General features: G+C 40.9%; 1 protein-coding gene across 1 annotated transcript; it reads left to right on the forward strand.

Annotated features, from left to right (window-relative positions):
- Positions 1-32,958: 32,958 nt before the first annotated feature.
- Positions 32,959-35,953, forward strand: LOC148013129 (uncharacterized). The gene is made up of 3 exons (XM_087668150.1): positions 32,959-34,339; positions 34,891-35,057; positions 35,146-35,953. Exons 1-3 carry the CDS (start codon positions 33,052-33,054, stop codon positions 35,731-35,733), a joined length of 2,043 nt encoding a protein of 680 aa, XP_087524276.1. The 5' UTR covers positions 32,959-33,051; the 3' UTR covers positions 35,734-35,953.
- Positions 35,954-72,089: the final 36,136 nt, after the last annotated feature.

The raw sequence follows: 72,089 nt of genomic DNA on the forward strand, positions 1-72,089 counted from the left end.
CTAACAGGCCGTAGCCATTCTTCGGAAGGGGAGCCCCATTGGCTCTACCCGTGCCGAACGATATGAAACCAACTATCCCTAGAAGGGACATAAATCCTACAGGCATCCCTAGACTACCTGGTCCGTATGTGACCCACCCACCGAGCGACACTCTAGTACACTACGTGGAGGAGCCGAATGAGGAAGAGGCCTACATATACCCTTACATCTCACATGACGATGAGGGCAATGCAATCCTCATGGATTATCGACCCGTGCCGGTGATGGCATTAGGACGGGGACGGGGTAGAGGCCTAGGAGGGCAGCCACAGGATCCAGTCACTTGTTGGACTTGCGGACACCCCGGTCATGTCTCATCACCCTGCCCTGAAAGAGAGCAACAAAACAGGGACAAGGCTAACCAAAGGTGCACAGAGTGCGGAATCACCCATCTTTTCATTGACTGCCCAAAGTGGAAGCCATCCTCTAGCTCAGCTAATTTGCCATCCGTCCCATTGGGGCTGTTTGGTGTCAAAAACCCCGACGAGGAGGCCACACCAATCCCCTTGCGAGTTATGACCCGAGCCCAAACAAAGCAGGCCGGCATCTCTCTGCTAGGACCTAGCAATCTTGACACCACCTCAATAGAAAAGAAGAGCTGCATGCGGAAAAAGAAGAGATCGAAAGCTAAGGTTGCATTAAAGACCGAGAGTGCGGAATCACCCATCTTTTCATTGATTGCCCAAAGCGGAAGCTATCCTCTAGCTCAGCTAATTTTCCATCTGTCCCATTGGGGCTGTTTGGTGTCAAAAACCCCAACGGGGAGGCCACACCAATCCCCTTGCGAGTTATGACCCGAGCCCAAATGAAGCAGGCCGGTATCTCTCTACCAGGACCTAGCAATCTTGACACCACCTCACTAGGAAAGAAGAGCTACAGGTGGAAAAAGAAGAGATCGGAAGCTAAGGTCGCATTAAAGACCGAGAGTGCTACGACCTTACCTGCTGGGAAGAAAGTCTCGAACGCGGAGGCAAAGACTTCAGCCTCTAAGATGGCCAAAAAGGGAAGCGCTAAGATAGGGGAATACCCGCATCCAAAGCAACAATTAGAGGCCATAGAAAAGGTGAAGGAATGGGTGAGGGAGGCTCAACAGCATCTCAAAGATGTTGAACCCATCATAGAGGACGAGATCGATGATCTCTCCAGCATAAGCATGCCAATGTCACCGCCTCAACCTAAGTCGGCCGAAGCCGCTGTGCCACACGTAGTGCCACTAAGACCAAGCCTAGACGCAACAGAGCCATAGATCAGCCGGCCATTAGCCCGGACAGTTGAGGCTAAAGGAAGAACGAGTATCTAACACTTGTAACACCCTTGTAACACTTGTAACACTTAGCCTGGGAGATTTGCTTAAGTAGCACCCCGCCCTATGGCAAGACCTTAAGCAGTGGGTCGAGGGATCACAAGAGCAGGTCACGGTAGACCCTCGAGACCAGGATGCAGAAACACAATTGCCAAGTCTGATGCTGCACTCTGTGCCTAAATCTTTGCACGTCAATGCCTTTTGGAAAGGCTCTGAGATGCACGCAATCCTGCCGGTCCTAGCCCTCTGGGTGACACAACAAGGAAGGGAATCATAGACATGGGAGCCGGGGTTAGTGTGCTTAGCCATGGAGTGCTGCAGACTTAGGGAAACCCGCCTGTTGAGGCTGCTAGGTTTAACATCATGCTAGCAAACGGTATGAGAGTGAAGCCATTCGGGGTCTTGAAGAATTGGCCAGTGAAGATCGCAGGTGTCCAGTTCTCTGTCGACTTTATAGTCATGAAGGGAGTGGACTACGATGTCCTATTAGGCCGACCCTGGATACGCAACGCTAGAGTCATCGAAGATTGGGGTAACGGCTTGATCTTCCTTGGCAATAGAACTGATGCCATAAGAATAGAGATGGACACTTGGAAGACCTCACCAGTCAACCTAGACACCATCTCTGCTATGCTCAAAGGGAACACTCAGGTCAAGGAGCCCTATGGGTCCTTGACTAAGTATATCCCATGCCCAGAGGATGAGCGGGATTGGATGCACATTCTCGCTACAATTGACCTGCCATTCTCAGACCATGAGGCATTTGAGCAGACCATCAAAACAATCGGCAAGACAAACGAAGCACTCTCTACACCAATCTACATGATGGCAACAAGCCTCCATGGAAGGCCTAAGCCTGTTACCTTCCAAGTGCCCTCCAACAAAAGGGAACTCCAAGGGGTACTAGAATACCTAACGGACAAGCTAGCGGGCAATCCGACTGCCAACTTCAAACCATTCCAGGATCTCTTAGAGGATTCTAAGTTGCAATGGACCAGGGTGCACGAGCTGAATTTCATGTATAACTGGGCCCTGGTTCCAGACCAACAACACGGGGCATACCAAGCCCTAGGAGACGATGGGCAGTCGAATGACAAAGATTCCTGCGATGAATACGAAGACTGCCAATCCTTCAGTAATGAAAGCGAGGGTGAAGTGGATACCATAGAGTACGACACTGAAGGACGAGAAATTGAGCAGATACAAGCAGACGCCAAGCCGCAAAAAAGCAGGCCCTTGGACTGGAGCAAGGAGTCATGTGCATGAAATGTGATCGTGCGTGGTTGGAATATATAGGGGCCATACACCTTGAGCAAGCAGGCCTAGCCCAATCAGGAACGACATCAATACTTAGGACCGAATCGCCATCCGAATTGCGACCACTAGGGGAGACCACCTCTTCTAGCGAAGGTGGAGGGTTTGACTCTAAATCGGAAGTTACTTCAAATAGTGACCCAGAGATCCCTAGGCCGCCCATGACCAGACACACCAAGGGGGACTTACCCGTCCACCTGAGACGTAGACGGTCAAGGCAGGATAGGGCAAAGCACCCCAAGGATGCACAATCAGAAGAACAGCGAAAGCCGCAGGACCTCCCTAAATGCTTCACTAAATTCAAAAAAGGGGATAGGGTAGTGGTTCTGCTAGGTGCCAAGCGTCAAGGGCAGATGAGCAAACCAATCGAAGGACCAGCCAAGGTCAAGGAGGTAAACCTAGCCCTGGAAGTGGAGATACCCCGACCAATGTTCATTGCCGATGACTTGACTAGTGAAGAAGAGTTGAGTCTTGTCGCTCTCTTGCAGGAGTACATGGACGTATTTGCATGGTCCTTAGAAGAGCTACGGGGGATAGATTCGAGTGTTGTGACTCACAACATACCCATGATGTCGGATGCAACGCCGGTCAAGCAGCAATCGTACCCCATGAATCCAAAATACGTTCATGCTATCAAAGAGGAAATCGACAAGCTGATGAGAGCTGGATTCATTTACGAAATTGAGCACACAGACTGGGTATCACCCATAGTCATTGTGATGAAGAAGAATGGCAAAATTCAAGTGTGCATCAATTACAAGAAGGTGAACGTTGCTACAAAGAGAGACAACTATCCCTTGTCGTACACAGAGCACATGCTTGAGAGGGTGGCAGGCAAGGAAGCCTACAGCTTCCTGGATGGCTTCTCAGGGTACAATCAGGTGCAGGTGCATCCTGCAAATAGGCACAAGACCGCCTTTGCCACTAAGTGGGGTGTCTTTGCGTACATAGTCATGCCCTTTGGGTTGACCAATGCCCCTGCCACCTTCCAACGCCTCATGTGCACCATCTTCAAAGACATGCTTCGCAAGGAGTTAGAGGTCTTTGTCGACAATCTGTGTGTCCATTCGACCTGGATCGAACACCTAGACAAACTCCGCGCAGTCTTTGAACGGTGCCGCTTGTACCGTCTCTCCTTGAAACCCTTGAAATGTCAGTTTTGGGTGAAGCACGGATGCATCTTAGGACACGTGGTGTCGAAGAATGGCATTGCCACTGACTTCTCGAAGGTCAGGGTTATCGTTGACCTTCCACCCCCAATTAATTATAAGGGAGTTCAATGCTTCTTAGGTCACATAGGATACTATCGGCAGTTTGTGCTGAACTACGCGTTGATCGCCAAGCCATTGTACAAGCTGCTGGTTGTCTTTGAGTGGACCGAGGCATGCCAACGGGCATATGAAGAATTGAAAAAGGCTCTAATAATAGCACCGATTCTACGAGCCCCAAAATGGACCATTGCCTACCACGTACACATCGATGCTTCTAAGTTTGCCATGGGGGCAGTGTTGTGCCAACCTGGTGAGCATAACCTAGATTACCCAGTGAGCTTTGCTAGCAGGCAACTCACTGAGACGGAGATGAATTATTCGACAACAGAAAGAGAGGGATTAGCCATGGTGTTCGCCGTGAAGAAGTTCCAGCATTACCTATTGGCCACCCCTTTCATCTTCTTCGTGGACCATCAAGCCCTGCTCTATTTAGTGAACAAACCTTGTGCTACAGGACACATAACTCGATGGCTCCTCCTGCTCCTAGAGTTCGATTTCTCCGTGGTGGTACGAAAGGGAAAACAGCATTACATGGCTGATCACATGTCTCGTATACCCACAGGAGAAGCCGCTGGACAGGGCATCATTAACGAGTTACCTGACGCCCACTTATCCCACATGTCCAGCGAGAGAGATCTATTTAAGGCTGATCTGATGCCATACTGGGCAGACGACATAGTCCAAGTACTCGAGCACGGACTATCTGAGCGACCAATGGAAAAGTCACGACTTAGGCACTTGATCCTGAAGATCCAGCCCTACCAGCTAATTGCAAGCCAACTCTATAGGTTGGGGCAAGACGGATTGCTGCGTAGGTGCGTGTGTGAGCATGAGATGCACGATGTGCTCTCAGAGGCACACAGCGGCATTGCAGGAGGACACTTTAGCAGAGACATGATGGCACGGAAGGTGCTGCAGTCCCAACTATGGTGGCCCACACTTTTCTACGATGCTGAGCGATTCGTCAAGCATTGTGACGAGTGCCAACGGACAAAAGTCCAGATTCGTAAGGATCAAATGGAGTTAACCCCAGTTATTGCTCGCCAACCCTTCAAAAAATGAGGAATTGACTTCATAGGACCCATCAGCCCTGTGGCGCAGTACTCACAAGCCAAGAACATTGTGGTGGCCACGGATTACCTCACGAAATGGGCAAAGGCGAGAGCCACACGAAAAACCGACGCTAGGACGATTGCCAAGCTCTTATGGGAGCAAGTGATCTCGCGCTTCGGTTGCCCCATCTAACTGTCGACCAAGGCACACACTTCATCAACGAAGTGATAGCACATCGCCTATCCACCTCTCTTATCATCCATCGCAAATCCTCACCATACTACCCTCAGGCTAATGGCCAGGCGGAATCAACTAACAAAATTCTCATCAATGTCCTGACTAAAGTAGTCTCAGCCTTACGAAGTGACTGGGACAACAAGTTGATGGCAGCCTTGTAGGCCTACCACACAGCTTATAAAATGGCCGTCGGCCAAACTCCCTTTAGGTTGACCTATGGGACTGAAGCAATTCTACCAGTAGAATTCTTCGTCCCTAGCCTGAGAATAGCACTCCAAGAATGATGGGACGGGAAGGAAGCATGGACGCAATGCTTGGTCGAGCTAGAACGCCTATCGGAAACTCGTCTTCTTGCCACCCACGCACTTATCTGCGAGAAAGACGGACGCAAGAACTGGTTTGACAAGCATGTCAAGCAGCGCGAGTTTGAGCAGGGTGACTTAATGCTCATCTACTCAGTTAAAGGACATAAGCAAAAGATGAAATTCAGAGGTCTCGGACCCTTCAAGGTTCGGGCAATCAGCCGAACCGGTAATGTCGAGCTTGAGACCCTGGACGGTGAAGGAATAGGCTTCTTTAATGGCAGCCGTGTCAAGAAGTACTACCCTCCCACTCATCCTTTGCATGAGCCACCAATGTTAGAACCGCTGGGCAAAATATGAGTAGCCACAATCACTGAAATCTATGAGAACGAGGAGGAAGCTGTAGAACCTGCCTACCTCCATGTCACGATCACTACCAAGCAAACATGCTCCTTCAATGCTTTGATTGATGAGGGAGCAGATTTCAATGTCTTAACGCACAAGCATTGGATCCAACTTGGCAAACCACTACTTCAACCCACAACTGCCAAATTAAGCCCATATGGGGCTCAATCTTAGGCACTTCTTGGCAAGTGCAGAGTCGCCGTTTCTATCGAGTCTGAGACTGTTCCAATGTTGTTTTAAGTGTTGTCGAGTGCTACGAGCGCAGGCATGGAGTCACTGCTCGGGCGAACTTTCAAAAAGCAGACTCACTGCAATGTTCATTATGAGTCGCAGCGCATCCACCTAGCAATCGACAATGTGCGCATTAACACAGCCTTCAGTAAGGGCTGCGTAACACCATCACTGCCGCCACAGGGTCACCGATAGAAATGTCCGTAGGCAAGACTAAGGAGGGGGGTAGTGCATGTCTGCCACTCCCCAATTCCCATAAACCGCAGACCGCAGCAACCAAAGTAAGGGCCCAACAGCCTCGCTTCCAATGGGTGCCTAAACAACCTCGAGAACCGCCTAGGACTAGACGCGCCTGTCTGCATAAGACCTACAACGCTAAATCTAGGAAACCAAGACGCAATCACTGGAAGCGCCGCGTGATTAAGAAAATATGGGCCCCTAAAACCCTCGTGCGTGCGCAAGGCTACTATGAAGGAAATGCCTCACTGTGGATCCCTAAGGCCCCTACGGTCAAAGGCACTAGTCCTACACCACCCTCAAGCCTGCTCAGCCCACGTCCCCCAACACCTCAAGACCATAGGCCGCAGTGCTCTCCAGAGCCCCAGCCATCCGACTCCTCTACGCTTCGGCCCAAGAGAGTCGCACAAACCTATCGGCCCAAGCAACGGCCACCGCCACAGGTGGCATCATCCAACCAACTCAACCCGACTCTCCGCAGCAAAGATGACTGTAGCAACCTAGCTGCTGTGACTAACCCTAACACACCCCCTTGCAAACAATTCGATTGCAGGCTCAAGGGGACTCCTAACCGCAACTCTGTACTGTCAGGACCTCTAGTTCTAGCAAACCTCAACCACCCATCGACCTTACGCCCTCCTATGAACGGAAGTCATTTTTGGCGCTGGTCGCTAACCTTGCAGAGGACACCGAAGATAATGTGGTGGACTGTATCAAATGGTTCGATGCCACCTTTATATCGATGGCCCTCAGCTATGACCACTTGGACCTGGGTCTATTAGCGGAACCCTTTGCAACAGAAGTGTGCAATATGCCTTGCTCTTGGGAGACTTTTGGATTTGCCTTTGCACAAGCTTCTTGCTCTGCTGAGTTGCTCGCTAGCGAGGTCTCCAAAGAGCAAGCCATTAAGCAATGCCTCATCACATCATATGATCCATGGACAACATCTGCTATCACTGACCAAGAAATCGCAAGGTTATCGCACCTTGCTGATACTGGATCACCCTTCTTAAGCCAGTGGTACGCTCTTAGGTTGCAATGGGAGGTTGACGCATGTCGAATAATGACCAACGTCGAACAACGCCGAGCAATCAAAACAGCAAAGTATGATCCCACCTACGTCGTGCCTACCTCGTATAGAGTGTTAACCACTCTTCGGGGTCGACCCATGGACGAGCATATCACGGGGCATCCCTATCTTGACCGCCTCTTAACAGAGGCAGAGCTCCACATCGCAAGTTGAGTCGACTCTGGTGACTTCCTCACAGATGTCCTCATGTACATCACACACGTAGGGATTCGACCCTTTGATCTGGACCACGCCGCTCAACTGGAATATAACCCCAACTTCTACGCTTGGCTCCTACACAAATAGAGCGACGACCTTTCTGTTGAAAGCCTTGGCCTCGCAACCTCCAATCCTGGGATGGATTCTTCTTCTCCAAAGGGGGAAGGGGTAGTAAGGTGGAATGTAGTGGAAGGAGGAATATAGTGGAAGAAAAAATAATAAAAAAATAATAATAATAAATAAACAAAATAGAATCTAAAAAGTAAACCAAGCGTGAAACGTCTGTTAAATTTGAAACGCAAGGGTAAGAGGTGGTGGTAAAAGTCTGAAAGGCAAAGTTAAGGCTATGTTCAATAAAATCTACTATGCTTTTATTCTTCTAGCAAATTAGTTATCAAAATCACTAAAAGTGGAAATGGCTGAACGTGCAAGTGGCAATCATGGCAAGCTAGGACAAAGCGGACAAGCTTCCCTTCTTGGAGGAGGAATAAGTAAAGTACGGCCTCACGGTGGAAACGAGAGCTTTCAACCAGTTAAAGTTCCGCCACGTCTTCAACCTTGAAGACGTGGCCATCGAAGAGCCGGTGGTACGTCAAATCATAGAGCAGTGCCACCTTGCAGAAGTACCTCGACGTAATGGGCCGGAGGGTAGATTACACCCTGTGCGCTGGTTTCCTACTCACCTTCAACAGGAACAGGGGCACCATCACAGTGCGCGACAATGAAGCCACCAGACAGGTGCAGATCGAGCTGACCCCCGAGTTGGTGGAAAGGGCATTATGGCTGTCGAATAAGGTGGAAAGGAAGCCGAAAAGAGACATCTACACCATGTTGGGGATGGATAAAGTGAAGGTCCACACCAATGATGGAATTAGCCTGGCGGACATTCCCAACCAAGAAATTCAGCTGCAGGCAAAGATAGTGCACGCCTTGTTCTCAAGCCAAAGGTACAATAGCATAATGACCGGAATCAATGTACCTCTGCTCGACAGCATTGCAGCGCAATCGTTGGATGAGGTGAACCTTAATGGGTTCGTGAGGAAGACAATTGAGGCTTCAGCGAAGGCCCTGGCAACAGGAGGAAGACCCGTGGAAGGGGAGTCCCTGTCGTCCTGATCGACCCGCAAGGCATCATCCTCAAAGGCCTCCACCATAGGGTTTGGAGGTGTCTTTATGGCAATCATCCAAGGAGCGCTAGGGTAGGGACAAGCAGGAGAATACAAAGAGGGAGGTGATGAAGAAAGTGACGAGTCACCGTCACAGTCCCCGCCTCACACAGAAGAGCAGCAGAGGTTGTCCGATGAAACGGAGACGGACGCAGACGAAGAGGGAGAATCCCAGGCTACACCACAAAGGCATGCGGAACAACGAACCAAAGCCCTGCATGGAAAAATAGAAGAGGAGCAAAAGAAGAAAGAGAAGGAAGATCTGGAAAGGGCTCAAAGGGAGTCAGTCAAGGATGAGGAGGAAAGAAAAAAGAAGACCAAGAAGGAACTGAGAAGGAAGGAAGAGGAAGAAATAGAGTTGGCAACCCGTCGCTCCATCGAGGAGCAGCACAAAAGAGACGAGGAAGGCGTAGAGGGCCCACACCAAACGGAGGCACCTGGTCCCAATTCCAACATGCCGAAAATCGCACCCCTGCCCCCCGCAGAAGGAAAAGGAAAGGATCTGATGATGCTAACTCTCCCCCTCTTCATACCTTCCATGCCAGCCACTCCTATCATGACGACACCCCTTGCCACCGCCACCCAAGGTTCCACCCCAAAAGTTGACGAGAGCAGCGTGGTCACTTGGCTACAATTCTTGGTGGAACGGGAGCTGGCAAGGGAAGCGGCCGTGGCCACCCCAACATTAGGAGCCAAAAGGGCAGCCACGGCTGAACTGGAGCCAAGGCCGGAGCTGAAAAGGCAGAAACTAGAAGATGTTGTCACCACTACCACCATGCCCCACCCCCCACCTCCAGTAGGCCAATATGATGAATATGTCAAGGAGCTGCTCTCGCAGTTGGAAAGGGCCAGGGAAGAAAGAAGGACAGTTGTGGAGGAGCTGGCAGCAAAACGAGAATCACAAGCCGCTCTCCAGCTGGAGAGAACAAAGCAGATAACAGAATGTCAAAGGGAGATCGCTTCGCTCAGGGAGGAAGCCAGCACCAAGGAGGCAGAGGAATTAAAGGCACTGAGGGAATGTGACGCTGCTTGGGAAGGAAGGAGAAAAATCTTGATGGAGCGTCTCAACGGGGAAAGGGAAACCAATGTCCACCTTCGAGGCAAGAATGATCAGCTATCTACAGTCAACTTGTAAGCACAAAGCCAGCTTGACAAGATCAGACAGGAGGTTGTAGAGCTGGACCAGTTAAGGGAAGAACAGGTGCGAAGGATGCAAGTGAAGCTAGAGTAGCTCAATGCAAAAATTGCAGATGAATGCCAGGAGCAGTTCCGCCTGCACCGTGAGCTCGAGGCCCAGCAACAACAACTCATGGCAATGACCCTCCATCACGGGGAGAGCCTAGAAGATATGGAAAAAAGAGAAAAAGAATGGGCGATCACAATGAGCAGAGAATACGGGACTTAGCATGCCGGCTAGCCAAAGCCGAAGGAGACAGGGTGCTGGCTGAGAATCAGGCAGAGGTGGCCCAACTCTCCATGATAGCCCAACAGCATACCTTCCTCAATACACTGCTCCACTCCACCAAACCGGAAGGAGATAAAGCCAATGATCAGTTGCAAAAGAAACTAACCATCGCATGTAGAGCGCTCACAGAGCATGCCTGCACGTGCCGCTGCAGCTAGGAGGCCCGCCACAAAGCCTAGAGGAGCAGAGAAGATATCTTGCACAAGTAGGCCTGATGGCGCAGGAAATAGATGACCTTAGTTTCACAGAGGCAAAACCACAAGAAGACGAGCAAGCAGAAGGGGGTGAACTGGAGTTTGATCTAGGACCTCAGGAGGAGGAATACGTCCCACCACCCCCTCAGCCACCCCACAACAAGCGAAAGTGCAGCCCCTTGATACATATGGCTAGAGAAGAGCAGCCCAGGCCAACCGCAGGAAAGAGATGGTAGAGAAGGCAAGGAGAAAGTTGAATACTAGACCCATTCCAAGACAGCCTGTCCCTCTCCTACCGCGTACCCAAGATCCCCCTGCTGAATTCCGTGCCGAATTGATTATCTAGGAACAGCAGGAATATAACCGCGACCCCTTTGACTTGCGCTTTGAGTTTCCCACTACCTTGAATAGAGTACTGCCCATTCAACTTGTAGAGGACGTCATTGCTATGGGTGCAAGGCTCAAAGCCAAGTGGTTAGCAGAGTGTGAGGCCCACCCAATTGCTTGGGGAGCCAAGGACCACGAATTTTGGCAGGATAAAGTCCTCCAAGTGCCTAGATCAGTGGAAGGCTATAATTGCCAACCCACCTGGAGAAGACGCATTTTTGACGTCAACCTTGACGTGTGGATGGCATTTTGCAACACCCTCCCTTCTGAGAGAAACGACCCTACTTTTATGGCATATCCTCGAAGGGTAGGGGTAGACTTCAATCCGTCCATCCATGGCAAGTTCGACTTCCCCATTATCTATAACACCAATAGCACCTCCCATAGGGACGCCCTTCTCTTCACCCTCCCTGATTTGTATAGCTCTATAGATAGATTTCTTAGCGAGTTCACCTCCTGTCCTGACCCCGCATTCATTACCACTTGTAATTATCTTAGGCTAATTAGGATCCTAGTTCACCAAGAGCCCGCACCCCAAGAACGCCACCTCCCACCACTCTATTTTGACCCCAACGCCATAGACAACAGTACCATGACTCGCCTCATGATGCGTGCTTCTCTTTTGCCATCTTTCTGTGTTGCACTACTCGAAGATATAAGCGACAGTAAATTCACCCAGTGCAACCACCCCTTCCTTTCTACCACCACCCTCAAAACCCGCCTCAACCTCAAGGGCTACTTGTTGAGTCGAAGATTCCTTAACAAGGCCCCCCGCCCTCCACCATCCCCTACCCGCCATTCAGATGACGAGGAGTAAACTCCCGTCATGCCCTTGTATCGATTGTCTCCATGTATATGCCTCCTTATGCTATTATATTATTAAGAAAAAAAAAAAAAAAGAAGAAAGAAGCACCACAATCACCGCACCTAGGGTTCTCCCTAGCCCCCTCCCCACTTCACACTTAGGCCGCATCAAGGGCAGGACTTTCAGACCTGTCACCCTAAGGCTCGCACCGCACCTCCAACAAAGCAAAAGCTGGGTCCTCAAGTGTGGGACGTTACCAAGGGCTTGCCCAAGGTTAGACCCATCTCCCAGTTCCACTGCCACGAGCACCACACACTACACAGCAAGCAGACGCACCCCTTACGGAGGGCACAACTTTTCTTGCAGGTTAAGTTCGACTCTCAAGAAATGGCTACCCGTGGAAGACGATCACCCATGACACTCTTTAATAACCCAAACGTGCCGGCATCCATCCATCCGACTGCTGATGGCCACCATGATCGAACCAAGTCAAGGTAGAACTACCATTGGCATAGATCTTGGAACCTCATCGTCCAATGATCCATGCCCAATGCCTCAAGATCCATGGATCGCTTATTGATTCCACAGACCTGAAGACCTTCAACTCAAAGACAAGGATCTTCAATCAAAGCCACGGGTTTTCAAGACAAATAGTGTTCGAGGGGTTTCTCCAGAATAAATCCCTCCAATACCATCATCCTAAGGGATTGCTTATTGCTTTAAGCGTTTCTCATACTCAAAAGACGACCAGCTATATAACCAGCGCCACAACCATGTGACAGATACCGAGTATCTTCATGGAGCCTAAAGCACACTGGAATCTCACTTGGTCATCATCCCCAACCACCCACCTACATGTTCCGCCTAACAGCCGACCTAACTAGCCACTATGTCCCACCACAGTGCCATGGGACTGGCACTTGGCTAGGAGGGGGGTAATGTTACCATGTTTCCGCAGCACAAAGGAGTGGAAAATGGAAAAAATGAAAAATAGCAAAAAAGGTGTAGGATAAAAGCAGAAAAATGCGCCTTGACCGGTAACTAGTCCCTGAAAAATTTAAATGTTCAAGCATGACCCTCAGAAAGCCTTGGTGTTGGCCGAGACAACAAAAGAGAAAAAAGGTGCACCATTAAAATGTGGGAGTGCCCCCGAATCTTTGTAAAAGAGTGCCAGGCTCGCTTTTGTGCAAAGTGTACGTACTAGTTGGGAATAGGATAAATTAGAATGGTGGGAAATGGGAAAAAGGGCCTAGGCTACGGTCGGCCATGTAAAAGAGGGAAAAGGGGATGACAACCCAAAAAGGATTTAAGGCTTTGTATATAAAGTTGAAAAGTGAATGAGAAGCTCATTCTTTGGTGTGTGGCAAAAAGAGTATTCTTCTTCCTCTCTTCTTCTCTCCTTCTTGCTTGTGTGTGCTCTTGAGAGAGGGAGTGTGAGAGTGTGAGGGAGTGAGTGTGTGTGAGAGTGAGGGATCAAGAGGGTGAAGCCCTTCACCATCTCCTCTCCTCTTCTTCTCTTCTCTTCTCTTTTCTTCTCTTGCATACGCGGCTATGGATGATGGAACTTGGAGATGGAGGAGGCTTGAGGATGCTTGAGCTAGCATCAAGAATCATGGAGCTACCGAAGTGCAAGAGAGAGGAGGGTACTCTATCGAGCATCAAGGTAATCTCACTACACTCGTAGGATCAACGTCGCGTCGGCTAGGTGAGAGATAGCCATTAGAGCTTGCTTGGAACGCTTGAAACAATAAGCGGTCCGTGGGTCTTGGCGGTTGAGCGAAAGCTCCCACACAAACCAAGCATACACTACATATACTAGGGTGAAGACCACTTGCTTGTAGAATGTCCTAGGCCCACTTGATTATGTTACAATTGCAATTGCTTCAATCATGATACAATGAAACGTCTCTCATCATGCTTTATATATGCAATTGATGCTTAGTGGGCTGATCTGACTTTGCTTTTGGGTTGGCACCTATCTCTGTCGTCACGCTATTGTCGATGATGTATGCATCTTAGCTAACTATGTATCAAGCTTCTATTGCATTGCTTAGTCTGTTGTGCCTTTGGTTGGTCTCTTCTGTTACTTGTAAGACCTACTATATGCATGATGGTTATGCCTATGGAATGTAACTCAGTCTGACACATTGATCCTTTGACAATTCTTGGTGCAAGTTGTATATTCACTCATTACTAGTTGTAGTTATTCCCTGGCAGTTGTAGTTTTTCTTGTATTAGTGATTGCCCCTCTTTGGCATTGATTCCTTAACTGTTATACTCCATTTTTAGTATGATGTAATTGCAATTTATTGCACTATTTATGTGAGCAATCACCTCCATTTCCACTGACTTTGTGGACAGCTCATTATTTTGGTGGTTCCCTTTAATTTTAGCTTGATTTGGTAGGGGTTTTGGGGCTGATTTGTAGGTTATTATAGCAGTCTATTTTGCCCTTTTGTGCATTTGCTTGGTCTCAGTATGGCTAGTATTTCCAATGATAGTGCTATCTTTAATGTTGACAAGTTGGATGGAACCAACTACAGCTATTGGAAGGCCCAAATCTGGCAAGTTTTAATGTAGAAAATGCAGGTTGAGCCTTTGAAATATGAGGGTATCAAGCCCAAACGTATTGATGTAGAGGATTGGACTGAATTGGATAAGCTATGTAAGTCCACCATCATTTTGTCCCTCTCTAAGCATGTGTTCTATAATGTTCTCTGATGGGCAGTCCACATGGGAATTGTGGGATAATATTTGCAATGTCTATGACAAGCAGAGCCTTGCTTCTCAAATGTACTGGTTGGCTGAAGCAGCTTATGGACATTTGCATGAAGGAGGGCACTTCCATGTCACCCCCTTAAATGAGTTTCATTCTATTCTTAGCCATTTATCTTCACAAGGGATTCAATTCAATAGTAACCTTCCCCCTTTGTTCCTCCTGGTTACATTGCCTAAATCATGGAATACATTTCATACTGCTATGCATGTAAACATGCCTACAGATGGGCTAAAGTTATGGGATGTAGAGGGTGCACTCTTGAATGAAGAGGTTAATAGAAAGAATGTCGATGCTTCCCACACCTCTCATGCTTTAATAGTTAGAGGCAATAATGGTAGGAGTGGAAATGACCACTGTGGAAGAGATTCTCAGTAGTATCATTCTCAGTCATGTGGAAAGTCTCACGGTAAGTCCCATAGCCGTAAGTCTTCATTGACTTTTCATTACTATGGGAAAGCAAGACATATTCGGCCACATTGCCATAAAATGTGTGAGGACAAGCATAAGGAAAAGGGCAAGTGTAAAGTACATGGCGAAAATGATGATTGTAGCATTGTTCCTAGCAAGGCCAATATTAAGATTGACAAGATTAATGTTGTACAGGCTGATTTTGATGATGATTTCATACTTGCAATTTCCTCTCTTGTTGATACTTTGTCAAGGTATACTCAGTGTTGGTTGATAGATTCAGGGGCTTCATTTCATGTGACCCCTTATATAGAGTGGTTTCACTCCTATCACAATATGATTGGATTTATCCATTTAGATAATAACCTAGCATTAGAAATCATTGGTATTGATGATGTCCAGCTACAATTTGATTCAGGTAGCATGTTTACTCATGTATTGGCTCTCACAAAGAGCCTTATCTTTGCTGGTACTTTTTGGATGATGTGGGTTATGTAGTTTCTTTTAACGATTCCTCATGCAAGATTACCCATGTGAATATTGTCATTGCACGTGGTGCTAAGTCCAATACTCTCTACCCCTTGCTTGTGAGTCAATTGACCATGTTTTGGCAGTAGATGCAGTTCCACATGTATCTCTTTGGCAACTTGCCTTGGGCACATGTCCTTGAAAGGAATGAAAATGCTTACATGTTTGCAATATCTTCTACCCCTTGACTATAAGTTCTTTGAGTCTTATGATTATTGTGTACATAGCTAGAAAACATGTAATACGCATAGAAAGTCTGGTATGACATGCATGGGTAAGCATTTGACTCTTGTCCATTTAGATGTATGTGGTCCTATGCCTTGCAAATCATTAGGTGGCGTGAAGTATTTCATTACCTTCATTGATGACTATACATATAAGGTCTACACATATCCTATTAAGCAGAAATAGGAAGTCTTGACTACATTTGAGCGATGGCTTGCTTTAGTTGAGAACTAGTCTAGGAAATGCCTAAGGTCTGATTATGGGATTGTGCATGTCTCTAAAGCCTTTGAGAAATTTTGTGAGTGATGAGAAGGGTATTAAGTGTCAATTGACCACCATGTATACCCCACCCCTAAATGGTATGGTTGAGCACATGAATAGGAAAATTTAGGAGAGAGTCTATAGTATGCTTAGCCCAGTAGGCTTACCACAACATTTTTGGAGTGAGGTAGTTACTACTATCATACACTTGATAAATCATTCCACATGTACTACTCTTGACTATCATGTTGCAAAGAAGATATGGTCTAGAAAACCTCCCATGCATGCTCATTTGCATGTCTTTGGTATTCGTGAAGCTTTTTGCCATGTTCCCAAGGACAAGTGCAATAAGTTGGGTCCTAAATCTAGGAAATGTATCTTTTTTGGTTATGGAGATTCTGCCAACATAACTACTCTATCTAATCCAAATGTTAGATCCACAAAGGTCACCTTTTTGCCATCTAGTCACTTAGCCCTCATTTGACATACAAGTCAGGAACCACCGTTCTCACACACGACTTCCCCTCATAATAGGGGCCTTACAACTCTGAGCCCCATAGATCAGTGGTGGCACCTTACGAGGGTGGGGCATTGAGCATATCTATCATTACAAGCACATATATTGGAGCTATAGTTTTCATTCCAAGAACCATCTTCATCCCCATAACCTTACACTTTCCCTTTTCCATGAGGCAATAATTGTCTCCTCTTGGATTGACATTTGTAATGATTACTGATAAGGCTCAAGGGAAAACCTTGACTTTAGTGGAATTGCATCATCTTAAAGGCCTAGTCTTCATGTATGGGTAGATTTGTGTGGCTTTTTCTCAAGTGAAATCTTGTGTGGGCTTAAAATCTTACTACTATACAATGATTACTATGCATATTGTGTACAAAGAAGTCTTACAAAAAGTGTAATCACGACCTTTTTTGGTGCACAGATCGGATGCTGTACGCTTGCGTAGTGAATGCCGGAAGGTCCCCAAGAACAAAAGAACTCTACTTTTTGCACAAAACTCAAGGTAAAAAGCATGCACGACATGAACAAGAGACCAATTGGGTGCAATCTTCCCCCATGCCTTGCGTGAGCGCTCCACAAAGCATGTATTTTATGTATTAATCATCTTCAAGCTCAAATAATAGCCCAAATTACAAAATAGCAAGCTTTTGGCTTTTGAGTTTGCTTTAGCACAAAATAGAAATAAAGCTAATGGGCGGTGCCCAAAGAGTCAGGCGTACCCAATACAATGTCCAAGTACAATAGCATAATCGTGCGCCCATGCGCATACAAAATAATAAATAGATATCCAACGCCTCAATAAATAGGCGCGACAAAATATAGGCGCCATGCCTAAGGTATGCACCCATCAAAATATAAGTGATAAATCGAATACTCGCTATCCTCTAATGCTTTCCTCCGCCACCACTGCTGCTATCTCTACACATCAACTGAAGCATTCACAATCGTTAGTAAAATAATACAATTAAACCGACAAAAGTGAATACCTAGTAGTCTTCAGCTACATAAATAAATCAACTGGTTAGAAATCAATCCTAACCTTAATTTATTACGAGTGCGCACTCTAAACTCATAACGTTTATTAATTTAATATGCATTTTGTGGAATCACCCGCTATGGAATCACCCATGTACACACTAAATTAATGAAGCGCCCGAAAAGGATAGGCGTCCCCATCAACTTCTCGCACAAAGAATCCACTTTGTGTATGAGTCCCGGTCATCAAAGTTTACGGAATCCACCGTGGCACAGAATCCACCGTGAAATATGCCTCCTGGCATCATACCCCCGGGGTGGGATAGCAATTGACCTCACTTGCTATTAGCTCAATGTAGAGCTAGCAGAGTCGGGAAAGCATTTAAGTCTCTAGCGTGCATCCATTGGGCTTCTTCTACAGGATGGTTCTTAAATTTGACTAGATATCTAGAATATCTTCGGCTAGTTCTAGTGGTCATAAAGTAAGTATCTATGATAGCTTTATGTTCAAGTATTTCAGTCTCTTCCTCTAACAAAGGTGGGTTTTCATAAACAGGGTGTACATGTAATTGGCCTCTAAAGGGTCGTAATAAACTAATGTGAAATGTGTTGTGAATTTTCCAGTGAGGTGGTAATTCTAACTTAAATGCATTGCCATTAATTTTGTGAATAATCTTAAATGGTCCATAGAATCTAGGTGCTAATTTCACAACTGGGTGTCTATCTACACTTTGTAATCTACGTTTTTCTAGTCTCAACCAAACATAGTCATCAACTTTGAAATTCATTGCTTGTCTTTTCTCATTGGCTTGCTTGGTATATGATTGCTGGGCTTTGGCAATTATGTCTTTAACCTCATCAAAAATAGTAGTGTGCATATTAGCAATATCATTAGCACTCTGAATTCTATTTGATAAAGATGCAACAGGTGTAGACAATCAATAACCATAAATCACTTCAAACGGTGCTTTCTTTGTAGATGTGTGTGGTGTATTGTTATATGCAAACTGTAATAAATGCAAATGTATATCCCATGTCTGTGGTTTAGAAATAGTGTAAGCACGTAAAAGATCTATAATAGTGCTGTTAGTGGTTTCTGTTTGTCCATTAGTTTCAGGATGAAATGTAGATGAGAAGTCAATTTTGGTTCCTAGGTTAGCAAACAAAGTAATCCAAAAGTTGTTACAAAATCTAGAATCACGATCAGAAATAATAACTTTTGGTAATCCATGATTAGTGAAAATAGTTTTCAAAAACAATTGTGCTGCCTGTGATGCTGTTAAAGTTTTCTTACATGGAATGAAATATGCTTGTTTACTAAACCTATTTACTACAGTCCAAATCATATCATGGTTAGCTTTAGTATTAGGTAAACCAGTAATGAAATCCATAGAAATTTGTTCCCATGGTCTTGACGGAATAGATAAAGACATAAGTAATCCATACTGTTTACCATGATGTCTCTTAACTCTTTGACAAATCAAACATTCAGAAACAAAGTTAGATACATCAGTGTCCATATGCAGCCAATAAAAATCTTCAGTTAATGTACGTAAAGTAGATATGATACCTCTATGACCTTGATATGGAGGACAATGAATCTCATTCAAAACAAAAGATCTAAATGGAACTCTAACACATAATCTCTTTTCATAAAACATGAATCCATCATTATAAGACAGTGAATCAATAGGAATCCAATTATTTCCAACTAATTTATTCCAATCAGCATGAAAAGTAATGTCCTGATGATAAGTATCTTTCATAGGAATTAAAGAATCAAAAGATATAACAAAAATATTATGAATGGCAGGTCTTCTACTTAATGCATCAGCCACTACATTTTCTTTACCGGGTTGATATTGGATAATCGGATGAAAACTCTGAATAAAGGCTGCCCATTTGATATGTCGGTCAGATATTTGAGGTTGGCTAAGTAAATCTCTAATACTTTGTTGATCAGTCTTAATCATAAATTCAGAGCCCATTAATTAGTGTTTCCATTGTCTTAAGGCTTGTACTACAGCTAATAATTCTTTATCATATGTGGAATATTTAAGTTCGGAGGGTTTCAGCTTACAACTAGAATAGGCTATAGGATGATTGTCCTGCATAAGTACGGCTCCTATTCCAGATCCACTAGCATCAGTCACTACTAAAAAGAATGGTCTATTAAAATCAGGTAATTGTAATACAGGAGCATGGGTTAATGCATGTTTCAATAAGTCAAAGGATTTCTGTTGATTATCGGACCAATGATAAACAATACCTTTCTTCAGAAGTTTAGTCAATGGTAAAGCAAGTAATGAAAAATTACGCACAAACTTCTTATAGAAACTAGCAAGACCTAGGAATGATCGTAACTCATGCACATTTTTAGGTATAGGCCAATTCAATATTGCTTCTATTTTCTTAGGGTCAACCTTAATACCATCTGATGATACAATATGACCTAAATATTCAATTTCTGTTTTAAAGAATTCACTCTTTTTCGGATTGGCATACAGTTGATTATCTTTTAATAACTTGAAAACCAAGGACAAATGTTCATAATGTTCTTTCTCATTTTGACTAAACACCAAAATATCATCAAAGAATACAATAACACAATGCTGATATTTCAAAAATATATGATTCATCATTCTACTAAATGTAGCAGGTGCATTAGTCAATCCGTAAGGCATCACTAAAAATTCATAATGACCAAATTGTGTTCTAAATGTAGTCTTGAATATGTCAGACTTATCTAATCTCACCTGATGATAACCAGATTTAAGGTCTATTTTACTAAATATGGCAGAACCTTGCAGTTTATCCATAAGGTCATCGACTCTAGGAATTGGATATCTATTCTTTACTGTGATCTTATTTAAAGCACGATAGTCAATGCACATACGATAAGTATTATTCTTCTTCTTTACTAACAAAACAGGTGCACCAAATGGAGAACTACTAGGTCTAATCAATCCTCTATTTAGTAATTTCTCAACTTGATTTTGAATTTCTTTTTGCTCTATCTGGTTATGCCTATATGGTGCTTTACAAGGTGGTTGTGTACCAGGAATCAAATCTATTTTATAGTCTTCTGGACATGAAGGAGGTAAACCAGGTGGTAGATCTTCTACAAAACAGTCTTTAAAGTGTGCAAGAAATTCTTTATGCCTAGGGTGCATATGATTTTCTTTAACTTGCAGTTCATTCACCCAAATGAGATAAGATTTACTACTTTTGCGTAATGCACATTTAGCTTGAGTATGAGAAAGCAATGGAAAAGCATTAGATGCATGCATACCATACAATGTAATATGTTTTCCTTGAAATTGAATATTAATTGAATGCGTGGAATAATCTATATCAGGGTTATGCTGATGACGCCAAGGCATACCTAAAATAATATCACTGGACTGTAATGGTACAACTAGAAAATTTCTTCTTTCAGTGTATTCACCAATTTGAATTTCTAAATCATGCACTTCCTGTGTGCCATTATACCTTGTGCCTAAGAATGCTGCTTTAATGTGATAATGCATAGGAATAGTCTATAATTTCAATTATTTCACTAGCTTTGTAGAAATAAAATCATGAGTACTACCATCATCATGCAAAATAATCTTTTCTTTTCCATGCACTAAACATTTCATTGTCAATAAAGAATGTGGAGTTGGCATACCTGGTAAAGTATCCGAAGGAGTGGTAATGTTGTCTTCATCTTCCGTGAAATCAAGCATTTCTTCATGTTCGTCATCTTCCATTGCTCCAAGGTAGTTGATATGGACAGGTGGCTTCTTCGATTGGTAATTGGCTGCTAGATGTCCAGGTTGGTGGCATTTATAACACACTATAGGTTTGGCTTTGGTTACATTGTTTGCAATGGCAGGAAGTCTAGGGATATTAGGATTTCGCTGTGAAATTGGCTTAGGGTTGTGATTGGTATTGGATGGTAAAGCAGGTGGTTTTGTCCAAGTCTTATGGAAAGATGATGAAGGAAAACGATCTTGATTAAATCTTCTAAAATTTGAGTTGAATTTCTTAGATCCATAGTTACCATTGGCTTGGAATTGTTGTGGACGCTTGTCTCTTCCTCGAAGCTTGTCTTCAGTGTCGTGAGCTAAAGAAATTGTATCTTCAAGAGTTGTAGTCTTGAACATATTGATTTCAGCGTAGTAATGCCCAAGTAATCCAGACATATACTTGCGCTTGTGTGTCACTTCAGGTATGTCTTCAAGCATGCGTAACTGGAGTAATGCATTCTAAAAGTGTTCGGTGTACTGAGGAATAGGCTCACGATCTCGTTGCTTTATGGCTTTTTCATGAAATTGTGGAGGAAGGAAATTCTGCATAAACTTCTTCTTGAAATTCTCCCAGGTAGTAGAACAATCTATACTCTTACGAACCACGGTCCACCAAAGAGATGCTCTATCCACTAAATGATTAGTGACACACTTGATTTTATCTTTTTCTGCGTATGTTTCCTCATGAAAGTAGTCATCAAACTGACTGATAAATGCAAGAACAGTTTTTTCCTCTCGAGTGCCATTGAAAGTACGGAATTTGAAATTTCTTTTACTTATCTTTGTTTCCTTGCGGATGGATTGAGCTTCGAGAGTCGCGTCGATGGTCCGTCGAATTAGGTCTTCAGATTGAGGTTCCTCTTTGTCGGTAGTTGATCTTTGTAAATTAGCCAATTGAGCTTGCAATGCTTGCCTAGCTCATCGTTCTTCATCCAACTGCATCATAATTAAGTCCAGCTTTTGCTCCATCGTAGGTTCAGGTAGATCACCTTCAGCCACCATTAAATCATCCATATGTGATTCCGTCATCCTGCAAAACTTCAAAAAACCTCACACTCTCAAAATCCAATTAGCGGGATGAGCGTAGCTCAAGATCGGGTGTACAAGGCTTATATATTTTTGTGTGTGGCTTTCACAATCTTCGTCTTTGGCTATTGCGGGATTTGTAATCTTTGAAAAATCTGTGTTTTATCCTTCTGCGTGTGCTGAAAATGGTTCAGCAAACTTGTGTATGCGAACAGTACCTTCCAACGAACAACTTTGTAGTTTGGAGTTTCTACGTAGGAACAATGCTTATAGGAGTAATTGGAGTTAGTCTGTAATGATTCTGTGAACTTGTTTGACCTTTGTGACTTGCAGTAATCACAAGACTTGGAGGACTTGGGAGATTAGGAATCTTAGTGGCTTAATAGGACTTGCGTGATCATCGTGGATAAGAGGACGTCTGCTGTCGTTTTGATGCCGTTGAGTACATACTCTTGCCGTTTTTTGACGAATTTTGTTGATGAAGCTTTTTAAAGCTTCTTATTAAGCTTTTTACTAAAGCTTAGTAAACTTTAGAGTAAAGCTTTTGAACTTGTTGAAGATATGGAGCTTACTGTTATCTGTGGAAAAACGTCTTGGAGAGGGAGATGTAGGAGTGGTCCTTCGTCGTTACAGGCTGGTCCTTCGTGATCAGAGACTGGAAACAGAGGTTCTTGACCGCCACCAGGAATCCACCCGTATCGACCGTTCGCAATGAGATTGATCGTAGAGCTCGATCATTCCAGGAGCTCCGCATTCGCACAAGATGGGTAGCAATTGGAAGCTCTTGATCTCAGCTTCGCTCTGATACCACTGGTGCACAGATCGGATGCTGTATGCTTGCGTAGTGAATGCTGGAAGGTCCCCAAGAACAAAAGAACTCTACTTTTTGCACAAAACTCAAGGTAAAAAGCATGCATGACATGAACAAGAGACCAATTGGGTGCAATCTCCCCCCATGCCTTGTGTGAGCGCTCCACAAAGCATGTATTTTATGTATTAATCATCTTCCAGCTCAAATAATAGCCCAAATTACAAAATAGCAAGCTTTTGGCTTTTGAGTTTGCTTTAGGACAAAATAGAAATAAAGCTAATGGGCAATGCCCAAAGAGTCAGGCGTACCCAATACAATGTCCAAGTACAATAACATAATCGTGCACCCATGCACATACAAAATAATAAATAAATATCCAACGCCTCAATAAATAGGCGCGACAAAATATAGGCGTCATGCCTAAGGTATGCGCCCATCAAAATATAAGTGATAAATCGAATACTCGCTATCCTCCAATGCTTTCCTCCGACATTGCTGCTATCTCTACACATCAATTGAAGCATTCATAATCGTTAGTAAAATAATACAATTAAACCGACAAAAGTGAATACCTAGCAGTCTTCAGCCACATAAATAAATCAACTGGTTAGAAATCAATCCTAACATTAATTTATTACGAGTGCGCACTCTAAACTCATAAACGTTTATTAATTTAATATGCATTTTGCGGAATCACCCGCTATGGAATCACCCATGTACACACTAAATTAATGAAACGCTCGAAAAGGATAGGCGTCCCCATCAACTTCTCACACAAAGAATCCACTTTGTGTATGAGCCCCGGTCATCAAAGTTTACAGAATCCACCGTAAAACCTCACGGAATCCACCGTGAAATATGCCTCCTGGCATCATTTTTCTTGCAATATGTGTCATCCTTAATTGTTTAAGGAATTTCTAGTTTTTCAATATTCATTTCTTCTTGCAATCATAACCTGTTTCTTACCAAGTGGGACATCCTTAATTATTTAAGAAATTACTATTTTTTCAAGATTCATTGTTTATTTATTTTCCCTTTGGGTCTGTAGGGAAATGAATACCCCAATGTTCAATTACTATCGTGCATCTCAAACCCAAATGAGATTGCAAAAGAAATTTGTACCTTCTGCATGAGATCCTAAAATGTGTAGATCTCTTGCACATATACTCAACACCTCAAGAGTCCATTTGTTTGAAGGTTTGAAGACCTTTTTGTTGAGATTATTTATGAGTGATATGTACAATGCTACTACATGGCATCTCTTGTCTATGAGTATAGAGTGTCCTAGTTGCTCTTAAGGAGGATCCCTCCTCAATGGTGACAATGGGAGTGCCATGACTTATGTTCCTTGGTTGTGTTGCATCATTTGAATATAGAAATCTCCCAAGGTATTTCTTTGCCTTCATTGTAACTAGTTTTATTCATTGATGTGCTAAGAAAATGCTCTCTAGATAATGTTGTGTTGTGTTGTTGTAGCATATAACATGTTTTGCATGGATGTAAAGTCCAATAAAGACACTTTACTTGAAGGCTCATAACTCGTGCATGTGGAAATGAGGACACTTGTTATCACAATTAGCCATTCTTGCAAAGAAAGCTATTTGAAGACTAAATGATGCTTTGGTTGTTTGTTTCATGTTGCCATTATATGCTTACAATCTAAATTGAGATTTCATGGTTTTCAATATTGACTTGCAAACATACCTTATATTGCTATGAATAAATAATAAGCAAGTGTGGTGTGATGTTTATGTATTTAACGAAGTAAGTTTAGGGTTTGAGATATAGCTAACATTAGATGCACTTGTGTTGATGCCCTTCACCTTCTTCTTGAGTACACAAATGACACTATGACAAGTGGGAGTGGCCACTTTACACGTGTTATATTGAGCTACAATTACTTTACATGCATCCATAATGGTTGTTGTTGGATTTTGTCATTTATCAAGCAACTAATGCCGATTGGTAGGACTACTGGTTGATTTCAATGGTTGTTAGAATGTCATAGCAGCAGATCAATTTCTTGCCACCTAAGCAGATGTCCTTGCATGACTCTCCACCTACTTGCCATGGGGCCTCATGTGCGCAAGCTTGGGGAGGGGTGAAGAGGGGGAGGGGCGGAAGGGAGAGGGGGATTTCACACTATTGCTTGACATGCGCACTTAAGACCCATGCTTGTGTGTGGACTCTCGGGCATTAGTATTTGATAATGCATATAATGTTACATGTTTTTGGTAATTTTGAACATTTAGAGCCAGTAGTAGCCATACTAGACCATTCTATGAGATAACAAAGAAAATAAGAGGCATCTAGCTCCCAGACAATAAAGAGATGCTACTAAACCTATTTGCTCACTGTTGAGAATCAGCAATCACACTCAAACAGCCTCTTTGTATGGAGTCTCAGGGTCAAGGACATGCAGGGTGACTTATCCCATATGCACAATGGTGCCTACTGCAGTTTCCTACTTTCCTATAAAGCATTGTACTTGCTTCCTTTCTTAATGCAATGATAGTACTCTTTTCATTTCAGTAAAGTGTCAATGTCATTGTCCACATACACAAGATTGTGTTTATGAGTCCAAGTCTCAATCTTGGAACCTAATTCACTTGTGTAACAAACAGTGTCCATTCCATCATGAGTCTACACTTCTCCTTCCATCCTCCATAGCTTCCGGTTATGTCATGCTCTAGATCCCGCATTTCTAACATGGTATCAGAGCCCAGTTGGGCATGGCATTGCTTCTCTAGCCTCTCTTGATTCTTCTGAACCTCCATCCAGCTCAATGTCAGCTCATGACTTCATCTCCCAACTCTACTCTCACTGAAGCTTCCATGGCAGCCATAGCCAGCAGCACCCTATCAGATTGAACTGCTTATATCTCACTCCACAGGTCAAATCTCTTACAGCTTCCTTCTGGAAAAGTATTCCCCAACTCATAAAGCTTCTCTGTATCACATCAATCCAGGACATTGGACCATCTGGAGCTCAGCATTGTGAAAATCCCAAATCTCTGTTCTGTGTCTGCCATAGCCAGACAGGACCTACCTTGCTTGGAGCTTCCATAACTCTTCAACCAGGCCATTTCAGCCCACGATTTCTTCTGGAGAGTTGTTCCTCTGCTCAAGGCGTTTCATCTTGGCACAACAATCAATGACATTGATGCTCCCTGGCTCCAGCATTGCAAAAATTCGACCACGCTGTCCAGATCTGCGCCGAATCTGTTCGCGGCACCTGCGCGCCTTATACTGACCACAATCTGCACAATCTTCATGGGGCTTTGATAGCCCATGACATAAGCTTCCTAGATATGTAAAAAGTTTTAAAAATGATGCACTGTAGCTCCTGCAATAAGCAAAAAACCAGGCCCCTGTCTCAGAAACCCTAAATCCACCATAGCCAAAAGCTTCAAAATCTTGACATTTTTCACTGTTTCTCTCACTGAAGTTATCAACAGTGATTTTAATCACTGAGCAATACTCTCGGAAGTTCGTTAAAGTACTGTCACTCAGATCTGACGACATCAGCATCAAATCAAGAAGGGGAAGATCACTTGGAGTAAAAGACTTTTTGCAGATTTGGTATTCATTGACACTCAGTTAGTGGTTTTTAGCACTTGTGTCTCTCAATCAATTCTTCTGTTGCTCAAATCTAATAAAGTCTGAAGTTGATTTGCTACTGTTCCCGTAAATCTAACATGGGCAAAGACTCGCCAAATGCTCGATTCAAAGGAGTCGGATTCCACACTTGGCAAACCCGCATCAAGCTCATCCTGATGAAGAAGGGTCTCTGGGCCATCACAAATGGCAAAGAGAAGAAACCTCGGGACGCGGACCTTGCAACTACTTGGCAAAAGAATGATGACAGAGCCCAGGCCATTATCAAATTGGAGCTAGATGACAGTTATATCCATCACGTGGATAACTGTGAGACCTCACAGGATACATGGAAAAGACTTGACACCCTGTTCGGTGCACAATCTAAATCATCAAAGTATGGTCTCCTAATTGAATTCTTCAGGCTTGAAATGAAGTCCAGCACATCACTTGCCACACATCTTAATTACATGGAAGGACTCCTAACCCAACTTACAGGAATCAACATTAAAATGGATGAAGATGTTTGCATCGGTGTTCTACTTAAGAGCTTGCCTCCTGAATATAATAACGTATCAACAACTTTAATCAACATGCCAAATCCTGAACTTGTTGATATCCAGGCATCACTGTTAGAAGAAGAAAAGAAGCTAAAAACTAAGGAAGAACCAAGTACCTCTAGAGATGAGCATGCATTATATGTTGGCAACAGGTACAAAGGCAAGAAAGATCAGCTCTTTTGTGACTTCTGCAAAAGGACCGGACACACCGAGAAGTTCTGCCACGCAAGAAAGAGATCCCAAAAGGCCTATCTAGTCGCAGTTAAAGAAGAAGAAGAAAATGAAGCAAAGGAAGAAGAAGATGAAGATCACCAGGATCGGAAGGACAAGACTCATCAGTCCTTGTACTCTCATAATTCTGATAGATTGTTTTAATAGCCTTGTATTTTCCTTACCCTAATGCTTCCTGCCATAAGCTTTGTAAACTCCTTATGTAACTTGGCATTACAGTCCCTGTACACTTTGTGAGGCCCCTGTTACAGCCTTTGGATGTCCACCATGTTTATGGTACCCACACTTAGCTTTTTCTGCGACAGCCTCTGGTGTTTTGCCATGTCTGTGGTATACCCACACTTTGCAGGTTGTTCTCATTACAGCCTCTACACACTTTGTGCCTTTCCTAGTTGTGATTGAGGAGGGGTGTTGAGAATCAGCAATCACACTCAAACAGCCTCTTTGTATGGAGTCTCAGGGTCAAGGACATGCAGGGTGACTTATCCCATATGCACAATGGTGCCTACTGCAGTTTCCTACTTTCCTATAAAGCATTGTACTTGCTTCCTTTCTTAATGCAATGATAGTACTCTTTTCATTTCAGTAAAGTGTCAATGTCATTGTCCACATACACAAGATTGTGTTTATGAGTCCAAGTCTCAATCTTGGAACCTAATTCACTTGTGTAACAAACAGTGTCCATTCCATCATGAGTCTACACTTCTCCTTCCATCCTCCATAGCTTCCGGTTATGTCATGCTCTAGATCCCGCATTTCTAACACTGACAATAGCAATGCCACCCTTAACAATGACCCAGAATCCATCCGCACCTTTTGGGAGTGCCTTGAAATTTTATATTATGAAGCATTTGGCTCTATGATCAACCACTCCAAAATAGGAATCAAGACACTAATTAAGGAACCCCTTGAGTGGATTCTAAAGACTAGGTGCCAAGAAATCCCTAAGGGCAAAGTTTTTAGACTTCCAAGCATACTAATGGGGTTCAAGGTCTCACTAAACCAAAGATGGAATTGGGTGATGGCTAGGATTCAAATATATTGATTCACACATGAGTATACTTTCTAGCATGTTGGCACCCCCCAAAGGGTTCAATGGCCCAACTTAAGGGAGCCTTTAGGAACTTTCTTGGGGGGAGGGGGGACCCTAACAAGTTTAAATTGCCCAAAGTAGCTTGGCAAACTTGCATTCTCCCTAAAAGAAAAGGAGGGTCGACGGGCATCCTAGATCTTGGGGCTCTGATAGATAGAATCACAGGGGAAGTGGGTTGTCACAAGTATTGAAAACCTTGATGAGGGATGGGCTACTATGTTCCATGATAGCCTTACATCCTTCCAATTAGATAAATGTCTCTAGCTCAAAAACTTGCCTCGCCACATAGTCTTGCTATCCCCCCCCCCCCCCCCCCAAATTCAAAGCCAAGGGGGCCACCCATCTTGTCAAGAGGATACATGAGTCATGGCAGGGTTTCAAGAACCTTCTCACCCTCAAGAACTAGACTAAAGCTCTCCACTGGGTGAACCATGACTCTGTCTATGGCTCAAGATCACCCTCCCTCCAATTTCAAACAAATCTACAAAGAGCAACCATGCTGAATAGAAAAGGTATATGGATTTGGGTAGACTTATGGAACTTTGAGAAAAGAGACTGGAAAAGTGAAGTGAAACTAAGAACATCCTTTAGACTCAATGAGGATGACATCACTCTCATAGTGAATAGAAAATAAACATGGCAAGGGCTCCCCCACCTCATCAAATGCAAACTAGAATTCGAGCTAGTTGATATATGTTGGCTAGACAAGAAAAAGCTCTTCCCCTTCTCGACCCTCCCCAAAGACAATGCCAACTTAATCGTAAGGCTTAATAAAAGATGAGGTCTAAATTGGAATGACAATCAGCGGGAATTCCAATTCAAGTAAATATGGATATCCTCTCTACCACCTAAAATCTCCCTCCTACTATGGCTAACCCTCCATAAGGCAGTCTGGACCCAAGCTAAGAAGATAGGAGTAGGGTTTGTTAACTATTGTAGGTGCAATAAATATAAAGAAGCACTCCCTCACCACTTTCTCAACTATCCCAACAAAACATCCTACATGCTCTGGGTCCATAAGACCATCCTCCCCCTCCACCCATATGGCTTGTCTTGGAAAGATGTAACGTACCCAGCTTTATTACGTGACAAGTAACATTTTAGTAGGCGCCTGAAATTTAACTTCCAGCCATCGCCATTCGTACTCTAACCAAAATGATCGGATTTTGTTTGGTTCTATAATCCTAGGTCTACCCCGCAGGAGGGGAAGCGTCCTGTCATTACCCATGGAGGACCAACTTGAAGGTTTCTAATTGACCTAACAATCACCTATCAACAACGAGCTCACATTTGGAGGTGTCCTTTGAGAGGCTTCTTGTTCGGAAGGAGTGACTACCATTACCTTTGGTTCATAGAGTACGACACTTTTTTCCAGTGGCAAACTACGGATTTATGAAATCCCTCGTAGTGCTTTGGCACAACTGCCGTACCTTTCCCCTAAGATAATTTACAGTTCGGGTTCTGAGACCAAACCCTAGGTAAGTCAACGAATCGGCCCTTCCTAGAGTTTCTTCCTAGCATTTGTTTTTGGGAAAATCTCTTGGCTAACCGAGACCACCCTATCTCATAGGACTGGATTCACCAAGAATCATCCACCCGCTTCCCTCTATGGAAGTTCTTAGTTATCTAATTACCTACCACATAATGTGAAACATATAAAAACAACTTCATTAATTAAAAAGAATCCTTTTATGCATAGTTGTTCGTGTGCGTAATTTACTCACGGACATACAATTAGAATAAAACAAATTCATTGATTATGTTCCATAATGTGTGTTCTTCCATCCATACAAGAGAAAATTTACAATTTCACGTGCTGCCTCGTCCGGCGTATATGCACGTCACCAAGATCAAATCCACCTATAGCTAGCGTTTTTAGGTGTCCCAAGTAGAACTTGGGCCATACAAGGGACCAAGTAGTTCCTAGGTGCATAAAGGATTTACTAGCTAGAGCCCCCCTAGCATCTTAACCACCTCCTATTTAATATGATCTCCCTACTAGGAGACCTCTCGCCATCGAAGTCAGTCCATGCTTTCGCGGCGGTAAAAACATCCCCTCTTGGTATGGGGATTCAACACCTATCCTTGGGGGAGGTATAGGGCTTCTCAATTTATATGTGTTTCAATACTTAATTTAATCAGGATCTAATCTAAAAAATCACAAACAAGATTGATGTCTTCAAGCAGTTATGACTTCAATCAATCATGCAACTTTCAAGTAATGATTAATCTAGGAGCAATTGATACTTGAATTTCACATAATGAATTCTTCCCCTTGGAATTTAACTAAATGTATCTAGATTTTCGGGTCTCTAACTTCCAAGTTTAAGGTTTATTCTTGTAACCAAGTTTCTTGGCCTTAAGTTAGTTTCTTTAACTTAGAGATACTTCCGCTTTTAAAATCTTCTATCAAAGCTTCTAGATTAAACTATATGCTTGACTAATTTCTTCGGGGTTCGTTTTTAATAAATTCGTCTTGAAAAATTCCTCATGATTTCTCTTGAGTTCTAGAATTTTGTAGTTTTCCTAACAGTTTCTAGCCTATAAGATGTTCTAATAAATTACCAAGCGAATACTCTAAGATCGCAATATTTCTTAAGAGACTTATCTTATTTCTATTGAATTCGAATAGAAATTTTTAGAAAAACATGTGGTATCGAAATTGATGAAAGGTTGTTATCTACGCCCGTGACTTCGTTAGTGACTCCCATACTCACAACTCCAACTGTTGCTTTCACGTTAGTAGGGTCATTCTCGATTTTTGCTTTTGAATTTTTTTTCTTTGGGGCCATGACAGAAATATGATTTGTAGAAGAAAAAGAACACGACAGTAATACCGGTTGGCAAGGGTGTAAGACTCTCGATGATAATGATGGTTATTACATGATTCAATGATGTAGGCCTCGTGGATGGTTCTTCTTGCCTTGTGGAGAGCAATACTTCTCTCTCTCTAGTAGTCGGAATAGGGACGAGAGTAAAGGTATGACTTCTAACTGGATTGATTGAATATGATAATGCTATTCAGTGTCTTCTCTTCTCGGATAAGAGTAGAAGAGGATAAGAGACCTTTAGCGTATCCCCTTCCTGATACCTCTTTGTCTCGTGGAATAGAGTCTCCTCCTTCTCGATCAATGTCTCGTCCTCGTTAGGATTACTCTTGTCCCCCTTCCTGGTCATCCCCAAGCCCTCAATTTATAGTTTTGTAGAGAGGGGGGAGGTAAAAGAGAGGACGCTTGCTTTTTTAGTGTTTTTTTCAATGACATCATCGATGACAAAGAGAGAACTCTTTCTTTTAGCGCTTTGGATGATATCATTGATGACTTCGGAGAGGGAGCTCCATTTTTGTAGCGCGAAGATACATATGGATGAGTACCACATGACGTGTTGTTGGGTGGTTGTACTCTAAGGCGGCGACCATGGCATACTTGGCAATGAGCTACAAAGGCTTCGTTGGCGCCGTTGGCTGCGCGTGAGAAGCGCCCACTAGCTTGTAAGAAAATCTTCCCAGGAGGTTACCCATCCTAGCAATGTCGTCACCCAAGTGCACTTAACTGCTAAGTGACTATCCACTAGGCTAATTCTTTTTGTTATTCTATATTACAAACATAGTTTTAATAAGCTAGTTTTGGGAGGGTCTCCCAAGTCTTTCTTCCATGAATTAACATATAATATCTCATTAATAATAATTATTATCTTCATATGAGAGTTAGTTTCATAATTAGAGCTAACATGTATATGCACATTAAAATAAACTAAGTAATGGGAACATTACAAAAGAGCTTCTTCTAGGTGAGGCTAACGGTCTCCCCTCCACAATTTGGACCAGCATTTAGGGGGATCACCCTATGGACAATTTGGCTAGTAAGAAATGAGGTAATGTAATAATAAATCCCTTAATCGACTTCCCAAACTAATTGGAGATTTTGATATGTAGGTTATCAAGAAGATTGGAGCGATTGCTAAAGTGGAAACCAAGATGATACTGCAATGGTTGAGGTTAAGCTTTTCAAAGAGGGACAAGGAGGAGTTTCATTGAAGAAAGAAAGAGCATATGCGAGGATTGGTGAATGCCATCTTAGGCTGGGCCAAGCAATAGGCAGGCGCAGTTACCCAGCAGTATGGAAGCTGAGGAAGACTCGCTAACTTTTAGGAAATCTAGAGTCCGCAAAGGACATATGGAGGCCCTGTGGAACCTTATTTGGACTAAGGCTAGCAACAATACTCCTCCCTCGCAGACACACCTCATCTACCCTTCCCAAAAGTGATCCAACTCCTAGATTAGATGTCCTCTTGTATGGTAGGGTCTTTTTGCTCATCCTTGAATCATATTGTAGAAGTGAACAAAGGGGTTACCCCTCAGCAGCTACTGTGTGCATACTCCAACTTTTTTTTTTCTTCATTTAATACAATTAACGCTTTCTCCTTATTTAGGAAAAAAAAGAGGCAGGTTATTTGTTTTGGAAAATGCTCCCCTCCAAGCCTTTACCGTGGGACTATACTGTTTTGTTCCTGCGTGTTTCCTTTCTTTGTGTTGTGCAGGTGCGTTAGCCATGGCGGCCATGCCTGCTACCCCTCCCTCCCTGCAGACCGTCTCCCATGAAAAGAACCTCCTCCTCAAGGCCTTCGCCGACCTCGAGGCCCATCGTGCCGCCATCGCCCGCTGCTCAGAAGGATGGCAGCTCATGGAGGAGCACTTTGCCGAGATCGAGCTCACCTTGGAGAAGAAGCATGCGGCCGTCCTCCAGAAGGAGAAGGAGTTCGAATCCCGAGCGAAGGAGAGGGAGCAGGCCCTCGACAAGCGTGAGGGTGCGATCGAGAGCCGTGAGGAAGCTTCTCTCGCACGCGTCCAGGAGCAGAAAGAATCTGCCATCGCTGGAATCCGTGAGCAGAGGCGGAAGTGGATGGAAGAGAGGAACATCACAGAGACAGATGCCATGGTTGTCGAATCTGAAGGGAATGCTAAAACAGAGAAGAAAGAGGAAGCGAATGCTAAAGCAGAGAGGAAAGATGAAGGCACAGAACTCAAGGACATGAAAGTTAATGGCGCATTGAGTGACTCACAGCCTCAGTCTCATGCTATGGAGGTCAAGGATGTGAAATTCAAGTCTGATGCTGTTGATGAAAATAACGATGGCACAGATAAAGTTGATGATTCCAGAAAGGGTGATGATGGAAAGAACGAGAATGTGGATGTGAACGAAGATCATCCAAAAGAGAACAACAAGAAGGTCAAAGCTGAGGTTACTGACAAAGGCAAAGATGGAGCCGACAATAAGGAAGCTCGATCCAATAAGACAGTTGAGGCCAGGCCAGAGCTGAAAGCTGTGTGTGAGAAGATGGATGGGCTTGGTCTGCGGGACTACCTTGTAAAGCATAAAAAGGATATGAATGCACTGCGCAAAGAGCTGCATTCTGCATTAAAGTGTGCAGCAGATCCTGTTGCCATGGCTCTCATGGTTGTGGAGGAGTATCAGCCTTCAGAGCAAGGCCTAGGAGGCAAGAAAAAAGAGTCTGGTGGTACCTCTGCTAGTCGCAAGGCATGCCTTCACATTCTTGAGGGTCTGGGTTCTTTGTTACAGGAGGGTCATGTTACTCTCCCTCCCAAAACCAAGGAAAGTGTGAGAGATCTTGCAAATGCATGGAAGTTGAAGCTCAAGCCAGAGAGCACAGATGTTTTTGCATTGGCAGACATTCATAGTTTCTTGCAGCTCATTGCAACATTTGGACTCGCTTCTGAATATGAAAAGGAAGACCTGTGCAGCCTTATGGTTTGTATTGGCGGACGCAAACAGATTCCTGGCCTTTGCCGTGCCCTGGATTTTACTTCAAAGGTCCCAGGTTTGTGTCGCAACTACAGGGAATGTGGATATTTGTTTGGTTTTCTGACTAAGCCTCTATTCCTGCTACAATCTGAGCAAATGCTCAGTGTGTGTGACTATTTGGATGGTGATGGTCGTGGATAATAGAAGCTTGTGGTAATGTTTCATATGATGTTTCCATAGACAATTGAAGGGCTGTGTCTGAAAAGTTTATTACTGTGATGTTGCAAGTGTTTGTTATTTATATTATTTTCATAAGAGAGTGAATTTCTATGAAGTTATTGAATGAAGATGTAGTAGCTTCTTCATTTTCATTGGGAGTGTTTCAAGAGGGTGTGCTCCAAGGAATGTACATATGTGAAGTGTGTGGGCACCATGTTTTTGGACCTTAACAATGAGTAAACCATTTTGATGCTGGGATATGTGCCAGTTGATAATAAGTAAGACTGTGGTATCATAATTGCAGTTCTCCACCTGGCATCTGATGATCTTGTGCTTTGAGAGTGGATATTTGTTACTCATTTGTTGTTTGTGTCATTGTTTCTAACATCAAGATTGTATGCCTTGCAGATTTGGTGCAACAGCTGATAAAACGTAGCAAGAGGTTGGAAGCTGTCTCTTTGATACACGAATTTGAACTAACAGAGAAATTTCCCCCAGTGCCATTGCTTAAGGCCCATGTGAAGGATGCAAAAAAGGCCTCACAAGCCATTGCAAAATCTAGCTCAGATGACAAGGTTTTGTTCTGATTTCACTATCTATGATCCATTGCAGCCTACTGCTGAATTGCATTCTCACGTCTATGTTTATTATTAATATCTACAGGGTGATCACATCACAAAAGAGCTTGTTGCTGCTAAAGCCGTTCTGAATTGTATTAGTCATTACAAGCTTGAAAGTCAGTATCCTACTGAGGGCCTTCAAAAAAGGGTGGCTCAGCTGGAGAAAATGAAGTCAGAGAAGAAAATGGCCCCAGAGCCTAACCCTGCCCCTTCAGCCCCTTCATCCAATGTTGATAAGAAAAGGGGTTCAGATGCTATCACGCTTACGACATCAAAGAAACCTCGTGCAGGTGTGGGTGTAGGTGTGTCTCATGGAGCAGGTGAATTCTTTAAGCCCCCTGAAAGGCCACAATTTCTTGGTGGTGAGAGACGAGACTTTGGAGGTGAAAGGTCACAGTTTCCGGCGGGTGAAAGACGTGAATTTGGAGGACCTGAAAGACTTCATTTTGGAGGAGCTGCTGCACCTTATGGCATGCCAAATCGCAACTATGGGGCTGTTGGAGGAAGAGATGCTTACCCATATCCACCAGGGGGTATGCCGTCTATGTATGGGCACCCATCTTTCCCTTACACTAACTATCCTTATGGTGCACGGCCACCACCTGGCTATCAGGGGCCATACATGCATTGAAGAGTATGCAAACTTGACAGGCTCTAAATTTGCTGACTTGCCATTTTCATGGCAACTGTACACTCACAAGGAACTGAATCTAGAAGGGATATTCCAGATGACAAATTCTAGTTTTTAGGAGTAGTTTGAGAATTTGCAGCATGATCAAGGGCTGTGTATTCCTTGTCGCTGTACAAGTTTCTGAGCATGTATGACAATCCTGTGCAATTGAGTGGTGCTATCAGTGACCAATGAGAGCGAGCTAGTATGTGATATTGCTTGATTTCTGGAGGTGCTGATCAGAAAATTTATAACAGATTATTTTTGCTGTCTGATCAAACACCTAGAACTCACTGGAAAATAATGAGCCTTGCTACAGAAACTAGCATAAAAGGCACAATTTTGAGCTGTAGGGGTAGCAGGCAGGTCTAGTTATGTGGTGAGGGTGTAATCAAAGCTGAGATAAGGAGCCAACTGCAGCTGTGTATACAAATCTTAGTATTGCAGCTCTTTGTAAATCAAAGTGTTGTCTTTGTGGATCTCAATATGCATTCCCTTCAAATTGTAATTTGCAGACTGCCCTTTTGGCAGAATATCTGTTGTTGCTGAGCTTGTGCAGTTGTCACAGGCATTGAGAAATGTTTGTCTATAGACACAGTAATGGGATAGGTGAAAGGATCAATGAATCTGGGTACATGGAGGAGGATTCAAATCGAATTGAAATTACATACCAGCCGCACACGAAAATCAGATTATGTTCCAAATGTTAGTTTGTGAAGTTGGTGTCTTTCTCAGTCTCTTATAGCTCTTGTGGCATAGCAGGCTGAACTAGAACTGCCGCTTGCAAATGCATACCCTTGGTCCTTAGGTATCGGGATTTCTTGCACTACTTGATTGTGCATATTGCCTGTGTCTCTGATGTCAAGGTTTTGCGAGGATTTCAAGTTGTTGAGGTCTCTATTTTAGTTTTGTTATGGTGAGTGTAACTTATCACCATGGATCTATGTCATCTCTCGATTGCGTTTTGTTAGGTTTTGGGAAAAGCTGGGTTTGCTTTACCCTCGAGCCAATTCAAATTTTCAAAATGCTTTCTATATTTATTCAAACTGGAGCTAGTACGATCGGTTTTTTTGTTTTGTTTGTAAGGCCATTTGGTCAATGAGTAGTTAAATGGTAGCAGTTGCTCAAAGGAGAACAACATGCTCTGCCCAGTTGTCAAATTGAACTTTGCCCTAATGCAAAGGCTTCACCTTCGCTTAATGGTGTACAAACCTAAAGAAGTATTGTAGCTTCATGATTTTGAGGATTTGAACACATTTTGTGGCATGCTCCTGTTACTTCTCTCAACTAATTTCTTGTTAGTAGAAGAGATACTGTGTTAATGTGCAGAGAAATAGATGTCACCAAAGTTTTGAATGATGATTGATCAAGAGGAACGAATTTCCTGCACAGCCCAAAAGGATATTTTTATTGAGGGAAGGGATTTCATAGGTTTTAATACACCCAAATGTTTTATATTGTTTGTGTTTGCATGCTTGCTAATGCATGCTCAAGGCTTTTTGGTGGTGGTTGGAGTTAAAGTGATAGAGTGGCTATGCAATTGTCTTTTGTGTTAGTTGCTTGTGGTTGCACGATTGTTGACCAGGTTCCCCTTGGCTTGCTTGCATATCATGCATCTTGTTTTCTCACTACTTGATTATCGTGCATAAGTAAGCATGACATGTTAGCTGGCATTTGCATGTTAACCTCAAGCTTGTCCTTGCATTTCACTTGCATATTGTGTTGTCACCCTGGTGTGGTTGACCTATTGACACATGAACTTGCATATTGGCAATGCCACCAGTGTATGTTTAGCATGAGTTGACATGTGTGATTAATGTGTGGATGCTTGATAGTTGGTGATCTGTAATACATGGCTATCATTTATATAGTTGCCATCCAGTTTGCTTGTCTATGAGTAGTAGTTTTTGACAGTTGTCATTGTGTGCCAAAGTTGTTTCGAGTGTAGTGCTGTGAAAGTTTACGAGTGTGTGGCTTTTGTGTTTGTATTGTTTGCATGAATGTGATCACTAGTGTTGTGTTGTGTGCATGGTATCATATGTTTCGTTCTAGTTCTTTTATAAGCAAAGCATATCCCCTCTACTACTATCTCTTATTGATGCAACATGCAAGCTATTTTCTTCTCTCTTCACTTCATTATGATCTGCACTCTTGGCATGAGAGATTTGTTTTTTTGATCTCTCTCATGGAGTCATGGTTGAGTGTTGTTGTGCTCTATAGTGTCTTTTAAAGAGGGTAGTGTTGTGACCTTTGGAAGACTACTTCCATCACTATCCAACATAGTGATAGTTATGTATGTGTTGGTGGATTTGATGTGTGCCATCAATCCCACATGTTTTGGTAGCTCTAAACCCTAGAATGGTGCACCCAACACCAAGCTCATGGTGAGATGTGCAACTTATGTGGTTAGGTGGTCTCCCATACAAGGACTGGAAGGGCATGCTTATGCTTTAGTGGAGTAACCTTAATGTTGCTTTACAACGAGGTATCCATGGAGTTTGTATGACTAGAGGAGGTGCATGATATCTAGCTTCACCACTTTGACTTTAGAGAGGGTTTTTAGTATTGGACTTCTTTATCAAAGTGTTCCCTTATAAAGGTGTATCCAAAGAATCAAGAAAATGCTTAATATACACCATTGCCTACATGCACTTTTCATTGTGCTACAAAACTAGCCCATTGACATGCCACTTCATAGGCCGACTTGTAAGTAAAAAATTTCACACTACATTGTGTTTGATTTATTTGCTAAAGTTTTATTTCGTGTATGTTTATAGATATATATCCTTCAAGTTTGGGAGATTTGCAACTTGAAAATTTTTGTGGTGCCATCATTAACCAAGTCATTTATAAGTAGAGATCCTTAGATGAAAATTAAACAAATGTCTCTTATATCAACAATTTACAAGTCATGTACCAATAATAGGTTACATGAATCACCAAATTACAAGGTGTCCTTGGACTTTTGGACTTGAGAGTTAGTTTGGGAGTTGAATGGACTCTTCATTTGTGACTAAAAAGTTTGTGGATTTCTTCTTGAATATGGTGGGGCTCTTTCAAAGAGCACCAAGTTCAACATGCGATATGCAACTTATGTGTTCATATGATCTCACATACAAGTATGCTCTCATGATAACTAGCTTGACTACATAGTCTTCAAAGGGGGATCACCAAGTTCATGATGGGACATGCAACTTCATGTTCATGTGGCCTTGGATATGAGGTCCCAAAGCATGCATATATTGTAGTGAATAAATCTTGGTGCCACTTCATGGTGAGCTATCAATGGAGCTTGTAAGGCTACACCAAATGCATAATGACTACCTTGATTACTTGGACTTTAGAAAGGAATGTGGATCCTTCTTTATTCTCTTATTAACATGTATCCAAAGAATCAAAAGAGTGCTTAATGTACACCTTGTTTGCATGCATTGTGGATTGTGCTTACAAAATTGACCCATTGACATACCACTCCATAGACCAAATTGCAAGTCATTATGCATCACTATAGTTACAAATTCAATTATTTGTTTGCTTTCTTTGCTAAAGTTGTATTTTGTATATGTTTGTGGATATATATTCTTCAAACTAGGTTGAATTAATACGAATACAAGATTTGTATAATTCAAAAAATAAGGGATTATTATATGATGAGCCCCAAAAGTATGAAGTATAATATAAGGACATGTTAGCAAAAATAGTGATTATTGTATTAAATTAAAAAGATAATTAGTGGAAAAAATCTTTCATAAAATAGCCTAATTAAAATAAATAAATTGTGTAAAAATTAATAGTAGATAAAATAAAATTTAAGTTGAAGTTTATTTTTCATGTGAATTAAGAAATTTTGAAATATATTAAGAGAAACTTAAAGAATAAAAGTAGTGTTACTTGATTAATTTATTTTTCAAATAGACTTGTTGAGGATTAGGGAAAACTTAGCATAGTAACCACTTTGAGTTAAAATATCTGTGTATTATATTAAATTGTTAAGAATTTCTTTGAAAAATAACTCAAGTGAATAAGTGATTAAATTATTTTAAAATATTTACTAAATTATATCAATTTTAATTTTCTAAATGTTTAGTTAAAATAAAATTTGCATATATTTTAACTATATTAATTAAAATGAATAAATTGTGTAAAAATTAATAGTAGATAAAATAAAATTTAAGTTGAAGTTTATTTTTCATGTGAATTAAAAAATTTTGAAATATATTAAGAGAAACTTAAAGAATAAAAGTAGTGTTACTTGATGAATTTATTTTTCAAATAGACTTGTTGAGGATTAGGGGGAAACTTAGCATAGTAACCACTTTACTTTATGAATTTATTCTTCAAATAAATCTGTTAGGTATAGGGGAAAACTAAGAGAATAGCAACATATCATAAATTTATTCTTCAAGAAAACCTATTTAAGAGTAGGGAAAATCTCAAAAGGAAATGCTTAGGACTTAAAACTCAAAAGAATGAACTTGAAATTATGATCATAATATTAGGATATATTGGCCACAAAATGGAATGGTGCAAGAGGCATGACCACAAAATGTAATCACACAGCGTATGCATAAAATGGTAGGTGATTCCCAGTTCGAAGAAGTATTGTGTTGATATACTTGACTAATTTAAGTAAGGAATTACCTACCGTCTTATGGGTCCTCTTGTGTATGTATCTAGTGTGTCATTACATTTGGTTATTAGCACCTTCAAACTCGACACATGTTGATATAAACACAAAAATTCAAGGGGAGTCTTGGGTATGCCCCAAATAGCATGGAAGATGTAATGTTGGCTACTTGAAGTAGTAAGCCATATCATTAATAAGTGCCCTTTTATTTTGTGATTATAATTATTATATCTTGGAACTATTTTGCAACAACAAAGGCAGGGTCCTCTTGTGTATCTAGTGCATCATTACATTCAGTTATTGGCACCTCCAAACTTGACATGATGACAATATAAACATAGAAAAGTAAGTGGATTCTTGGGTGTGCCCCAAATATCATGGAAGATGCAGTGTTGGCTGCTTGAATTGGTAAGCCATATTATTAAGTACCCTTTTATTTTATGATTATAACTTTTATATGTTAGAACTGTTTTGCAACAAGATTCATATAGCATTAAATGTTTGAAATTTCCTTAGTTTAGCAATATTCATATGCACTTAAGCATATTGCCAATCATTTGTGCAACATAGTTCATGCACTCAATAATTTAATATTTGTAAGTTTCTCATTGGTATGAGAATAATTCTTATGCACTTAAGTATGCTTATGTAGTTCTCATAAATATAAAGATAATTCATGCACACTTTAACATACATGCCATTGTTTTGCAGCTGGATTCTTGTGTAATCAAGCCATTCATAGTAGTAAAGGCATAAGCAATTGACTTTAGATGATAGAAACATTGTAAATGATTGACTCATAAACAAATTACACATTTTCAATGCAACTGACTCATATACAATTGTAATGATTGATTTGTAAACAAATTACATGTTTGCAATGCATCTAACTCGTATACAATTAGACGCAAAATGCACGATTGAATTGTAAAGTACATAATTGGAATGCAACTAACTCGTATACAACCAAAAACAAAACACATTCTTGAAATGAAAATTTAAATAATTAACAATAATAATGATTATTTTATTCAAATTATGATTAAAATAAAAAGTTAAATTGGGACCACTATTAATACTTATTTCATTCAAATTACAATTTTCTTCAAGACATGATTAGCTGACATTTGTATTAATCAGATTTCTTTAGACATCATTATTCAGAAGATTATCAATATATTCATGGAGTTGAAATACATAAATGTATTGTACTGTGGCTAATAAATTTCCCAATACCTGAATGTTTGTATGAATCATCCATATTCATGGCTAAGCTAGCAAGTCTTTCTTATTACCTAGATTTATGGTATGCCTCATATGGTATGTCTAATGAAAGGAGTCAATGTACAATGTAATCAATTGAAAACTTTTCTCCTTTACATCAAAGGTGGGAAGATTTGTTGAGATCCATTCTAGAACCACACACTTGCCAAGATTATGTTATCATATTGTCTTGTGGCTTGTTAGATGTGGAAGCTATGTTGCCTATGTATTAAACCCTCTTGACATACCTCAATCAATGATTCCAATGAATACCCTCCTTATATCTTGGCAAAGTGAAACATGATGTTCTTAGTATACAAATTATTATGAAGTAGCTTCTTTTTATGCAATACATTCATTGTGTTCACAAATCCAACCACCAAGGATAGGGTGTCTGCTTGGATACATACATACCAATCATCATCTTGGGACATGTTAGCAAAGTCTTTAGGGGACATGATATTTGGATTTCTCTTGGAATTGGCTACATCCAACCAATGTTGAAGATTTGAGTCATTTTATTGACAAAAAAAAGTATTGGATATCCCTCACGACTATGCAAAGCTAGTCCTACGCAATAAACAATACCAAGAGGGTAAAAGTATATACACACGCTTTTGTATGTAGCCTATGCTTCCGATGGGAGTGGTCACCTGTTCTTTTAAACTACTTTGTGGCATACACCACCTCCAAAAAGCATTTGGCCACCACCTTTATAACTTGAACCATGCTTGAAATCCTATCACCTAGTGGAGAATCGTAAGTACAAAGAATTCGATCTGCTAACAAAATCTTAAGGATCAAGCAAGGCAAGTTGGATTCCTTGTGTGACCAAATAACTTTAGCTTATGTATCCTCATCAAGAGATGTTGCTTCCCTGCTCTCCATGCACTAATGCTTTGTTTGTGTGGCATTATATTATCCTCTTACGCATGTTAATCAAGGAACACTCATATAAGGTGGCAAGACTCCTTTGACTTATTGGTTCAAGACATTAATTGGCAACTACACGAATAGAAATGGGGCCAACATGCATGTATGTTCTCCACAATTTTACAACTACTTGTAGTTTATCTTTTACATTTGGAATTGAAGATTCAATATCTTTTGGAATCTTCTCTCATGTAATGTTTTTGAACATGTGAACAACCTCATAGATGAGTGGCTTTGAGCTTGGATCATATGTCACCCATATGTAGCTAATGCGATTACACGTCTTGATAAACTTGGTTAGCTCAATGTTATATGAAGGTCTCTAATGGATTAGCACTTTGAAAGTGACCACCAATATTGTCTTCTTTCTACATATGTGCCATTTTTCTAATGCCTCTACTAATGGAAACTTCGCACTCTTGTTTTGTGAGTGTTTCTCTCTTCACTTTTCACTAGCGTGTGCCATGGAGACCTAAAAATACACATATGAAATTGAATTAGTTTTTGAATTAAATAATATAATTATTAATTTAAAAGTATTCGTAATCAATTAATTTTGTTAATAACTATCATAATTTATTTGATAACTAGATTACCTTTTGTTTCCATTGAGTTAATTGTCACATACTAAGCACTAATTCCCAAGATATACTAGTGCATGAAGAAATCATGTTTAATCATGGCTGGCATAACATAAACATCATTGTGTGACATAGCCATTTAAACACACTAAACATGATTTGTGAAAAAACTTTCACTTCATTCTAAACATGGTTTTGTAGAGAAATTGTGGTGCAAGGTGCAACCATTTTGCACAAATTTGAGACCTTTCCTATCACTTTATGATATATTTTTTCTAATCCTAAACACATTGGTGTAGAATACATGCAACTTGATACCAAGGTGTCACTACCCTAATGCATATTAATTCCTAACCCTAAACATGTTGGTGTAGAATGCATGCAAACTAGCACCAAGGTGTTACTAAAATCTAGTATCATTGTTTATATTATTATTTAGTTAGTTATTTATTTATTGATAAAAATATATTTTAAGTAGTTTTAAAAATTTTCAATAATAAAAAATTAGCATATATAAATAGATTTATTGAGAATTGTGGTGTAATACAACTAAGATCGTAATCAATTCTTTTGTATGAGTGAATTATCAATGGAAAGTTTTTGTTTATATGAAAAGTATATATATCTTTTGTTAAAAAATAGTCTTTCATATGCAAAATAATATTTCATACAAAATGAAAGATTAGTGCTAATAAAAAATTAAGATGTTGCATGGAATATATAAGGGGTATTGAATGTATAAAACACATTTTTGCATAATGTAGGCATATAAATATAACTTAGACTAGAAGGATTATGCAACTGTTTATGATACAACCAACTAAATAACAAGTAAAGATCCTTACATGAAAATTAAACCAAATGTGTATCTTATATCAACAGTAGCAATACATGTACCAATAGTAGGTTATATGAATGCTTCTAATTTTACCAATTTAGACTAGGATGTAAATGGACTCTTCATTTGAGGACTTAGAGTTTGTGAATCTCTTCTTAAATAGGGTGGGGCTCTTCTAGAGGGCACAATCAAAGCCTCTCTCGTCTTATTAACTCATAGCAACCATGGGTGTAGTTCTTTCCTCATATCAATGCATTCATTTTTATCAATAGCCCCACTTGAAATATTGCCAAGTTGTTTGGTTGAATCTTCCACCTATCTCCAAAACTCATTCTTTAAAGGATTTGTTGATACTCAATGTGACCATGGTCATGGGTGTGAAGCCATACAATTGAGATATAAAAAGACCACTCTTGAATGCTAATGACGATATCCTAAACTAGGCTAGCTCTATAGAGTAAGTCTCAAACTGCTTTCACAATATTGGATCCTATAAAAAACAAAGAGTAAGTCTCAAACTACTTTCATAGTATTGGATCCTATAAAAACAAAGAGTCAATGTGTAAATATCACATGATTGAGGATATATCTAATTGAACAGAAAACCTTATATGGCAATCAAGACACTAGGTGAAGAAAAAGCATTGCATCGTATCAAACCATCTATCCATCCTTGTGCCCATCATTTTGTTTTGGGACTTCAAATGACACAAATCTTTTTGTATTTTTAGAGGTTCCCATCTTGCATGATGGCTTCAAAAGTAGACCTAGCTTTTTATTCATTTTTAAATAACATTGTGTTGAATCATTTTCAAGAACAAATCTCTCTCTCTCTCTCTCTCTCTCTCTCTCTCTCTCTCTCTCTCTCTCTCTCTCTCTCTCTCTCTCTCTCTCTCTCTCTCTCTCTCTCTCTCTCTCTCTCTCTCTCTCTCTCTCTCTCTCTCTCTCTCTCTCTCTCTCTCTCCCAACACAATAGTCCACAACATAGTCCCTCATTTCTTAGAACCCTTCCTCTAGCTTTCGAATAAGAGCTTGCTCATACATATAAGTGTATTTAGAGAGTTCTAATCTTTTCATAACCTCCCCCTACAATGCAAAGGGGGGAGGGTTAGTCTTGAATTCATGCCCTAATAGCAAGATACACCCAAAGATTCCCTCAAGCATCCTAGAAGTACCACCCAAGCCAACCCAAGAGACAAGCCCATGTGAGAAGAATTTACATAAATGAGTTTACAACTTGGAAGCAAGAAATGTGACCTGAAAGGATCTACTTTCAAAGATGCATAAATGCATGGCTCAACTAGAGAAGAAGTTGGCCATGGAAGTGACTACAACCAATATGAAGATTGAAGATGAAGTCAAGGACATGACAACAAAGATGCAAGATAAGGTACAAAAGTAAATTAAAACAAGAAAGAAGATAAACAAGTTATGACAAGCATTACTTTTTCATAGTTAATGAAGCTACATTACAAAAGAAGATTGAACCTTGTGCACAACTAGGAGGACTTCCTAATGGGTGGCACAAAGAAACATGAGGAACTACAAGATGAAGACCACCAAGAATTTTCAAATTTATATAGGCTAGAAACCAAACTAAAGCCAATATTAGAAAATCAAGGTTTCAAGTGGGTGACATTGTGACACATTACCAAACAAGCTTAATAACCAAGCAACCTTGGTGTCTGGAGATGTATAAGCTAAAATTGAAGCACTAAATCAATCAAAATGTTTCAAGGGAACCAAATTATGGATCACATATGAGATCAAATTAGCACAACTCAAAGCATGACTAGCTTGAATGGTGAGAAGGATCGAGTAGGAGAGCATGAAGGTGAGGGCTATGATGGATGAAGCAAGAGCAAGAAAGAGAGAGACTCCAAATGTGGGAACTCCAATAGTCACAATGTGTTACCAACCTTCCCTTTATTCAAATTTCATTGAAAGAATAAAGAATGAACTGACAGTGATGGGCGGCCACCGCTTATAGTGTGCAGGTGTGCGGATACTATCAGTGTAGTAATACACGGGCGGCTAGGTGGAGGCGCCTTTATCCCCAACAACCTCCCACTTAAAGGAAAATATGCCTCAGTGAGGAGTGAGAAGAAAAAAAAAATACAGTACAACATGTACATAGATACAAGAGGATGAGGAAAGACGTCATCTCATCCAACACCCATCAACTTCCTAAGGAAGGCAAAGCACTCTGTAGAGAGGCTTTTCGTGAGCAAGTCTACGAGATTATGGTCGGTTGAGATCTTGACAAGGTCAAGAGACTTGTCCTCAATGACCCCACGAATGAAGTGATACCTCACCTCAACGTGTTTTGTCTTCGCATGGAAGATCACATTCTTGGCTAACTAGATATCGCTCATAGAATCCAAGTATAGTGTAGGGATAACATCTGCAATACCTAACCAAATGGCCTCCTTACAAGCCTCATTGGCAGCAACATACTCGGCCTCAGAAAGGGTTGTGCATTTTTGCACCCTAGACATCCATGAAATAGCACCTCCAGCAAAAGTGAATACATAGCCAGAGGTGGGCTTCCTACTATTTGCATGTCTTGCATAGTCAAAGTTAGTGTATCCCACGACTCCTATATCCTGGCTGCCATAACATATGCACATATTAGTAGTGCCCTTCAGGTATCTCGTGATACCCTTCATGGCATCCCAATGCCTCTTGCCAGGTGTAGCCATATAATGTGCCACAACACCAACTCCGAAAGCAATATCTGGACGGGTGGCTATCATGGGGTACATAATGTTGAGAAATAGACAAATGATGTATGCTCCAGGAAGAGATGTCCTGAATCCCATATGCACAGTGATGAGGAGAGTGGAACAAACCCAACTTCTATAAAGCATTGTACTTGACTATCACTTTCACATGGAATGAATACAATATCATGATGCTTTGTACTTTCACTTAGTGTCTTGTCAGTGTCAGTCCATTACACTAGATTTTCTTTATGAGTCCAAGCTTCCAACTTGAAACCTAATTCACTTGTGTAACAGTTGGTCTCTCTTTGTCTATGTCAACATGAGTCTTGTCTTCATCTTCCATCCTCCATAGCTCCTGCCATGCTCTAGATCTGCGCTTTTAACATGGTATTAGAGCCAGTTGGGCATGGCTTAGCTCATCTCCATCTCTTCTCGGCTCAATTTGAGTGTTGGATCCCATCTCCAACTTCATTTGCATTTCTACCTTCAATGAAGCTTCCATGACAACCATAGCCAGTAGCACCCTATCAGCTTGAAGCTTTCATATCACTCTCCATAGGCCAAATTTCTCTGAAGATCCTTCTGGAGAAGTGTTTCTTTGCTTTTAGAGCTCATCCCTTGGACCTCAATCACTGACATTGGGCAACTATAACTTCAACATTGCCTCTTTTCAGAGTCGTTGCCATAACTGTGTCTATGGACAGCAACACCTACCTAACTTGAAGGAGTTGGATCTCCACATACATGCCATATCTCTCCAAGCTCTCTTCTGGAGAAACATTCTTGGACTCCCTGCACTCCTACATGGCATATTACAATGGGACATTGCTGCTCCTTGGCTTAGGCATTGATGAAATTCATCGCGGTGCCCTGAACTGCGCCTACTGATCATTCATACGTCTGTACTCCCTACACGCAACACAATCCTTGCCAAGACCATGGGGTTTTGAAATCTCTACACCTAAACTCTCTCTCACTCAGAGGGTTTTCAAAATGGCTACATTTGTGAGGTGCAATGAGTGATAAATCAGACCCCTGTCCTGAAACCCTAAAGGGTAGCCATAGCCAAGTTTCTTCAAGCTCATAAGATACTTCAATTTCACCTACTCAAGTTCCTACCACTCTAGCCTCAGTTTCCAGCAAACATTTAGGAATCATTTACCAGTAAGGAGGAGACTCAAATTGAAGGACAAGACAAGCATCAAGAATCATCATCAAGCAGAAAGAAGATTCAAGCTCAAGATCAGGCATAGTATCTCTTGATATTAAAAAGTGTGTCTTTACACTACCTTGCACTTGTGTCTCTTGACACATTGAAATACAACTCTTTTGCTGGTTAATCGGTAGTCATCCCCTTATTCCCTTTTTTACATGGCCGATCATGGCCTAGGCTCTTTTTCCCATTGTCTTATCTTCCTAGCTTCCTTCCTACCGCACGTCTACCTTTACAATTTGCACGGGTGAGAGCATGGTGCTCTTAAAATAAATCATGGTGTGCCTTGCGCTCTTTTACAAAAGTATTGACATGCACTTTTTCTTGTGCGCCTTTCTCCTTGATTTAGGACTTTTCTGCACTTCTTGTGTTTCCATATTTTTCTTGGTGCGCCTTTGTCTTCCGTTTCACTTTTGCATTGGCCTTGTCTTCTACTTTAGATTTTTTGGATTTTCCACCTCATTTATATGAGGGTTAACATTACCCCCCTCCTAGATGAGTGCCAATCCCATGAGTGCCAGTCCCATGGCACTCACCGTCGTAGGTAGTAGGCTTTGGCATGCATCGAAGACATGGATGGAAGGGATTGATGTGGTTTTCCTTGGAGGAGTTTTGGTGGTGGTGTGGATGAGGGTGGTTGGTGGCACTGTGTTGGCCTAATTGGTTGGCGATAGGGTTGTTGAAGTTGGTGATAGGGCTGGTTTTTGTTAGGAGTTGTAGTCATGGGTTGGCATAGGTGTTGATATCTAGGGATTTTGCGAGCGACGATTCATTGATGGGCTTGCAGGATGATAAAGGATAAGATTTCAAAGTTGAGTATTGATGAAGAGTTGACAATAATTTCGCTAGAGTCTTCATACTTGCAATTGAAAACCTCTCATATGTGATCTCTCCCTGGGGATAGTACTAGTCTTCTTATCGTGCACAAGACATAGTTTGATTAGTTTGGGAGATAGGTCGAAGAACTCTAGGTGAGCCGAGAGTAATGTCCTACACTTGAAGACCCAAACTGTATATAGATGGTGGTGCAAATAGTATGTGAGTGCACATGCATACTTAGATATTATGTAGTTAAAAGACTGTTGGTCAGGTTCCTCCTAGCAATGTGTGGATGAAGCAAGGGTTCAATGGGGTGGAAAAATTTGTTGATGTTGAGGAGAAGTGCACTAGAAGGCTTCTTGAGATATCATTTGTGATTTTGTCAACACAATGTAGCATAATCGAGCTCATTGATGCTAAGATTAGGTTGCAAGGGCCGAGATTAGATTTGATCGGGTAGTGGGGGCCTTCAATGTTGGTGGTTGATCGCCATTATTGATTATACCTAAAAAAAGAAAAAGGAAGTGCACTACCTGGGGGTGCATCTACCTCACTATGCAGTGTTGCATGGTGTTCGTGCTAGTGAAACTGGGAGTTAGGTCAAACTTTAGGGAAGCATGTGGTGTTGTCCCACACTTGAGGACCTAGTTTGTGTATAGGGGAGGTGTTGTGGGTGTCACTTTGGGAGATAGATCTAACCATAGGTGCTAACCATAGGCAAGCACAAACTCCCTAGGTGTGTCCTTCCCTTGATGTGACCTAAGTGTAAAGTGGGGGAACAGGAAGGGCTAGGGGGTTAGGCATGGAGCCCCGCCTGACCAAGGCCACTGGACATGCCTAACTTGAGGACCCCTAGGTGCAGTGTTTGTGGCACTTTGATATACATGGAAACGCTCATTGATTCTTTTCGTTTTTGTTGTGTGAGTCTTTTTTTGTTTACTCTCTCTCTCTCTCTCTCTCTCTTTTGGAGATGCATTGGGAGGGAGCATGCTAGATATCATCTTGATGCTCTACAGTAATTACATTTCAAGGGGGCCTAAGAGATTTACCATAAGGAATGCATGGCTTGGCATGGATCCCTTTTCTCTTCTGACTGTACTTGTTGTGGCCATAGAGAGGCCTTGGTTCTTGCACTCGTTCTTTCTTTCGATGATCTAATTTAGAGTCACACCCTTCTTTGTGGACCAGCTCTAGTGGCTCTTGTTGAGGCGGCTATATTTGTTGTTTTGACTCCCCAAGCCCCTAGAAAGGAGAGTTCCTATGAGGTTTAGCTAGTTGAGATTAGGGGAGCACATTAATCCTCTACTCCTAAGCCAGTGTTAGGGCTAGGTGTCATGACATGGAGTCCATGTTGCAGTGATGTGCTAGCTTATAGGCTAAATCTTTGATTCCATCTTCATTAGAGTAATCTCCTCCTCCCTTTTTGCCTTAGTCGTTCTTCCTCCTCTCCCGGCGTTTGCTTGCGCTCTTCTTCTAATCTCTTTGATTCCTCCTCCACCTTTTGCAACTCTCTATTTTCTTTGGAGGTGGATTGAGTTATTCTTATGGGGATTTTGAGAGTGTGATCTTTCCTTTCTGCTTGACTTGACAATTTATTCAGCCTTGCTTCTCATCACAGATTGTCTTCTTGCTCTCTTGCTGTTGAGATGGTTGGTCATTCTCCTTTTTATGAGTAACTCTCTCCACGTTGTCCTACTGTTCTTTGTGGACTTTGTCTCCCTCTTGTTCTTGGATTGGTGATGGCTCACCCCTAGCATATTATATACATCCCTCCTTGGGCGTTTCTCAGTCTTGTTGCTGGCTAATAAACCCATGGCCTTCATCATTTCATGGCTCAACTCCACCTCCACTTGATGAGCTTTTTCTCCTCTTCTTACCATCACCATGCCACAATTTCTTTTAGCATCGAAGCTCCTCAAAAATTCTGCACACTTGCTGTAATCGATAGCTTGCCCGACCTTCTCTACATACTTCTGTAGATTGCACTAGTCCAAGAGTTGTTTTACAACTTGCTCCTCCATGATGGAGTCTTTTAGGCTTAGGGTAAACTTGAATGTAAACTAGTTGAAACCCCTCATTTCCACCATTAAGCAATACTTTGCTTGCTCTTCTGCCGTGAATGGGAGCTTGCCACCTTAATCTTGCCCTGGATGTAGAGTCTGGCTAAGAAAGAGACAATAGCCAACGATTAGGCTTTGTGCCATGCTCAAATGCAATGTGTGCTTTTTGTAGGGGTAAATTTCTCTTCCAGTAGCGAGGCTTCCATCATGGCTCTTTATTCTTAGCATTTATGTCACTTTCTCCATAATGGTTCTTTGTGAGGTTGGTGGTCTTGTGGTGACTTGGACATTGAACACTTTTGTACAGAGACCTATGTCGTCCTGCATTCACTTGGCAACTCGTGAGAGTACATGCAAGTCATATGCTTCAACCATAATGAATAGATACAGCTCAAAGAGACATCAGTTATTTGAATCCCATGGTGTTGACTTCAATGAATATCACTTGCGCTTGATTATCATTGCTTGTGTGTGTGCTGGCTTTGTTTTTTGTGTGTGTTTTTTTTGTATTATCTATACACACTCACAAGAAACATTTTTTATTTATATACACGTTTATAAATCCATGTCACTTCATGAGGATAAAAACTAATTGTAGAACTCAGGATTTTACTAGAGTGTGGCACACGCATCTAATACTCATGGCAGCCTACTCAATAACAACATATATTTTGCAACATCGAGTAGAATGGTACTTTGTCTGAGTCTACTGGCAACATGTAGCTCCTCCTCAGTGAGAATTTTATCAATCAAAGAGTCCTCTTAGCTAGCTCCGGCTAAGTCCATACCCTGAAAACAGCTAGTACTCGAAAGAAAGTTGGTGCCACATAGGTTGGGTCTCTTTGAGACCGCGCCATTGGGACAGTTGCTCCTCTAAGATTGTCATAATCTGGTGGGCTCCAAGTTCAGTCATTGTAGCAGGGTTTTCAAACCAACGTTTTTCAAATTGGCTTCGACCCTCTAATTGTCGCTTTAGTTGCTCTATCCCTAAGAGATTGGGTTGGCAAAGAACTTCATTGAATGTCACAATTAAGCGTAGTTCGTCAGCTTCCTTGTCGGAGATCCTTGTCGAAGACGAGTCGTATGCGTTTATGTAGGAGCTTCTCATAGTGCTCGTTAAGATATGCTTGCTCTTTCCACGATAGCAGATATGACAAATATTCCTCAAGCTTCTCCCTAGGGAATGTGCCCAAGTCTGCAAGGATGTAGGCACATGCGAATAATTTGAGTTTAGCATCCAACTTATTCAAGCACTCTGTGACACTTCTATGTTCTATGAAGGCTTGCTCGGTTGCTATCTCATGCAAGGTTCTAGGAGTTTCCCTAGGCTTTAGCATATCTAGGGGATTAGGCCTAGATGAGCAAGATTGGTCAATTCTAGGATTGCTTATGTCCTTGGGTTTTTCATGTTTCTCATGAGGCTTTGTTGCTATTGTGTCATGGTTCTCCTCGGATGTGACTGGTATAGTTTTATTACCCTATTGTGACAGTGTTGTATCCACTCTTGATTGGTCAATGCAAGTTCTATTGTTGTCGGTGGATTGAGTGTTGCAAGAAACCATTGATGGTAATGGTTGCTTTGACTTATTAGAACACACTGATGTGTCTGAGGTTTCACCGCTATTAGGAGAGATGGAAATGGGTTCATTTGTGGGTAAACTTGATGCTTCATTCCTCAATTCTTCAGCACCCTTGGTCTCAATCTTCTTGCGTCTACTGCCACTTGCAACTGCCATTGTTTTTGTTGTTTACTCCTCTTTTTCTTGGGCAATTGTTGAGGTGTATCCTTTAAAGCCTTAGGACTGAGCTAGGTCAGCCATCATTGATGTACTTAATTGGGCCTCAACATTCTCTTTCTCTAGTGTGTCCTCATGGGACATAGCTGCATAGCTGTGGCCTGCTGAATAGCCTTGCTAGGTTGTGAGGATACAACTACCTCTCTTTGTGGAGAGTCTAGCTATTTAGCCAATTCTATTTCCTTTAGCCCCTCATCCGGTTGCATTGGTAGCTGCTCCTCTTTGGGGAGCATTTGCTCTGTCATTTGATGCTTGATTATGCTCGTTAGAGTCTCAAGTGGTCCCCGAACACCATATTGGGGAATATGGGAATTTCCCATAAGTTTGGGACACGTGGTCAAATCTTTGGATTTGTCATAACTTGAACACTATAACTCCAAATTGAGCGTTCTATAGCTCAATAGATTCCATTTTTCAAGCGCTTTCTAATGATAGGTCACATCATACGATTTTGAGAAACTTATGGGCATGTTATCCGGGTGCCACCTTTTTAGTATTCAAAAAATGGGAATTGGGAGATTCCCAAACTCACTAATATTGTGTTCCCGAATGTTTAGGGAATGTATGCCTATGATTGGCCATCATTTGGAGATGATTTAGTGGCCTAAAATACTCAATTTTACACAATAAATCACTGTTATACACTCCAAGTATGAAGCGTATTTAGTCACTTTATGCTCTGTCTAACTAGTCACAAGTGCTTCTTGGGTGTTTCATATGACTATCGGGATGCAAATGAAGGTTGGAAAATGCTTTGGATGGTTTCGGAATGTATTTTTGAGCCTTTTTGAGCTCTGTATTAGTTGGCATTTACTTGATGTTGGTCTACATTGGCATGCTTTGTGAAAAAGGTTATACCTATGGTGTATGTATGACCTATTGGTACATGCTTGATGCTTATGTTACCTACACATGCTAGTTACATTGTTTGGTCTTGAATGCTACTGGAACTTTGTTTGGTTTGGTCTTGCTTTGGCTCGTCACTGAGATTGATTGGGATTATCTTCATGACATTGGATGCTATTATTGGATACTTGACCGCTCATATGCTCTAGATGTCTTACTAATGTATGATCTTGGATACTTCGTCACTGGTGCTCTTACATTCTTTGTTTGAGCTTATTTGCATGACACTTACGGCTTTTGTGACAATGAGAGCGTCTTTGTATGCTTATCAGACATTGAGCAGCAGTGCGGGTTATGCATATTGAGCTTTTGGATACTTGAGACTGGGATCTCCTCGTGGATGATGTATGTTTGATATACCTTGATCCGTGTAGATGTACTCGGGCTGATTCGGCTTTGTATTCACTGAGCAGAGCAGACACCGACTTGTGTCAGGTCTTGGCAGTGGTATGTACATTTTGCCTTGTTGATTAGGGGGTGTACTGACTTTACTCACAGACTTTGTCTGACGTGCTTGGGTGTTGGCTCATGTCAACTTGACTATTACATGCTTGTTGATACCCGATTGATGCTCATTTTGCATTGACAATTAGTGATTGACTTTGAATATTGGGTTTTGCCTACTGTCAACTCTCATTGTACACTGCTATCATAAATTACAGCAAGCATATATCTGTGGACTGTGATGTATTTTTCATGTTGAATCATCTTGGTTTTATGTACTTTTCATGGTACTTAGTGGGAAGCATAATTAAATACTCGTTTCCCCTCATTTTGCCTTGGTTTTGGTGGTTTTTTTGTCATTTTCTGTAGTTTACAACAAGCAGTTTTGAACCATTTACACTATTTCCGCTTGTAGTATGGCATCTTCTTCCACTGACAATGCTATCTTCAACATCACTAAGCTTGATGGTACGAATTATGCCTATTGGAAGAGCCAAGTTTGGTAGGTGTTGGTGCAGAAATCACAAATAAAGCCACTAAGGATGCATGGCAATCACAAATAATGCCACTAAGGATGCATGGCAAGCACCTTGAAACTATGACTGATGACGAATGGGATGAGCTTGATGAGTTATGCAAGCCCACCCTCATCTTATCTCTCACTAAATAGGTGCATTACAATGTGGTTGAGGAAGCACAGAGTGCTTGGCAGCTTTGGGATAAAATCAAGAATCTCTATGACAAGAAAAGGGTCAAATATATTGGTTGAAGTAACTTATGGACGTGCGGATGAAGGAGAATATGACGACATCTGCTCATTTGAGCCAGTTCCAGGCTATTCTTAAGAACTTGACTTCACATGGCATTACCTTCAATGATGAGGTTACTTCATTGTTTTTGCTTGGGACTCTGAGTAAGTCATGGGATGTATTTTGCAGCACTGCCTTATGTGCTCTTGCTACTATTTTGAACTTGCCTGATGTAGAGAGTGCTCTTCTGCAAGAAGAGATCAACTGTAAGAACTTGGATGCCTCTTGTGTGTCACATGCTTTGATTGTTAGAGGCAGAGATGCTAAGAATGACTGTGGGTATGGACGTGGCAAAGACTCACAGAAGTGTAGGTCTAAGTTGCGTGGTAAGTCTCGTAGCAAGTCTCATGGGATAAATGCTAATGTGACATGTCATCATTGCGGCAAGAAGGGTCATATACGCCCATAGTGTCATGAGTTGTGCAATGAGAAGTGGAAAGATAAGGGAAAAGACAAAGTACAGGGAAAAGTCCTCTGATCGCAACATGGTATCTGTGAAATCCAGTGTAAAAATAGAGGAGATAAATGTCATGCAGACTGATGACTCCGATGGGGAGTACATACTTGCAACTAGTTCTTGTGATGCTATGTCATTGACCGAGGTTCATTCTATGTATACACAGTGATGGCTTTTGGATTCTGGTGCTTCATTTCATGTTACACCTTGCCATTGAGTGGTTCCACTCCTACCACACTGTCTCTGGCTCAGTTCACTTGGGTGATGATAGGTCTCTTGCTATTGTTGGCATTGGGGATATACAATTGTAGTTCTCTATTGATAATACTTTTCTGTTATAGGATGTACGTCATGTACATGAGCTTACACGCAGTCTTATGCTTGCATGAGGACAACTTGATGATGCTAGGTTTCATGTATCTTTTGGGGATTCTGCTTGGAAGATCACCCGTGGCAGACTTGTTCTTTCTAGGGGTGCCAAGGCTGGTAGCTTCTATCCTCTTGTAGTTGATGGATCCTCTGTTGATCATGCTTTGTTAGTGGGCTCCATCCCACATGTATCTCTTTGGCATGCCTGTTTGGGCCATATGTCCTTGAAGGGAATGAAAATGCTTTTTGGTTTGTAGTACTTACCGCCCCTTGACTATGCATAGAGCATTGACTTTATGGTAGACTAACTAGGAATACACATAAAAAGTCTGGTAGGACACGCATGAGTGAGCCCTTGGCATTGGTACATTCGGATGTCTATGGGCCCATGCCTTGTCAGTCTATGGGTGGTGCAAAGTATTTCGTGATGTTTATTGACGATTTTTTGTGTAAAGTCTTGGCTTATCCTATTAAGCTTAAATCAGATGTTGTATGGCTTGTATTGGTTGAGAACTAGACTGGAAATGCCTTAGGACTGAAAATGGGGGAGAATGTGTGTCCTATGCCTTTGAGTAGATATGTGACGAGAGGGGTATTAAGCGCCAGTTGACTGCCCCCTATACCCCACCCTAGAATGGTTTGGTTGAGGGGATGAATAGAACCATCCAGGAGCGTATACATAGTATGCTTAGCCATGCAAGCCTACCACAAAGTTTTTGGGCTGAGGCAGTCAGTACAGCTGTGCATATCATAAGTAGATCACCTTCTAGTGGTTTGGATTTCCAGGTTGCAGAGGAGGTATGTGATTTGAGAAAATCACAAAAAAATATTTGTCTAGCACTTTGTTGATTTTTTGTACATTTTGAGGTTTGAAATAAAGAAGAAGGTGGGAACAACCTCTTGGGAAATCCAAGAAATCACTGGATGGAAATATTTCATGGACCGGTTTACCAAGGGGGGGTGAAGAGTAAAGATCAATGGAGGAAGATGAAGGGAAAATGTGTAATGTGAAAAGAAAAGACATGAAATGGATTTGGAGCCATCCAAAGGGCATGTGAGGCTCATAATATCATGGCTTTGGAGCCTTATGATAATTCAAACAAATGGGACTCTTCTTGGAAGCATTAGTGGAAGAAAAATCAAGCACATGATTTTGTAATATATTTTAAAAATACTTCCACTCTGATCCAAAAAACTTTTCAACATAAAAGTTGTAGTGCATGAACTGAAGTTTTGGCTGGTATTTTTTAATAATTTTTTGGAGCTACGAGTCGGGAGATATGGCCAAAATGGTGGATGCCAAATTTTTCCAACTGCGGTGGAGACCACCTCCCAATTTTATACACATCCACACTTTCTTCTCCACACTTAACACTTCCATAAAACATCATTCATTAGACTCCCAACCCTTTCCCCTCTCTTCTCCTCTCTCTCAAGCTAATAAACCATTAGAATTCCCCTCCTAAATCACCCTCAAATAATCCTTAATTGTAGTAGTAATGTATGAATTCTCACTACTCTCTCTCCCTTATTACCAGATACGATCTTATTTTATGAAGATTCTGTATATTTTTTTATAGCAGAGCTCTTGGACTCAAGCTATGGGGGGGGAGAATGGAAATAACTCACCTATGATGGAATTTGATTAAGTACAAAATCAGTCAACAAAACATCTAGATGGAGCTTCCATATTGGTGGAACCGCTTTAATGCAGCTTTGGTGGTGTTAATTCCTATTCTATCTTAACCTCCTCCCTAAACACCCTCAAGGTCTATATAAAGAGGCCTTCTCCTTGTAATTTGAAAGAGAGAGCCAAGAGGCCTTCTTCATCCCTATTGAGCCTTCCCTATTCTCTCTCATGAGCTTATGCACTTCATTCCCTTACTATAGCTTATGCATGCTCTACACTGTAATAAGCCCATGCTATTGGTGTCCATATTGTGTATATTGGTTATGTCTTGAGGGTTCTCCATTTCTTGTGCCCTCTTAAGTTTTATTGATTCATCTATTTTTTGTATATATATATATATATATATATATATATATATATATATATATATATATATATATATATATATATATCTCTCTCTCTCTCTCTCTCTCTCTCTCTCTCCGGGTAGCAATCGGCATACAAAGAATACAACTAGAAATGACCGATCATAGGCGACCAATACCAAAGATTGTCACAAACTCAAGGTTTCAGTAAACCATATATCCCATAAGCATATACATCATGCATAGAAGATCTTAAGCGCAATTGTTGCAAAGATCTATCAAATGCATAAATGACTTAGAAAATAGCAATGGCACTTAGTACATAACCAATATTTGCATATCAATGAAAAACTATTGACAAAGATAAGTGCAGTGTCCATAGTATACAAAATCAAATCAACCACAAGCGGAGATATCTACGTCCAATAGCATATAAGAGAGCATATACATGGCCAACAGTTGCACTGTCTCAAAGAACTAAGCTCTAGCAAGTAAGTACAAGCATCTCCCATCGGAAGCAAATCCAAAATGCAAAGTGAGCAAGAAGAGCTTAAGAGATATACATCAAAGTATCTAGGAAGCCCAAGCGCATCACCTCACCATCCTTCATCACCCTTTCCCTCATTATTGACATCGGTAAGTGGTTGGGATAGCTTGTTTTTTCAAATGATGTGTTGGATATAACCACCCCTTACCACCCTTCTTCCCACAAGGTAGAGTTACTTGAAAGGCCACAAACCATATTCTCACCAAGGAAAAAAAATTTCAATGTAGTTCTAATTGCCTTTGTAGGTTCTAGTATACTATTGGGCACCCTCTATCCAATACCTTGGCCTCTTTCATGTGATCACTTGGACTCCCTTGCTATGATAACCATCACCTCCATAGTCTTGGATGCCTTGGTTGCTTTGGAGTGGGATGCCTTGGGGTAAAAATAGACCAAAAACCCTAGTTTGGGAGGATCCTTCTACATCTATGAATAGATAGGCTACCCATCATTCAACCCCATCCTTGTGTGATGCAAGTTTCTCACATCCACATGTATATTTTAGGCATCAACCAACTTCCCATTGTTGTCTAGCCCCTACCAACTGTCGTACCATCCTCTTTAGCACTTAGCATCTCCATCCTTATTATTGAGTTGTTGCTTCGAGCCTCACATTGCTGTGTTTTCAGTTGCCATTTGTCACCTACAATTTCATCATCATCGATACCCATATCAACTTGTGTTTGTAGCTCTAAACTTAGCAAGAGGATGCTCTTCACTTGGCAACTACATTTGCCTATGCTTTTGTAGATGAGATGGCCTCCTACATCATTCTCCACTTTCTCTTCTATTTCCTAGATCTCCTACTACCTTAGTGATCATTTTTTTGGAAATTTTTCATACTCAAACATCTTTGATTGGTGGTTACAACACTCAAGACCCCGCCTCCAGTGGATGTCACTCTCTGATACTCTTTAGCTCTACCCTTAAGCATTTTACACACTTTTACATTCATTTACAACATTCAATCACTCTAGAGTTCTCTTTTCTCTCCCTTTCTCTATTCATGTTTGTTTTTTGTGTTTAAGTTTTGAGTTTTGTGTTTAGGGTTTGAGTTTTGCATGTTACAGTTTGAGCTTTTGTGTTTTAGTTATGGTCATACTTTCTTTGTTTCCTTAATACTAGCATATCCTCATAAGATGATGATGAGTGAAATATGTATAAGTTAGATTTGGGATAGAGATGCTTATCCATAGATTAAGAGAGAATTATGGGGGAGTGGTTTTATAGATCTAAAATGCAGCTACGAGTATTTTATTGGAGCACAAGTGATTGTGGAGAAAAATTGATTATGTCAACTTGGGATGATTACAAGTTGTTCTACTCCTAACATTGTTATGTTGTAGTGGATTGTCTACATAAAATCTATGAAACTTGAATTTTGGCATATAGTAGGAAAGGATAACCCAATCGCCCCGCTGATATGTTCTCTAGAGCAAGGTATGAAGATGAAGGTGATATTATGACCAATGATGATGAAGAGGCTGAAATTGCAAGAGGTGTAAATGCTCTATCTCTTTGATAGAGACTTTTGTATAGGAGTTATATGATGGGGAGTGGCTATTGCAGATTGGGTAGTATTTGAGGGAAATGATGGTTGATGATGAAGAGGTTGAAATTGCAGGAGCTATGAACACTCTATCTCTTTGGTAGAGACTTTTGAAGAGGAATTATATGATGGGGTGTGGCTATTGCAAATTGGGTAGTATTTGAGTATCTTGATAAGAAAATATGGATGAGTTCAAGAGGATTAAGAGAAAGGAAAATGGCTACTTTTTGAAGAATGACTTTCTTTAAAAGCATCCAAGGCATAAAAGAGGAACTCCTTTGCAGTAGTATGTGACAAGGCTACTCAATTATTGCAAATTATGTGTAAATTACATAAGAATCTATGGGCTAGTCATAGAGGTATTTGGGCCAAATTCAAGAAGATCAAAGGGATATACTGGTGGAAAGCCATGATGTCTTACAATTTGTTGAGATTTGTAGTACATGTCAAATGAATTTGTTTGTGAGGGATAGTGATGGTTTGTATCCTACCTACCCTCTCTCTATGCATTACAAGGGGGTTGTAAATCTAATGACCATGCCTATGGGATTATGGCAAGTGAGATGTATTGTGCTTGTACGGGAGAACCTTACAAATCAAGTTAAAGGCTTAGCTTTGAGGACTAAACCTACTAGTTTTGTATGTAGGTTCTTATTATTGGAGGATGTGATTTGTCATTATGGATATGTGGGCAAGATTATAGCTAATATAGAGGAGATCTAGATGCTAATGAGGCAAAATATTTATTCTCTAGGTTGAGGATCAAGCTTGTATTGATATCAACATATAGTTCTAAAAGGAATGAAAAAGTGAAAGGGATAATCTATCGGTTTTCAAGGCATTAGCAAAGGTATGCATGGGAAAGATTCAAGAGTGGACATAGTTACTTTCATATGCTTTATGGGTTCATCACATTACTCATTGTACTACAATAGTATGTATGCCTACAGAGTTGATGTACGACAATCGTGCCAATGGAGGAGGTAACTGCTACATGGAATGTGTGCAACATGGGATGAAGGAATGAGTAAAGAAGAGCTACTACCTTTAAGAATTCATCAGTTGGAGAGGAGATTGGAAGATATAGAGCTTGCAGTACAATGATTGAAAGAAGCCATGCTATTAAACAAAGACATGTTTGACAAGAGGCACAGACTTTGACCTCATAATATAGAATAAGAAGTTTGGATACTTGTTTATGACAATAGTTTGGATAACCAATATAGTATGGTTAGGAAGATCTCTAAGAGATGGTTCAACCCTTACATTGTCAGATATCCATATGATAATGTCACATATTCTCTTTGGGACCTTGATGGGACAAAGTTGAAGATACAAATAGCTGAAAAAAGGATCAAACTAGGCAAGTGAAGAGACTCTACCACTTATGAAGAAGAAGAGGATGGCAATGGGACTACTCGGGACATTATAAAAGAAGAAGAAGAAGAGGAAGATAATACAAATGAAGTAGAAGATCTTGATCATGACAAAGAGTAAGAGAGGTGGCACATGCCAGAGGATGTGCAAGTTTAGAGGGGGTGGATGTCATGTGGTTTTGTATCAAGTGTTAAAAAATTACAAGAAGTTTGATGATGACAGTATCTTATGCATGTGCCTATGGGATTTCTCTGTTAATGTTCATGTTCTTTGGTACTGCATGTCTATCTCCGTTAGGAAGTTTGATGTGGTTTATACCTTGGTGTGAATCCAGAGCATCATGAACTTGTTATTGGATATGTAAGTGACCTTGCTAGTGAACCATGATAATTTGAGGTGTGCTTTACACTATGATGTGCTCTCTAGGATTGAACCCACAATTTATATGCAAAAAGCGAGCATAAAACTAGTGCCTACTAGGCTAAATTTCCTAGGAAAAAGCATACTTTTCTTGGGTTGCAATCAAGAGGAAAGTAGGGTAAAGTATGGAAGAGACCAAGCTAAAGCTTTATGTGTGCATGCAAGGACTGCTCTAGGATCTCTTGGATTATACCATACTATTTTGCAGCCTTGTATCTAAACTTCTTCTTCTGGGTAATTATTTTGTGTTGAGTACTCTTCATCATTCTTTGCTCCCATCTCACAATCTCAAATAGGGGTTTTGTGTGGATAGTTTTGGGATATTCTTAATCTATTGCTATAATAGATTAAAAGATAGATTTTTTTTGGGTTGAAATAAGGGATTTCGAGGAGCTTTGAAATCGGATATTATTGTATTACTTTGGTATCAAATTGTTCTAATACAAGTTCAGGCCTATTTTTGAGTCTCGTGCCTATTGTTTGATGCTTGATCTAATGTTTGGGGAATATTAAATCATACATGCTGAATTTAATTGGGATTTTATTGTGCCATAGTCTCAAATTTATAGTCTTTATGTGGATGCATATGCGGTATAAGGATTGAGCTCAAGCTTTTAAGTGATAAAAATATTATATAGTCGGGGTTTGATCTATCACTTAGATTTCTATTGCTTCTTGACTTCTTCTTTCACAGATTTTCTTTTCTCAGTGTGCTATGATTTCTTCTTACCTAAACATGGGCTTTTGGACATACGCTATAAATACCATGATAGCGCTTTGAAGGTAAACTCTTTGTGAGAATATTTCTAGGTTATTATCTATATGAAACACAACAAGCTCAATGTGCTTGTCCTCAAGAATCTTGATGAAGTGATGTTTCTTGAAAGGCAAGGTTTGTTGCTAACTAAATGGCACTCTAACTATCACAATGCAATATACACACCTCTCTTATAATATCCAAGTCTCCCACTAGATGAGTAAGGCATATAGCTTCCTTGTTTTGCAGTCCTTAGTGGTTGCAACATACTTTGTCTCAATGGTAGATAAAGTCGTACATGGTTATAATCGAGAGACCCGAGAGATTGTTCCACATGTGAAAGTGAAGACAAAACTAGTAGTCGATCTTCTAGAGTCTACATTCCCTACAAAATCAACATCCATGTATCAAAGAATAAATGTATCATCCCTTCCAAAGCATATGAATATGGATCTAGTGCCATTCAAATATCTAATGATACTCTTTACTGACTTAAAGCGCTTCTTGCTAGGATTTGCCATGTACTTACTAATTGTATAGGCAATGCCTAAACATGTAGGACCATGGCATACATCAAGCTACTAACTATGGATGCATAAGAAACCTTGGCCATTTTAGTCTTTTAATCATTTGACTGTTTTCCTCATATATAAGTTTCAAGTATGGAGGCAATGGAACATTGATAGCCTTTGCCCTCTCCATATTCAAATGATCTAGTATCTTCCCAATGTATTTCTTTTGAGACAAATAGAGTATATTTTTGTCTCGATCACGCATAATGCACATACTAAGAATGTGACGAGCATTCCCCAAGTCCTTGATGTCAAAGGTTTCATGCAATCTTTTCTTTAATGTATCTATATCCATGATGGAATCCCTAGCAATCAACATGTCGTCCACATCAAGAATCAAGATTATAAGGCTAGCATATTGTGCCTTCCTAGTGTGTAAGTAGTAATTGCTCTCACTTCAAGTGAACCCTTGAGACCACATAAATGCATCAAACTTATGATACCATTCCCTGAGAGCCTTTTTCAAACCATATAAGCTCTTATACATCTTATACACTAATTTCTCATTGCCTTCCATAATAGACCCCCTTAGGCTACTACATGTAAATACCCTCATGCAAGTCCTTATGTAGAAAAGTGGTCTTTACATCCGTTTGCACCAACTCCATATCCTCTCCACATCAACCAAAGCAATGACTATATGAAGGGTAGTCATTTTTACTATTGGTGATAAGATCTCATCAAAATTAATCCCCTTCTCCTGCTTAAATCCTTTGGCCACCAACCTTGCCTTGTACTTAGGCAATGCATTAGATGGAGATACCTTCAACTTGTAGATCCACTTACATAGCAATGCATATTTGTCTTTAATGAACTAAGTACCAAGTAGCATTCTTTTCCAAAGAATCCATCTATGACTTCATAGCCCTTTGCCACTTATGACTATCATGCCTAGTCATAGCATTGTATAACAAGAAGGCTCACCACAATTCATGACCATGACATAGTCTAGAGATGTAGTATATCTATTTAGCACTCTAAACCCTCGTAGACCTACATAAAATTGACTCAATAGAAGCCTCTAGTTGTCCCATTTGTCTCTCTTGTAAGACACGAGATTGTCCATTGTCCCATGGCACTCTCATCTCAGCGTTAATAGGCTGTCCAAGCCCTATATCATGAGAAATAGGTCATGCAATCTGCTCGTGTGCTACCTAGCCAAACTCATGAAACACCACGCCATAGATCTCAATTTTTTCGATAGGCTACTTATGCATCTTATCCTAATTAAAAATAAAATTATGGTTGCAATTCTATCCTTCTAGATTCATGATCCCATAAGTTATAGTCCATTTTATTTAACTCTCCATAGCCAAGAAAAATACATTTCTTGTATTTAGAATCAAGCTTATTTTGCTTGTCCCTAAGTATACGCATAAATGCATCATAGAAAAAACATGCAAGTGATCATAACTAGGTCTCTTGCTAGACCATAACTCCTTTAGTATCTTGCCATCAAATGGCTTGTTAAGAAAACCCTCGATCAAACGCACTATTATCTTTACAACTTCAGCCCAAAATCCATTAGTGAGACCAACATTAAAGAGCATTCTACAAACCCTTTCTTGAATGGTCATGTCCATCTTCTTAGCCACACCATTTTGAGCAAGATTCTCAAGAACACTCACTCTCTCTTGATACCACAACATGCACAAAATTTCATAAAGACATGTGAGGCGTGCTCTCTACTATGATCAATTGTCAAGCTTAAGCTTCTTGCTTGATTAATTCTCTTTTCTCAGCATAAGTGCACTAGAGCTCTTTGATCCTATATTGTTCTTTTTTTAAAACCTCATCGATGAGAGCAAACTGTTCTTAACATTAGCACTCTTAAGACTATTTGTGGGTATAGATTTACTAATGACAAACTTGAAAATATCCTAACTCTCAATCAAGCTGACTAATAATAATATGGCTTTCATTGATTAATGAAATACCATATTCTAAGATGTCAATTGGCTAAAAGTAGTGATGAACTTATTGAAGTGATTAGACATCAAAACCTCCTCCTCTATGTGGAGGTCAATGAGTCTTTTTCACCCAATAAACTTATGAGGTTGTATTTTTTTTAAATATAGTTCACCATGCTTTTTATTTATACCATGTGCACATGTTGTGTCTTTCACATGAAAAAACACAAACTTTGAGAGTCCCAATATAATAGTGGAGTATACCAACTCATCCAATTCTATCCATACATATACATCCATATCCTCTAGCTTAATCACACAACATTTGATTGGCATTACTTACTTCTTTTGGACCAATAGATTGTATATTTGCTCTTTTACATATAAAAATTTAATTCTATTAAGCTTTTCAATATTGAACAATGTATTCTTTAACCTTAATGAATAAGCCATACTGACAAAAGTATATCTACACACAAAAATAATAAGATATGCCCAATATAAATAAAGCGTTTCATAGAGCCAAATCCAAATATCAGACTAGCATAAAATTGAAGCAAAAACAATATTTTAGCACATTCAAAGATATATGACTTTTCTACAAGCTTTTCCAAGTATTTCGACTATCTTTTAAGTATAAAAAAGCCCTAAAGACCAACTACGTATAAATTATCTTCACAAATCCATTTTGGCCTAAAGTTCTATAAAATGAGTATAAACCTACATGGAAAGTCCTTCCAAATGACAAATCCATAGAAATGCATGTGCAATCCAAAGTTGGAGCCTCCAAGTATGTTACTATCCAAAAGTATTGTCTAAACCAAAACAATGTTGTTCTATGTTTTTAAAAAAAGAACTAAAATGTGTACAAAATCAACTCTATGATTACACAAATCTGTAGCTCTTATTGCCTCTTTATTTTGATATTCTAAGATGTCAATTGGCTAAAAATAGTATTGAACTCATTGAGGCAATTAGACATCGAAACCATGTCCTCTATGTGGAGATCAATGAGTCTTTTTCACCCAATTAACTTGCAAGGCTGCATTTTTCTTTTTCATATAGTTCACCATGCTTTTTATATATACCATATGCACACGATGTGACTTTCACATGAAAATACATAGACTTTGAGGGTGTCAATATAATAGTGGAGTACACCATCTCATTCAATTCTACCCATACATATACATCCATATTCTTAGGCTTAATCACACTACATTTGATTGGCATTACTTACTTCTTTTGGACGAATAGATTGTATATTTGCTCTCTTACATATAAAAATTTAATTCTATTAAGCTTTTTAATATTGAACAATGTATTCTTTGAACTTAATGAATAAGCTACATTGACAAAAGTATATCTACACACAAAAATAATAAGATATACCCAATTGTAAGCTTAAAATAGACTAAGAAACTATAAATGAAGTGTTCCATAAAGCCAAATTCAAATATCAAACTAGCATAAAATTGATGCAAAAATGATATTTTAGTGCTCCCAAAGATACATGAATTTTCTAAAATATTTTCCAAGTATTTCAGCTATCTTTTAAGTATAAAATAGCCCCAAAGACCAACTATATATAAACTATCTTCACAAATCCATTTTCACCCACATCAGTTCTATAAAATGAGTATAGACCAGCACCATGAAAAGTCCTTCAAGGTGATAAATCCATCGAAATGCATGTGCAATCCAAAGTTGAAGCCTCCAAGAATGCTACTATCCAAAAGTGTTGTCTAAGCTAGAATAGTTTTGTTCTATGTAAAAAAAGAATTGAAAATTGTACAAAATCAACTCTGTGATTACACAGATTTGTAGCTCTTATTACCTCTTTATTTCAATCTATAGAACACCTCAATATAATATCATATGCAGAAGTTATGGCCAAAATATTGAAGTGTTATCGAACTACCATGACTCTCTACCACTTTTATAACATGCATTGTATCCACTCCAAATCGATAGAATCGCTCTCAAAGTGAATGCTTGAAAGGTATTCTCACTTCCTCCTCTACTACACATATATTTGAGAGAAAGAAAATAAAAGAAAATATTGATTTCACTTCTCTTGAAAAGATTCAATGTTGCTCGATCTCTCTAAGTATCCAAAACCTTTTTTGAGCATCTAAAGCCAATCTATCTTGTATCAATTCTAATGGTTGCTTGAATCAATGCCAAAATGAGCTAGTGTAGTCTCAAGTTGAGTCTCATTAGCTCAAGCTCCTCCTTGACTTAGATTCAATGCATAGGCAGCAATAATGCATGTTGAAGAAGAAGCTCAAATCCTTGGTGACAAAACTTCACTTCTCACACTCCTCACTCTAAGCACGAGCTCCAACAAACACTAAACTCCACTTTAATACCAATTAAGAGGGAAGCAATGGTATGATATGAGGTAGAAGCTATGGAGTGCAAGAGGGTTTAGATAGAGAAGAACATAAGAGAGTTCCATGGGTACAAAATGAATGGTACACTTATGTTTTCTTCAATTATATATGAGTCTATAGTATATAATTATACAAGGGGTGCCCACCTGGCTATTAGCCATTAGCCTTTACCCCAACTTGTAGAACACACCATCTTTAAAGCATTTGGTTATTTTGTTAGTGGCTAGATAATATACTATAGTTTAGGACTAACATTGAGTCCCTAGAATGGAGCAACCTCCCAAATATTTCAAGCAACGGCTCTTCAAAATAAAAGAAAGGAGAACACAAAGGTACTAATCCACATGCATCCACATAACAATCAAATTTTTAATAAAGCATGTCACATAATGGCTATACCAAATTGCAAAAATATACATGTATATGTTTGCACACATGCACTTCAATTGAAGTTCTAATAAGTGACATGATAAACATGTAGAAATTTTTGCAAGATCATATGATATCGTTAATGTTAACTAGAAGTGGTGAAGAAGGATGCAAGTTTAGTAAAGATGTAATGTGTTGAAAACATTTTGAAAGGGTTACTAATCCATTTGGGTCACATTTTTTTATTTTAAACACTATGATTCGCAATGTGTAAGTGAAATTGGTTGTATATTCAATTTCTAATTTCAGAGTTAAGGCTCAATCCCATGAAAACTATAAAATGTTTCAAAGTCAAATAAGAAGGCCTACACAACTAGATCAAGTTGTGGACACTAAGCTTCTATTCTTTTAATAGGATTGGTCCAAGTAACCTAGAGATGTATCCATGAATCAAAATAGGACTAGTCAAAGGCCAAAAATATGGATAGGGTGCCCATCTTATGCGAGAACCCTAAACTCAAAACCCTATATATATTTATAAAAAAATGTGAATAGAGGATTTCATTTTTATGTTTGCAAACTCTGAGAAACTCCCTTTTCTTGTATCTACCTTATCCACTTGACTAGCTTGTTGAAAGTGAGGTAGAGTGAGACTAAGAGTGAGGAACTTGGAGGGCAAAGCTTTTCTCTCTTCTTGCCTTTCTTCTCTTCTTCCATAGCTTTAGAGGGTGAGAGGTAGAGTGTGCGGTTCATTGGTACACTTCTTCGTTATGCTTCCTCTCTACAATGGAGCACTCGTAAATTGGATTTGTTACAATGCAGTAGTGGAGCACTTATAAGTTAGATCGGGTGTAATGGAGTAGCAAGAGCGGATTGAGGAGCACCATTTGGATTGTGGAGCCATTTACAAGCCCTGAAAGGTGAGAAGGATTGAAGCTTGCTTGGAAGTAAGCTATGGTGGAGAGCAAGAGTAAGAAGAGAGAGACACACAAATGGGAACTCCAACAGTCACAATGTGTGGCTGGTCCTTTCTTTATTCAAACTATCACTAAAAGAATAAAGAATAAAGTGATGGTAATGGGTATCTGCCACCTATAGTGTGCAGTGGTGGGTATTGTCAGTGTAGTAATACACTGGCGGCTAGGCAGAGGTGCCTTTACCCCCAAGAACCTCCCACTTAAAGGAAAATTTTCCCCAGTGATGAGTGAAAAGAATAAGAAAAGATAATACAATGTACACATGTACAGCAGGATGAGGAAAAAAGTCATCTCATCCAATGCCCACTCCTAAGGAAGGCAAAGCACTCAAGTAGTGAGGCTTTTCATGAGCAGATCTGCATGATTTTCATCATTGGAGATTTTGACAAGGTCAACAAACTTGTCCTCCACGACCCCACGTATGAAGTGATACCTCACCTCAATGTGTTTCATCTTTGCATGGAAGATCAAATTCTTGGCTAGCTGAATAGCACTCATAGAATCCGAATGCAACGTAGGTACAGCATCAATCCCAATGTCATGAACCAAACAACCCAACCATATGGCCTCCTTGCAAGTCTCAGTGGCTGCAACATACTCTGTCTTAGTGGTAGATAGAGTCGTACACTTCTAAACCCTGGACATCCAAGAGACAGCACCTCCAGCATAGGTGAATACATAGCTAGAAGTGGACTTCCTACTATCTGCATGTCCCGCATAATCGGAGTCTATGTACCCCACAACTCTTGTAACCTGGCTACCATAGCAGATACACATATCTGTTGTGCCCTTTAGGTATCTCATGATACCCTTCACGGAATCCCAATGCTTCTTGCCAGGTGTAGCCATATAGCATGCCACAACACCAACTACAAAGGCAATATTTGGACGAGTGGCTATCATGGCATACATCAAACTACCCACGGTTGATGCATAATGGATCTTGGAGATCTCGGCCCTCTGCTCATCTATCTGCGGACAATCGGCCTGTGAGACCTTCACATAAGAGGGTAATGGACAACCAATAGGCTTTACATCCTACATGCGGAAATGCTCAAGGACTTTATTAATGTACTCCCTCTATGAGAGGTAGAGTAGTCCCTGATGCATGTCGTGCTTAATGCACATACTAAGAATATGAGAGGCCTGTCCTAAATCCTTCATCTCAAAGCTCTTCTTCAGCTGAGATTTAAGAGCATCCAACTCATCATGAGCTTTCCCTGCTATCAGCATATCATCCACATAAATTACCAAAATAAGCAATGAGCCATCACAAGCTTTCTTCGTGTAAAGACACGGATCCATAGCACTCATGTTGTAGCCCTGTGACTACATAAAGGCATCAAACTTATGATACCACTCCCTAGGTGCCTGCTTCAAGGCATAAAGACTTTTCTTCAACTTGCACACTAGGTGCTCCCTACCAGGTTTTGCAAAGCCCTTAGGCTGCTCCAAGTATATCTTATTGTGCAAATCCCCATGCAAGAATGCAGTCTTGACATCCATCTGGTACAAGTCCAAGTCAAGTTTTGTGACTAAGGCCAAAACGAAGCGTAGGGTGGTCATCTTGACCACAGGAGAAAAGACTTCATCAAAGTCAACTCCATGCTCCTATTTAAAACCCTTAGCGACAAGTCTTGCCTTATAGGCCGACTTGGGGTTTCCAAGGGTACTTTTTAGCTTGTACACCCATTTGCATGGCAAAGCTGTCTTGCCCTAAGGCAGTGCAACCAAATCATATTATTGTGCGGGGAGTCTATCTTAGATTGCATAGTCCTCTCCCAAGAGTGATTGTCACCCCTGTGCATAGCCTCATAGGTGAGAGGCTCTCTTGCATCTGTAACCAAGACATAATGCATCGAGGACTCAAATCCATTAGATGGATGTCTATCTCTAGTAGACCATCTCACGGTAGGCTCTACGGCCGGTCCAACACCTTGGCCATGTGTATCAACTGCTACTGCAGGCTATCCAACTAGCTATGCAAGAGTACCTGGCTCCTCTTGGAATATAACCCTACGTATCTCTACCACCCTCTCAGGCTACCTATGCATCTTGTCTTCATGGAAGACTATATCATGGCTGCGGATGACTTTCCATGCTTGCAGATCCCAAAGGTGGTAACCCATCTCACCTACATCCCCATAGCCAAGGAAAATGCATTTGACACTCTTAGGATCCAACTTAATATGCTTGTCTTTGGGCACATGGCAGAATGCCTCACATCCAAAGACACGTAGATGTGCATAAGATGGAGGTTTCCCAGTCCATACCTCCTCTACAACCTGGAAATCCAAACCACTTGAAGGTGATCTATTTATGACATGCACAACTGTACTGATTGCCTCAGCCCAAAAGCTCTATGGTAAGCCTACATGGCTAAGCATAATGCGTACATATTCTTAGATGGTTCTATTCATCCACTCAGTTAAACCATTCTGGGGTGGGGTATAGGGGGCGATCAACTGACGCTTAATACCCCTCTCATCACATAGTTGCTCAAAAGCACATGACACATATTCTCCCCATTGTCAATCCTAAGGCATTTCAGCCTATACCCAATCCAATGCAAGCCATCTCTGAAACACAGCCAAGACTTCTGACTTAAGCTTAATGGGGAACCCCAGACTTTACACAAAAAATCATCAACGAATGTCACAAAATACTTTGTACCACCCATAGATTGACAAGGCATCGGTCCACAAACATTCGAATGTACCAATGCCAAGGGCTCACTCATGTGTGTCCTACCAGACTTCTTATGTGTATTCCTAGTCTATCTGCCATAAAGACAATGCTCACATGAATCAAAACATGCGTCCTTAAGGGGTGGTAAGTACTGCAAACTATAAAGCATTTTCATTCCCTTCAAGGACATAGGGCTCAAACAGGCATGCCAAAGAGATATATATGGGATGGAACCCACTGACAAAACATGGTCAACAGAGGACCCATCAACTACAAGAGGATAGAGGCTACCAGCTTTGGCACCTCTAGCAAGCATAAGTCTGCCACCACGGGTGATCTTCCAAGCAGAATCCCCAAATGAAACATGAAACCCAGCATCATCAACCTGCCCTACAGACATAAGACTGCATGTAAGCATAGGTACATGACGCAGATCCTATAACAGAAAAGTACTACCAGTAGAGAACTGTAGCCGTACATCCCTAATGCTAACAATAGCAAGTGACATGTCATCAACCAAGGGAATTGAACCAGAGACAGTGCAGTAGGAGTGGAACCACTCACGGGAAGGTGTAACATGAAATTAAGCACTAGAATCCAAAAGCCAGCACTGCGCATACATAGAGTGAACATCGGTCAATGACGTAGCATCATAAGAACTAGCTACAAGTATGTACTCCCCATCGGAGTCATCAGTCTACATGACATTTATCTCCTCAAATTTCACACTGGATTTTACAAGCATAATGCTGCGATCAAAGGACTTTTCCTGTACTGTCCTTTCCCTTCTCTTTGTGCAACTCATGACACTGTGTGCGTATATGACCCTTCTTGCCACAATGATGACATGTCACATTAGCATTTCTCCCACGAGACTCGTTGTGTGACTTACCATACGACTTAGACCTAGACTTCTGCA

This window comes from Lygodium microphyllum, chromosome 26 (genome assembly GCF_053477565.2).
Source record: "Lygodium microphyllum isolate KBCC chromosome 26, Lygodium_microphyllum_v1.1.10, whole genome shotgun sequence".
Classification (NCBI taxonomy): domain Eukaryota; kingdom Viridiplantae; phylum Streptophyta; class Polypodiopsida; order Schizaeales; family Lygodiaceae; genus Lygodium; species Lygodium microphyllum.

What these genes read in the sequence shown, in the direction of transcription:
- LOC148013129 (XM_087668150.1), top strand. Translation starts at nt 33,052, where the DNA reads ATGGCGGCCATGCCTGCTACCCCTCCCTCCCTGCAGACCGTCTCCCAT. An exon ending in TTTTACTTCAAAGGTCCCAG is followed by an intron (nt 34,340 to 34,890) that starts GTTTGTGTCGCA and finishes TATGCCTTGCAG; the next exon opens with ATTTGGTGCAACAGCTGATA. An exon ending in AATCTAGCTCAGATGACAAG is followed by an intron (nt 35,058 to 35,145) that starts GTTTTGTTCTGA and finishes TAATATCTACAG; the next exon opens with GGTGATCACATCACAAAAGA.